Below are 61,276 nucleotides of genomic sequence, written 5' to 3'. Positions count from 1 at the left end.
CCAAAATAGTTTAGTTTTCTTTCCATGATTCCCCTTCTGATGGTCAAGTCTGTTCCAATCGTTTCCAGGAACCACACATTTGTCTTTTTATCTTTCCATGACACCTGCAACAGCTAATATGCTACACATGCATGAATAAAATAGAGTGAACTTGGGTTTAACTGTAGAAATATATGGACAGATTAATTAAATAACATTCAAGCATTGATGAAACAAATGATCATTATGATTTCCAAGTTTTGTGCACAGTGCAACTATATATGGCTTGGAATAAAAAAAAAATAATGCTTTATCTGTATTTAAAAAAAAATTATTACTGGCTGTACAGAGAATGAAAATGGGCAATGTTGCATTCAAGTTAACTGACAGACAAACCCATTGTGCTTTCTAATTCTCCCTCAACCTATTGTGATTGTAACTTTAATTTGGAAATAAATGGAGGGTGCATTTGCAATTTGGTTAATGGCCATTTACACAAATACACATATAACACTTTAATACCACTACAAATAAAGTAAACATACATACATGATACATAATGCTTTCACCAGCATCCTGTGCAAATCAAATATATATTCATAATTAATACTTATGTTGATTAGCACCTAATCTACAGAAATTACAGCAGATTACTGTTATCCTGTTGATCATGACCTGAACTAATCCAAACAGAACCACTAAACTTTTGAAACCACTACAGATAAAGAAGATTGCTGTTCATTTAAATGTAATAGCATAGCATGTACGAGAGAAACTGTAAAGTTATCGGGAAATATTGATTAATGTGTAGTATATAGGAGTATTTGTTTAGGCCAAATTGTGTAGACCTTTTGTGAGATTTCGAGGTCATTAAAATGATAACACTATAATATAAATCTTGATAAAAAACAAATCTGTGAAAATCATTGGATAGAGATGATTCCAGCACCGTTTTTGTACCGGAGTGTTGGCTCAATCAGTAGAGCGTCCGCCTCACAACCGGGAGGTCGTGGGTTCGAACCCCGGCCGCGTCATACCAAAAGACGTTAAAAGATGGGAGTTGTTGCTACCTTGTTTGGCGTTCAACAATAAGGGATAGAGCAACGTCGATCTGGCGCTGCTCAGTGGCTGCCGGGCTCACGATCAATTGGGCAACAAGAATTTCCGTTTCGGTTTAATAAAATTTGGAGTGGACTATTATGCTATTATTATTATTATCATGTTTCATACTTTTTCTGCTATTTTGCTGGTCCAAAACAACCCTTTCACTTAACAATGAAAATATTTGGTATCTTAAAATGCACTTTCACAAACAGAACTCTTATGATTACTTTTGGTACATTATTATTTCAAATGAATCATATATTTCTTTGATAATTTTTTCTCATTATCAGCTCTTGATACAGACACGATTCACATTATTATGTACGTTATGAGCCTAAATTATGACTTATTTTTATAAGAGAGGAAGTGGTGAAATAGTTTTCCAGGCTAATGTTGCATTGTAATAAATGAAGCCTCGTACGATTCCATACGTATACAGGGTTAAGAGAAATTTTGACAGTGAAAAGGGAAGAGAATAGGAAGAGAATATGAGAGAAAAATGATAAAAGCAAATCAAATGTCTTGCTCTTTTACATAGGGCTCTACTAAAGTGAATCTCCAGCACAATATATCCACAACTCAAAAGTTAAAAAGTCGCCCTCTATAGATAAAAAGGATGAAATTCAGTTCAAAGGTGCTTGATAGCTGCGCGCGCACTCTATGTGGGAAAACCCTTTCTATTTATATGATGCACAAACTGTATTATTTGTACAGGAAATCTCGTGCGAGTTTAGCATTGGAATCATATTTGTATTGCTGTATACACTTGAACAGAGACTCAGTACTTTTGATCAAAGTTACACATTTGTATTCAACGTGAGAAATTGGTACAGAACTGCATTCAGTTAGGACACACTTGTTACGTACAATCACGGTATTGGTACAATTATAGTAGGTCCACGGTACAATCTACTACTTCACTGCATTATTGTTTGTGCTTGCATGAATTGACTGTTGGCTTTTATTACACATTAGCTAATCAATCTGTAAGCTTTATTGGACATTGGATATATTTGTAGAGTGAGCTTGTGTTAGTAATAGCCAAAAATCCGATATTTCGGTACCAATTATGGCCGAGAAGACTGGGGAAGAGATAGCTCCAAGCTCTCCAGAAAACCTGACGTGTCCACTATGTCTTGATATCTTCGACGAGGCAACAATCCTGACTTCATGCGGACACACCTTCTGTCGGAAATGTCTCAAGAACTATGACCTGTCTCACCAAGACCTTGGTCACATGATCTGTCCTCTCTGCAGGAATACCACCGAGTTGTCTGCGAACCGTGTCGATGATTTTCTCACCAACGTGACGGTCAACGGACTCGTAGACGATTACCACGCCAAGTGTGGAGGGATGAATGCTGTCCTTGAGATGCGTCCAAAATGCACTGCTTGCAAGTTTCATCAAGATGCTGTCTCATTCTGTAAAACGTGTAATTTCTACATGTGCACTAATTGCGACTACAGCCATAAGCAGCTGACATCACTCTTTGAAGGTCATGAGATTGTATCCATACAGGATATCATCAACGGGAAGGTCAGCATTGGTCATCTATCCGAGAAGTGCTGCATCCACAAACAAGAGAACAAAGATATGTTTTGTGAGGATTGTAAGGTCCACGTCTGTTTCAAGTGCGTGATCGTCGGTCATCAAAATCACAAAATCAAGAATCAGGCTGATTTCGAGCAGGAGTTACGGCTTAAGGTAAACGTGGTTTCATTTAAGGTACCATAGGCGCCAGAAGCGAGGAGGGGCGCATCCTTGTGCATCCTTGCCGGAAGAAAAACGTTTGACATCGTTAATTTTGCAGTGTAAAAGAGGTTCTAAAAAAAAAAGGGTCACCATTCAAAATTCTAAAATTCTCTCTGTGTCGCTACGCTTCATCGTACATTGATGGATGCACCCTTTCTTTCAGAAGCATCAAAGCGAGGAGGCTGATAAATTTTTGTTTCTATCAAGGTGGCAGCTAAATTAATTTATCGATTAATTTTTAATAGTTCTGAATAGATTAGAAAATGCGTTTGTTCAGTAATCCATATCGACTCCCTCAATGTAGCTCCTCGTTGGAGAAAGGGAAGATCAAGGAAATGGTATGAACTAGCTATGATGTATAACAATGGATATTATTCTGCTGTAGCTACACAATTACAGAACGCTCTACGCCGAGGCCCCATAACGGGGGAGCAGGCAAAGGCACCACCGGCGAGCTAGACAATTTAGCACAATTACATTTGATAACATTACAGAATAGAAATTGTAGCTTTTAAGTGCTGTAAAATACGAAATCAACTTTATAAAACGCTCTCTTTTTCCTCTCGATCACTAGGCTTCCTCGCATTTTTATAGCTGGAATATTTTTAATCATTGAACAAGCCCTGTCAACTATAATTATATGGTCTTGAAGCGGGTAGAACGAAAACAATAATGCACTTATCTCTAGTAAAGAGGGTTGTAGTATCTTGAACAACTGCACAATTAGCATTCCATACTTTCTGGTTGTCATTGGTTACTCGTACAAGAACAATGTATAGTGTATTGTAATATGACCTGTAGAGAAGTTGAACAGAGAATACAGACACGTTATCAACCATGTAACTGAAGGCTGTTGTGTCGTCCTTTCGGCTGTCTAAATAAGGACCAAAACATTACATTTGGCGACGAAGATGTGTGATTTCGTCATGAACCTGAACTTTCATGGACACAGTCCCTCGAGTCACTGCGTAAGTTACTTTGAGAACATTTCAACATGAATTTACCCCAGTTTGAGCGTTTTGAGTGCCATGATGATCTCGCGACCGTGGGTGTGAGATGGGGAAAATACGTGAAACGGCTAGAGAACTTTTTCACTGCATTTGCTGTAACAGACGATGCCCAGAAGCGAGCGTTGCTCCTGCACTATTCCGGTCCTGATGTGCAGGAAATCTTTGAAACACTTCCAGACACAGCCACATCTTACTCTGCTGCCATTAAAGCGCTAGAGAAACATTTTGTTCCATCTGTTAATGTGGAATATGAACGTTATCTGTTTCGTCAGTGTAAACAATTGAACAATGAAACTGTTGCTCAGTATCATCTCCGTTTGCAGAAGTTAGCTTCATCATGTCAATTCTTGGACAAAACTGCGGAAATCAAATCCCAAATCGTGTTTGGGTGTACATCGCAAAATTTGAGGAGGTACGCACTTCGTGAAACTGTTACACTCGAAAAACTTCTTCATACTGCCCGCACGCTCGAGCAATCTGATCAGTATGCAGCCGAGATGGAGAGTGCTACATCTCGAGAATCAACTGTCGCTGCTACGCGTCATGACAAGCCCTCAAATCCGAACTTTGTCCAACGCCAATTTCGCACTCGTGGAAAACAGCAAGCGACCAGACAGAAAGTCACATGCAGGAATTGTGGTGGTCGGTTCCCACATCCCGCAGATAAACCCTGTCCGGCAAAAGGGGTTACGTGCCATTCTTGTGGAAAATTGAATCATTTCCAGAAGTACTGTTTATCTAGACCATTAAAGTCCAATTCTATCGCAATTCATACTGAACATACAGCAGCATGTCAATGCAGCTGTACTAGCTCTCCGCAGCCTGAGCCTCAGCGTGATCACCAACCTGCTCAGCATAGTAAGGAAGAGCAAGCTGAAACAAAGGACTATGTTTTCAATGTTAATTCTTCTTCAGCCAACGGACCGTTTGTTCAGATTGAGGTCAACGGGATCTCAATTTCAGCTTTAATCGATTCTGGTTCCTCAGTAACGATTGTGAGTCAGAACACGTATCGTTCGATTACACCAAGGCCTCATCTTGACGCGCCCTCCGTTCCTGTGTATGCGTATGGAAGCACAGTCCCGCTTGATGTTGTTGGAACATTCACCGCATCTGTCTCGTATAAATCGAAAACAGTGGAAACAAAGATATTTGTTGTCACGCACAGTGGTGATACACTGCTGGGTTGTAGCACTGCCACTGCACTTGGTCTCCTTCATATCACGTACAATCTTCAGCTAGAGCAGTCGTATAAGGATCGTTTCCTTGGTATTGGCAAACTGAAAGATCACCAATGCCATATTCATGTTGATGGATCCGTTCCTCCTGTAGCAGTTCCCCACCGAAGGATTCCCTTCCACATGAGAAAGCGAGTGGAGCAGGAACTTGACAGATTGCAGGAACTTGATATCATAGAACCGGTACATGATACACCTACTCCGTGGATTTCTCCGATCACTGTTGTCCCGAAGCGTAACAGTGATAACATCCGCATTTGTGTTGACATGCGTCACGTCAACAAAGCTGTGAAGCGCGAACGTCACATCACGCCAACCGTTGATGATCTTGTGTCTGCTTTGAATGGTGCCACAACATTTAGCACTTTGGATCTCAACTCGGGCTACCACCAGCTAGAGCTTGATGAAGAGTCTCGTCCGTACACAGTGTTCTCAACTCATGTCGGACTTTTTCGGTACAAACGACTCAACTTCGGGCTCGCATCTGCATCTGAGATCTTTCAGCACACCATTCAAGCTGTTCTTCAAGACCTACCGGGTGTCTTGAATATAAGTGATGATATTCTTGTGTTCGCGAACAACAAAGCGGACCATGACATTCGCCTCAAAGCTGTACTCGAACGCCTTCGTGAGGTGAACCTGACCTTGAACAAGGACAAATGTGTCTTTGCTGCTGACCGTGTCACATATTTTGGTCACGTTTTCTCATCCAACGGCATTAGCGCTGATCCGAGAAAGATCGAAGCCATCCGAGCGGTACCTGAACCTCGCACCGTGTCCGAAGTCCGCAGTTTCTTAGGCATGGTTAATTACTGTGCCAGGTTCATCCCTGGTCTGGCCTCGATTTCAGCACCTCTTCGCCATCTCACTAAGTCGGATAGTGAATGGGAATGGGGTCTTGCCCAAGCCGACGCCTTCGCTCAGATCAAGCAAAGAGTTTCGCAACAATGCACCATGGCATACTTCAATACGGCCAGCACCACTGAACTTATCGTTGATGCCAGTCCTCATGGTCTGGGAGCACTTCTTGTTCAGCATAACAAGGAGAACACGGTTCCTGTCGCGTTGGCAAGCAGAGCCCTCACAGACGTTGAATCTCGATATTCGCAAACAGAGCGTGAAGCCCTAGCCATCACATGGGCTATTGTCCATTTTCATGTGTATTTGTATGGTGGATCGTTTGTAGTCACAACTGACCATAAGCCGCTAGTATCGCTCTTCAACAACTGTCATGCTAAGCCACCGCTCCGTCTTGAACGATGGATCCTGAAGCTGCAAGCGTATGACTACACCGTCCAGTATCGTCCTGGTCAGCATAACCCCGCTGACTACCTCTCGCGACATCCTCAGCTATCGGTGATGAGCGTATCCGATGATCAATCCATGGCGGAAGCTCATGTTAGTTTTGTGGCATATCATGCAGTTCCAAAGTCAGTATCAATGTCCGAAATCGCTGAAGCCACAAAACAGGACCCAGTCCTACAGCACGTCATTCGCACCATCAAGAACAACAACTGGCATGACCTTCTTGCGACCTCTACTGAAAACCAATCAGAACTCCAGAGCTTGTTCATTATTCGAGAGGAATTGACAGTGTATGACAATTCTCTTCTCCTCCGCGGACATCGCATAGTAGTCCCGCAGTCTCTTCGTAAACGCATCATTGATATTGCACATGAGGGACATCAAGGCATCACAAAGACAAAGAGTCTTATCCGTGAAAAAGTGTGGTTTCCCTCTATTGACAAGATGACAGAGAAAATTGTTCGTGATTGTATCACATGCCAGTCTAACACAATCGAGCATGTCAAAGAGCCTCTGCGCATGTCCCCTCTGCCCCAAAAAGCGTGGTCAGAACTTAGCATTGATTTCGCTGATCTCCCGTCAGGTGACCACCTGCTTGTTGTTATGGATGACTATTCTCGTTTCCCCGAGGTTGAAATTGTCTCATCTACTTCAGCTCAGCAAGTCATCCCCAAGCTAGACCGAATTTTCTCAAGTTTCGGCGTTCCTGATATCGTCCGTACGGATAATGGGCCTCCTTTCAACAGTCGTGAATTCGCTGACTTTGCCGACTACCTGGGTTTCAAGCACAGAAGGGTAACCCCCAGGTGGCCCCAAGCGAACGGTGAAGTTGAAAGATTTATGAGAACACTGAAGAAAGCCTATCGCTCTGCCATCGCTCAAAACAAATCGTGGAAGCAAGAGCTCTACAGATTTCTTCGCAATTACCGCGCCACGCCGCATACCACGACTGGTGTCCCCCCTGCCACACTCCTGTTTGGCAGACCTGTCCGTACTCGCCTCCCTGAGCCTATAGTTCCCGTCTCCGACATTCAAGAATGAAATTCGGATAATCAACTCCGCTCTCGCGATCGTGGCAAGAAAGCGAAAATGAAAGCGTACGCGGATAGTCACGGTACAACACGCGAGAAGGATATCGATGTAGGAGACACAGTTCTTGTCCGCCGTGATGGTATAGTGTGCAAATATCAGTCCCCGTACCTTTCCACACCATACAAAGTAGTTAGGAAGAAAGGTTCACGAATCACTGTACGTCATGGTAATCACTACATCACGCGAAACGCATCACGTTTCAAGCGTTACACTGGTCCTATTCCCTGTGACCAATCTGCTAACAATGATCAAATTGAAATTGACCTTAGTGATGATAATGCACAAGGACAACAACTTGTTGTGCAACCGCGACGTAATCCTAGACGCAATCGACGACAACCAGCACGGTTGCGCGATTATGTTTAGTTCACAGTCTATTCATTACTCATAAACTAGTCAAAGACAAAGAAAACTGGAGAAATGCACAATATGACTAAATGATGAGACATTGACTCTTAATCTTGCATTTCTTAAAAAAAAAAAAAAAAAAACCAATCAAACAAACCAACACAAACTAGAGCCTCCAGAAATCTGGTTCAGTTTTATAAATATTGCTCTTCAATATTACGGAGTTGGAAGTAATTAATAAGGTTTTATAAAGAGCGGATTCCAATTGAATCAGTTTAATTTTCTACGTTCATGCAAAGAAAATATTTTGTACACTTGGCTATTTTTCAAAAGGGAAAGAAGAAAGGAAAATGTAAAAAGGTGTTATTTGTTGCCATTATATTGTGTTTATGAATGAATATCAGTTTTGCACAGTTTGAAGGTTTGTACATGTGTATTTGCTGATTGCTATGTTTTATAATCTATGATATTTGATATTTGAGTTCATATTGTTCGATGCTATTGCCTCATGCCTACAATGTATGACAGAACAGTCAATTGCATTTTTTATGCTTTATTATACTGAAACAGACTTGAGTGCTAAGAACAAGATTTTTATGCTAGCAAACAGTTATTGATCTCTGCAGGTCATAGGTAATTTTGATCTGTTGATATGAAAATATATCACTACATAATCAGCTTATTTCAACCATGAATACTTCCTAAAAGCCTAATTTACAACTTTTAGAGTTCACATTTTATTAGATGGTATATTGCTATATGCATAAGCTCTGCATGATCTCACAAAGTGAATTATTTCTTGTTTGAAGTGTATATATGTAATACTGGCTATCCGTAGCAAGTTTTGTCTTATGCAAGTTAGTTATTTAACCATTACATGTGTACATGAGTTCTATACATGGCTTTGTGCAAATTAGCTGAGTTTGGTTAATATTCAAGTTTGGTTTTATACTCTAAATGAGTTACAACTTGTTTTGATGTTTTTTCCAAAGTTTGTTCTTACATGGTCTAAAACACATTGATGAATGATTGTTACAGTTTGATGATGTCAAACAAGCCATAGAAATAACAACAGCTACACTGTGATTGACTTATCTCATTATAGAAAGGTTTTAATCCAGGTAGGGAGGATTGTAGTATCTTGAACAACTGCACAATTAGCATTCCATACTTTCTGGTTGTCATTGGTTACTCGTACAAGAACAATGTATAGTGTATTGTAATATGACCTGTAGAGAAGTTGAACAGAGAATACAGACACGTTATCAACCATGTAACTGAAGGCTGTTGTGTCGTCCTTTCGGCTGTCTAAATAAGGACCAAAACATTACAAGGGTGGGACAACACTTTGCCACCCCTCTCACAAGACATGAAGCTCTTGCTGTTGCTCGCGTGTAAATCATTATTTTGAAGGAGGCTGGGATTTTACGTGATTTTTCAAACTATACCCGATCACATTTTTCAATTTCACAGAAGCAATCTTTTCGCTCGGTCGCTCCACTTTCTCCCGAAATAGTAGACTCTCTGTCGAGCTATATGATCATAAACATTATAGAAACACTTTTTCATGACGTTTGTTATGACATTATAACAAATTATAACTTTACATATCTTCAATACTACAAAAAGAAGTATTAATGTATTGTAAACATTAGGCGCGAGAAAAATCTGTTTTTTTATTTTCAAACAAGCTTCATGTAATTGGCATAAAAAATTCTTCAAAATGTTCTTTTTTATTTCTCTCTTATTTGTTTTGTTTAGGTGAACGACCGGGTCCAGCGTTGTGCCACTAAGAAATCAGAACTGGAGAAGAACATTCAGAATGTGGAAGTACAACGCCATGAAGTATACACTGCCGTGCATAGATTACTGGACGATGTCGGTCAAGCCTACAACATCAAGGCCAAAGAGCTTGAAGAAAATCATCGAAATCTCATCGAGCGCATCAATGCAATAAAGCGGAGTTTCGATGACGACCTCAACGCCTTGAAATCCAACGATCGAAAGAGGATCAAGAGTATTTGTAGTTCAATAACACTAGTAGATAATGACAGACTGGGTCGTCTTGAGACAGACAGTCTGTCTGCTCATACCTTGCTCTGTGAGGAGCTGGATGCCATGCTAAAGAAGGCTACTGATCGCACTTCTGCTGCAGCCATAACGAAGAAAGCCCTGGAGAAGAGGTTCAGGCCTGCAGATAAAACTCGTCTGGACATCGGGATCATCTCAGAACCAGATCCCAAGTTGCAAGTCATTCAGTGTGTAGGTCTACGGAGACGGATGTGGGGTATGACCCCCTACTCTGATGATAGTGTGGCCATCGGATATTGGGATGCATATGGTATAGATACCATTGATTCAGCTGGTAAACAGGAGCAGTATGCACACATACCAAGTATCATGAAGTGTTATGATCTTATGTTTCAAAATGATAGGTCGTTATGCATATCGACTGGTACCAATGAAGCACACACATATTCTCCCAATGGGTCCAGGAAATCAACCATCCACATTAAAGGCAATAGCTATTCTCTCAAACTAAACAGAAGTCAATCAGATGAAATCCTCATCTCTAACACTACGAAGCAAGTCTATATCTATGACCCGACTGGATCCACTCTCAAACACACTGTTCAAACAAAACACAACTATACGAGGCAGGTATCTTCTACCAGGTCGGGTTTGATTGTCACGAGTTCATGTTACAATCCAAGCGTGTTGACGGTCTATGACAGGGATGGGAATGCTGGTAATTCTCTACGAGCTCCAAGCGGTGTCTACCTGTATGCTGCCGTGGATGAGCAGGACAGGTTGTATGTAGCGAGTGTTGATCGTAAGAATGATAACGTGGTGATCAGGCTATATGACCTTGATGGTTTGAACCTGAAGGAGAGAGTTGAGTTCAAGGTACTTAATCTGAAGCTTAGTTATGATTGGTGTTACTTGGTTTCCCTCTCCCCAAACATGCTCGCGTTTGCTTGTGACAAGAAGTTATATTTCATCAAGGTATCACTGTAATCCATGTTCACTGATCTATTACAATTATTGTTCGTGTGTATACCTCTCTGCTCCAGCTCTACTCTACAATGGGCCTATCAAGTGTCAGATTGTATTGTTTATTATGTGAACTAAACGAATGAGGAGATGTCCATTCTCTCGATAGATTTTAGTTGCCTCTGTGCAGTAGATATTATCTAATATAAAAATAACATCCCTCTTTCGAAATAATATGTAATACGTAAAATATACATAAACTATATATTTCTTTCCTTGTGTAATTGTTTTCTCTTTAAAGTTTTAACAGATGATTGTTACTGCAAAATCGAAGAATAACAACGACTACAGACACACTGTTGACAGTTTTATGTGTTGGGTCTTCGTTTTTGCGATTTACCATAATGAGTGCAAGATGAATCTCTATTGTAAGCCGGTATTCGTTGCTATAATGTTTTATTGATATTTCATTTGTAAGTGTCTGTCTCAAAGCACACACACACAAATTAAACGTCTGGCATCAATTTTCACTTATGTCTTTTCCTACAATTTTATCCCAAAAATATCAATGCTACTAAGAAGCAATTAAAAACATTACCAACTTTGAAGTTGAATTTGAAAGGTACCTACCACTTGAGACGCAAGAAATAGAAGCAAGTGATAACGTGAAATGATTTCATATTATGTTTAACTTGAAAATTGATAAAATATTGATTAACTTCTTATTAGTGTTATATCCCTAATGTTGTTATTATCAAAGTACAGTATTTAAAATGTTATTTTGTTTGACATCATGTTTTTTAATTTTTATTTTGATTATTTTGTATATATAAATAAAGTAATAATTAATATTGACCTTTTCATTAGGACCCCATTATGAAGAAGCTTTTAAGCTTCCCTGGGTGATCATGTGAAGTCATTGGTATCATAATTGTTGTGTTCATTTTATAATGTAATTTTACTCTTCGTAGTTATGCTACTGTTTGAACTTTAATAATACATCAAATCAAATTTATTTCAAAGACTTAATACACTGGGGACCATGGTGTAAATATTACTGCATTGTAATAATTAGTAATTTCACTTTGAATCTTTCATGTAACTTCGGCAGTTGTATTTTTCAAAATGATTACCGCTTCAATTCGATTCTGTTTAGTTAAATTCAATTCAATTCAATTGAATCTATAGAGATTATCGATTTATGACGTGGAATCTGGAATGTCTTCATTTCCATTTTATAACGGTAGATAGAGAATGATGTAAGAAAGGATTATGGTTATCATATGATCAATTGTAGACATGATGATAATATTGAACACCTACCCCTGGTCATGTTAGTAGATATGTATGGCAAACCCAGGGATGAAACTGGAGAAAACATCATTTTAATGTTTCCCCATCATAACAAAATAACACCCCAGATGATATAAAGTAGATGATATCGAAGAAATTCCATGCATAAACGATCTAGCTTCGGGAACAATCCCCCCCCCCCCCATTCTTTATAAATCTGTTATTGTTTTCCTTTTATTCGAAGAGGGGGAGGGGTGTGATAACCGCATCTCGATGCTAACGGCTTTTCATAATTGTTAAGTCCAACTAAGGGATAAGCTCAACTTAGGTTCTTTGTGAAACACGCCCAGGTCTTTAACCTGTTTTTGTACACAAACAAAGAAGTATTTGGGTAATCTTACTCAAATAGGCAAATAAACTTTGACACTATAGTGACACACTTAACTGAATGCATTAACTCATTAAATTGAAATTAATAACGCACAGGAATGAGTTTTGTTAATTTGACATTATAGTGACATGGCAAATGAGTATTTTAAATTATTGAGTTATTTAACCTAATTTTGTGAGTAAATCGCTCCAACTCAACTAGTGAGTAATGCTTCAATTACTCAGTCAGTCAGGTTATATCGCCGTTCTTATGGCCCTTTTTCTGCCGTTGGTCCTTCCCGGCCACGCCGGAGCCAGTCACGAGATCCATGTCTGAAATGTCGTATTTTGTATTTTTCCTCACATGTTTTGTGTTCTTTTATTAGTAAACAGTTATAGTAAGCATGTATAAGCTGTAAATAACTACATGTACATTATTTTGTTGCATGCATACGTTATTGTTGATTGACACTGGGAAAGTCGGTTAATGGTCGACAGAGGAAGAGAAAGAGAGAAATGGACGGAGATAAAGGAAGAATAGTGGAGAAAGCGGGGTTCTAAAACAGGTGTAGTTACCACCGGTCCTTTATTCTTCCAAATATAGTAATGAAAGCAAATAAAACGTCTCGCTCTATCATCCAGGATTCTAATAATTAAAGTGGATCTCCAACATAATATATCCACCACTGAAAGCCTAAGTAAGTCACTCTCTATCGAGAAAAAAATGACGAATACCGCCAGTAACCTCAAAGGTGCATTTACGCTCTGTGGGAAAACCAACTTCTATTTATAAATGCGCAAACTGCATGATATTGACAGACGGTCTACTCAAGTGTGATTTTACCATTGTAACCACATTTTTATTCAAGGACACAATTGAAAAGAGAATGCTTGTGTGTGTGTGCCTCGATTGAGGTGTCTATCCACATTCGAGCATCAAAATAGAGTTGTAAAAGCAAATATACATACTATACCAGTACATTTAGTTATCACTACAAAACACATATTTTCTCGACTGTACCATATCTTGCTGCTTACCATTTAAAGTGCTTTTAACAATTTCTCTGTCAATCTTTTGTTAATCTTATTTCTCTTTCAAATACCTATCATACCTAATCCTGGAGACTAAAATGTTATATATACACCAGAATACGATAGTTATTACAACATTCCACTGGAAACTAATCCCGATCTTCAGTGGATTCCGAGTGGATGTGTCAAATGACTGTACCTACAACTCCTTCCTGGCAAAGCTTGGTGCATGGATATAGATGCGGTGACCCGATATAACTGAATTGCATTTCCTTTGTCTCGGGGACCAAACCGAAGACAATGTTCAGGTTGATATTTTCTTCGTAGATGGCATGGATGGTCTAAGTGACTTTGTTCGGTCAATTCTTATGGGGCAAATGGGACGACTACTTCGGAACAATTTACTGGCTCATGTACTTGTTTTGCACACAGTTTTGTCAAGTATCTTCAAAGGGAAACCTAACCTTGTTATCAAACCACTCTAGAGAAAAGCAGACTGGTGAAAGTTTGAATGAAATCGGACAAACATGACAAAGCTATGAATTTTTAAAATGTGTAATCACTATAAATATGGGCTCTTTAATTTGGCTGAATCAGTAATATCTCCTCGCGTAGTGGCTGGCAACATTCTCATTTGTTCCAACACACAAAGTCACCACACACAAAAAATCTTTGTAATAAAAATACAAAATTTGACCCATGATAGTCTATTTTCTTAGAGGATCTATAACAATATGCTTTCCATGATACAATTTTCTTCTTCGTTCTCTTTTCGTCTTAACTTAGAAAATATTTTAATAATTATAGAAAGCATGTATACGCTGTAAATGTAGACAGTAGCCTATTTATTACATTAACATGTTCATTTTTCTTTGTATTTACAAATTATTGCGGAGATGTACAGGATATATTTGTGGAAGATCTGGATTAAACTTGTCTTATGTGATATTGACATCATTCTGTAAAATAATTATCCATTTGTTGTTACTGTAAGCTTATCCAAATTAAAATCACAAGAAAAGCACATTTTTTTAGCATAACAAATCCACTGATTCTATTTGTTTAATCGTTATTGAGGTTATAAAAGAAATATTTCAAAGCAAGGTGGCGAAGAATTCGGTAGTATTGATCTTTACCAGCTTTGATCACATTTCCAGTCTATACGCTGTAAAATCTTTCGCCATGTTTCTTAAAGGTAATACAAAGTTTTGGTATGGGGTCATGAATTTGGTTCAAATGAAAATATTGGAAGCATATGCGATCCTACAATATTCAGTGATCGTTGTCGCGGTTGAAATCGAGTCTAAAGTTATGAAATTGTAAATAATAACTCTTTATATTGTATAGCTCCCTCTCAAGGTCAAGATATTAATTAAGCTATAAAACGATATTTCTCGACTAAATTCGACCGATTAGCTATACCCGTTTGGAAATTATATATCACAACTACATATTCTGAAATGTTCATGGTCACAGCTACCATTGTAACGGCCGCAGGCGCTATTTGAAATTTATCAGAATTTACCGGGAGCACCGGTATATTTTTATATTCAATTTTTCTCGAAAGCAGAAGTGTTTTAGGGGCTAAATTTTGTAGTGCTTTTAATACATCCACAGGGGCATCCAAATATATCGAAATTGTATGAATCACTTATCCACCCAATTTTCAAAATTTCCCAAAACTTTGTATGACACTAAGACGCTACGCCACGAACGATTAACACGATGCAAAATGCACGATACACTATCAGATGAAGGATCATCCCACCCCCTGTAAATCTTTCCCTTTTTTGTCTCCATTTCCGTTTCTATATTCGGTCTTTACAGGCATCGAAACCCCAACTTTTTTCCAGATTATCTCCTCCTCCTCACAATCTTTTTTTCTCTAATCGTTCTCAGAATTAGACTAGTTCTTCTGTCTGTTACTTTTACATTTTCCTTCTCCACTTTCCCACTTTGAAAAGTGCATCTTTTCCTTTAAATAAAAAACCCTTTTCACCTCTGATAATTAAGTTCCCCTTTTATCTTGACACGTGCCCCTTTTCATTTTGATAAGCACCTCAAATTCCTTTCTGTTTATAATGTGCATGTGTTTTAATAGTAGGCCGCGTAAGGCCAAAGTGTCCCATTTCAAGATATCATGCAATTGTTGATTGGATTTATATGTATCCAGGATAATAGTGATCCAAGAGAAGAACATTCTGAAAGCCAGTGTTTATTGTGTGGCAAGCATGTATCTTAATAATTTCTCATTCTCAAATGCTTATAGACCACTAAGGACTGTGTGTGTGTGTGTGTGTGTGTGTGCGTGCGTGTGTTTGAATATTTTTTTGTGTGTTCTATATTCTGTAGCTTAGTTTGTTTCCGTCCCTTGTATAAACATTATATTCTTTTTATTTACCTTGCCATATCGTTAATGTATGTATTTTGTTGACTATAGGGCCCCGCTCACAAGCTTAGCTTCTACAGGGGTCCTAAAACCATTCACTTAATGATGTACTATTACCAGTCTCTTTTTCATGTAAAAGATTATATCATGTTTTGTGTGGTTTTGAATAAATGAACTTGACTTGAAGCATTCAGGGGATCTCTACTATCAAGGTTTCAAGCCTGATTGCATCTCTGGCAGATATGGGTGATCTTATCGTTATTTTTTTGAGGTTTGAATTCAATTTCTCATAAAAGAATAGACGAGAAACTATTTGAAAAAGACCCCCAAAGCATCAAACAAAATGCACATTTAACCCCATCTTAAGTAATTGAGAATAAACGGTATTTATTACATTATTTCGTTGTGTTTGTTGTTCTTCTTCCTTTCCATTATTTTCTTTAACATTGGCCATGAAAGTGGTGTCCTCTACCTGTACATGAATGTTTGGTATTATATGTTTTGAAACAACAAGTAAACAACAAGTGGAACAACATCGTAGATGACCATTATATGAGTTAGATCCTTTTTCTATGACATGTAAATATATATGCTAAAACAAATCAAGGAAAATAATTTTTCGAAATAGTTGTTTTAGTTCATTAAATTAAAGAGTTTTATGTTGTGTTTTTTAGTTGAAATCATCTTTGTGGTAGCAATTAATAACAGATCGGATGACTGGGACAGATAATGGTTAAGATAGGGTTAAGAAGAAATAATGCAGATAGAGAGAGAGAGAGAGAGAGAAAGAGAGAGAGAGAGAGGGAAAGAGGGAAAGGTGATCCAGGGAGAGAGAGCATATTGCTCCGTTTAGTCTCACAACGCCCCCTATTTTCAGAGTCAGCAGCCTAACTTGTTAGCCTATGGACGTTTAAAAAAAAACTAGTTAAAAATTCATTTTTTGTTTAAACGAAAAGCACATCCACCCGACGTACGTTATCACTAGCTCTTTCATTGGAGCCCTCATGTCTCATTGACTTTTGAAAGTTCACCCACTGTAATTTTTCAAAATAGGTTGCAAGCTCGCCATTGCCTATAATACACATGTGAAACAAGTCGAATTTTGGACTCAGTCTGCCAAGCGATTGTAAGATTATAGGTCAAGCACACGAAGGATAAGAAGCATGCATTATCATAGATCAGTTCTGCTTGGTTCATTATGTCCATTTCATCCAACCCCCCCCCCCCCCCCAGCGTAATTTTTCCATTTAGTAAAAGCAAACATTTTTTCCGAGGTAAGCAAAAACATGGATATTCATGACACACCATGGACTATTCGGTTATTAACAGAGGGTTGCAATCGGTCATCACATCAAACTCCCCTAATTGCCACCAAGTATTTCATATCATTATATAGTTTAGTATGTTTCTTTTACTCACTCATGAATTATTAAATATCAATGATGGTTTAAAGATATCTAAAGGATTTTTTATTTGATATTAATTAACAAAGTAATTTATATTTAGCAAAGCAAGGCACATATTTATCGTTTGGACTGTAAGGTATACCAGGGAGATTTGTATTTTCATGCGGTACAACGTATAGTAGGAAAATGTTGTATATGGGATCCTTTTAATGATTACGTAATGGAAGTGGCGAGGCGGTATGGTTTGAATAACTTAGAATAATAAGAGAGGGAAATGGGCGTGGTAGCCATTCTAGCTTTGCGCCTACATCAGTACGAGAATACACCCGGCGGCGCGGTTGCCTGTACTTAAAGCGCGCGAACACATCACACCCAACGGCATACACCCGGTACCCTGCAACACAGTGGAACATTCTAAGAAATTGAAAATTTATCTACAAAATAGACCTCTTGAATCATCTGAGAAGTAACTTTCTGATGACTATTCTGATGACTTCAATGAATGTCAAGATAACAATGGCGGCGTTTCCATCCAAAAATAAAACTAGTTTGCAATTAGAAATAGTCCATTTCTCGATAATTTCACAAAATATATTTGCCGCCGCATTCAATATGACGTCATTGACAGCTGATTGGCTAGTCTGGAAGTGACGTCGAACGAGCTATGTTTGTGCTGCAGTGTTCCAGCGAACGAAAATGAGACAACCGGAGCCATATGAGAGGGAGAGAGAGCAAGAGAAAGAGAGAGAGAGAGAGGGGGAGGGGGAAAAGTGATCCAGAGAGAAAGAGTAAGAAAAGAGAGAGAGAGAGAGAGAGTTAAGAAGGGGAGAAACGTGATCCAGGGAGAGAGGGGGAATAGAGACGGGAAAAGAGAGAGGAAGAGAGAGAGAGAGAGAGAGGGAGCGAAAATACAATACGACCTTATAAAAGGTCGTTTATATATATATGGTTTGATACCAAAGACAGAGACTATTCAAAATGGCGTAATAATATGAAATCTGTAATTAATTATCACTTTAATCGAGCATGGTGACACACTTAAATGTCGATTCTTTGTCCGTATATGATTACCAATAAAGCGAAACACACGTTTTCGACTAATAGTTCATAGAGAATTGTATTGCTTTGTACAACATGTTTGGTAATTCATGCAATAATTTTCTAAGAATGTTCCAATGCTTCACATAATACAGTGCGTCCCATTAAACAAAAACGAAACTCAAATCAAACAATTATTGTGAACAATCAATAAGCTATTAAAACATAATTCCTTGCTTTTTATGAATTATAAGACATAATTATGCTATCTAATGATACAATGATTACGTATACCAAAATCTGTTGCTTGGTGAAGCGTTAATGAATAAATGCAATCATAGTATCCTTTACAGCCAAACTTTGGAAAAAAGGGTTATCTAGACATATAGCCTATATGGCCTATAACAAGAAAAATTAATACACTTTCACCTCATTTAACATGCAGAGAAAATGAAATGTCGAGGTTTTGGTTCAGCTCGACTTGTTAATCGACGTGTTTCCGACCAACTTCAATGAAATGTGAAATTAATACAGAGTTTGACGATTTTTTTTATTTTTTTTAATTGTCACAAGGCGAGACATGTACGACCTGAAAGGGAATTAGGTATGGCCATGACTTGAACCATAATGCATAGCTACACAGAGGAATTTTTCCTGTTGGGGACCGTGGTAAAATGCAATGAATTATTTATAATAATCTTTTTTCTTCTTTTTTTTCATTTGTGGGGGCTGCCCCATACCCTAGACCCCGCTTCGTACAGTCATGATTCAGTGGCAAAGTATTGGCCTCGCAACTGTGAGGCCCCAGGATCAAAGCTGTGTCTATTAGCTATATTAGTGCCCTTTTGTGAGGCATTAATCCGCATTACTGTCAGTTATGACTTAAGGACGTAGGTCCCCTAGTTTATAAACATGGTAGCATGCACATGCTTTAGCAGTCACACAAAACCAACACTCGCAAATTATTGTTCAATAACATCTTAGAACGTATACTATTATCTAGATCTATTAGGAATAAATCATTCTCAAAATCATTCCATAAATTGGGGTAAAAAAAAATATTTCACCTTTATGACCAACAGTGTATATAGGCGTAATTGTTTAGGCCACATTATGTAGGGCTTTTGTGAGATTCTGCAATCATAAATATGATAACATAATTATATCAATATTGCTGAAACACACAACCATTGAAAACCATTGGACACAGATATATGATTTCAGCACTGTTTCAGTGTTTTTCTGCTATTTTTCTTGGTCCAAAACAACCCACTCACTTTACAATGAAAAAAACATTTGTTATCTTAAAATGAAGTTTCACAAAATTTACTAATTATTGTATACTCACTTGATCCAGGATTATTCAGTCTTTAGACTGTTGTTCCTATCCATGGTTATCTTTGGTTGGGGTTGTCATCATATTTATCTGGGGCATCTTTCCTCCAGTTCTAAAGTCCAGATTTGAAGCGATTGATAGTGCTACTCTTCACAACATCACCTTGAAGATCACTATGATTACTTTTAAAACATTATTATTTCAAATGAACCATATTTCCGTGCAATACGGCTTATATATTTTATTTGATATAATTTTTATCATTATCAGCTCTTGATACAGACACGATTCACATTATTATTTTTATGAGCCTAAATTATTTTTTATAAGAGAGGAAGTTGTGAAATGTTTATTCAGGCTAATGTTGCATTGTAATAAATGTAGCCTCGTAGGATTCCATACGTATAAAATTTAAGAGAAATTTTGACAGTGAAAGGGAAGAGAATGAGAGAAATAGAAGAAGATTAAGGAAAAGTAGTAGAAAGAAGGAGTGAAATATGTGGTTACTTTCCTTTACCCTTCCAAAAAAAAAAAGATAAAAGCAAATAAATTGTCTTGCTCTTTTACCTAGGGCTCTACTTATTAGTGAATCTCTAACACAATATATCCACAACTAAAAACTAAAAATTCGCCCTCTATAGATAAAAAGGATGAACACCGCCATTCAGTTCAAAGGTGCTTCATAGCTGCGCGCGCACACTATGTGGGAAAACCCGATTCTATTTATAAGATGCACAAACTGTATTATTTTTACAGGCAATCTCGTGCTAGTTTAGCATTGTAATCATATTTGTATTGTTGTATACACTTGAACAGAGACTCAGTACTTTTGATCAAAGTTACACATTTGTATTCAACGTGAGAAATTGGTACAGAACTGCATGCAGTTAGGACACACATGTTACGTACAACCGAGATATTGGTACAATTATAGTAGGCCCATGATGGTACAATCTACTACTTAACTTCATTTTTGTTTGTGCTCGCATGAATTGACTGTTGGCTTTTTTTACACATTAGCTAATCACACTGGAAGCTTTATTGGACATTGGATATATTTGTAGAGTGAGCTTGTTTTTGTAATAAGCCAAAAATCCGATATTTGCACCAATGGCTGAGAGGGCTGAGGAAGAGAAAGCTCCAAGCTCTCCAGAGAACCTGACGTGTCCACTATGTCTTGATATCTTCGACGAAGCAACAATCCTGACTTCATGCGGTCACACCTTCTGTCGGAAATGTCTCAAGAACTATGACCTGTCCCATCAGGATCTTGATCACATGATCTGTCCTCTCTGCAGGAATACCACTAAGTTGTCTGCGAAGCGTGTCGATGATTTCCTCACCAATGTGACGGTCAACGGACTCGTAGACGATTATCACGCCAAGTGTGGAGGGATGAATGCTGTCCTTGAGATGTGTCCGAGATGCACTGCTTGCAAGTTTCATGAAGATGCTGTCTCATTCTGTAAAACGTGTAATTTATATATGTGCACTAATTGCGACTACAGCCATAAGCAGCTGACATCACTCTTTGAAGGTCATGAGATTGTATCCTTACAGGATATCATCAACGGGAAGGTCAACATTGGTCATCTTTCTGAGAAGTGCTGCATCCACAAACAAGAGAACAAAGATATGTTTTGTGAGGATTGTAAGGTCCACGTCTGTTTCAAGTGCGTGATCGTTGGTCATCAAATTCACAAAATCAAGAATCAGGTTGATTTCGAGCAGGAGTTACGGCTTAAGGTAAACGTGATTTCATTTAAGGTACCATAGGCGCCAGAAGCGGGGAGGGGGCGCACCCTTTCAGATTCTAAAATTCTCTGTCCGTCTCTACGCTTCATCGTAGATTAATAGATGTACCTTTTCTTTCAGAAGCATCAAATCGGAGAGGCTAGTAAAAAAAAAGTTGTATCAAGGTGGCAGCTAAAATAATTTCGCCGCATATCGATTAGTTTTTAATAGTTCTGAATAGATTACAAAATACATGTTTTCAGTAATCCATGTCGACTCCCTAAATGTAGCTTCTCGTAAGAGAAAGGAACAATCGATGAAATGGCATGAACTAGTTATGATGTATCAGAATGTTTAGTATTCTGCTGTAGCTACACAATTACAGTATGCTCTACGCCAAGGCCCAATAAACGGGAAGCAGGTAATTCCCTCACCGGCGCGCTAGACAATTTAGCACAATTACATTTGATAATATTACAGAATAGAAAAGCTTTTTAATTGCTTTAAAATATGGAATCAACTTTATAAAACGCTATTTTTTTTTCATCTCGATCACTAAGCTTCCTCGCATTTCAATAGCTGGAATATTTCTTATCTTTGAAGAAGCTCTGTCGACTATATATGGTCTTGAAGCGGGTAGACCGAAAAAACCAATGCACTTCTCTCTAGTAAAGAGGGTGGGACAACACTTTGCCACCCCTCTCACAAGACATGCAGCTCTTGCTTTTGCTCGCATGTAAATCATTATTTTGAATGAGGCTGGGATTTTTGTGACGTTTCAACCTATACTTGATTTCACTTTTCAATTTCACAGAAGCAGTCGTTCGGCTCGGTCGCTACACTTCCTCACGTTATAATAAACTCTCTGTCGAGCTAGATGATCAATAATATTATAGAAACACTTTTATATGATGTATGTTTAAGTGAAACATTGTTGGATTGTGTTATATGGGGACCTCTTACAAGCCCAGCTTTTCTAAGGTCTCCACTTTCTTTCATTTGGATTATATATCGACTTAAAATTGCACTTAAATTGTTTTTTCTTATGCTGTTTTTTGTTCTATTATTATACGTAAAAATGTTGTGAAAGAAAGAAATAAAATGAACCTTGAACCTTGAACCTTGTTTAATATAATAATAATATTTAATTTTTATATAGCGCTTATTACAAATGTCTCTAAGCGCTTTACAAATATACTATTACCCCGGTCATTGGATTCAGTGCTTGCACGCACAGTGTAAGCCCCAATCCGACATTCTTAAATATGCTTCTGCGTTTCAAAACATAATTATGCTTTAATAAAAAAGCTACATTCCAATCCAATACTTCAAAAATAGAGAAAATCCATATATTTTTCAAAACATTATTATTTATAGATATCACGAAACATACAATTGAACGGAAAAATTGTTGCTTGTCGCTGAGGCGGGGGGGGGGGGGGCTCATTGAAGTTAGTATTAAAGCTTAGCTACATTTCATAGAGCACATTAGTTAAAGATTCTTGGTCAAAAAAATCCAGAGTGTTTAGTAATATCATCTCAATTTTAACTCAGTTCAGTTCAGTCATTTTTTTAGAACCATTTAAAATTAATAATATAAGGCATGTAGTGTAAAAATAAAACAAATTGAATAGGATGCCTCTTAAAGCTAAGGCTTCATAAAAACGGAGCACTCAATACCTATAGGCCTAATTCTTTCTTCTCTTCCTGTTTTTCTGTTTTTCTCAATCTCCCTGTCTCTTCGTTACCACCTCCATTTTGTGGTTTACCTTTTAATAGGTGAAAAGGGAACCTGCCCAGATTACCCACATAACTTTGTAGTTACCTTTTTCTAGGAATTGAAAATTTTAATCCTCGAAAATCATTGAGATAAATGTATGGAATCAATGAATCATTATTTAGTTTCCGTGCAAAAGGGCCCATACCAATTGTTATCTTTTGTAAGTACTTTGCATCAAAATAACAATACATATATATTTGTCTTTGTTTATGATTATGATGACGATGCTGATTATAAAAATACTATTACTAGCTCTGTGTATCTGATATTAATGCATTTATAGAAATGGACTTATTTGGTTGCATTACTTTTTGTATGAAAATGATGAAGGGACATGGTTCTATTTTTTGTAAAACATAAGACACGCGCAAAATCAGGTTCCATGTTATTGGCATACATCTCAATCTCCAACATGTTCTTTTCATTTCTCTATTATTCATCTCTCTGTTAGGTGAATGACCTAGTCCAGCGTTGTGCCACTAAGAAATCAGAACTGGAGAAAAACATTCAGAATGTGGAAGTACAACGTCATGAAGTATACACTGCCGTGCAGAGATTACTAGACGATGTCGGTCAAGCCTACAGCATCAAGGCCAAAAAGCTTGAAGAAAATCATCGAAATCTCATTGAGCGCATCAATGCAGTAAAGCGGAGTTTCGATGACGACCTCAACGTCTTACAATCCAACGATCTAAAGAGAATCAAGAGTATTGGTAGTTCAATAACACTGGTAGATAATGACAGACTGGGTCATCTTGAGACAGACGGTCTGTATGCTCATACCTTGCTCTGTGAGGAGCTGGATGCCATGCTGAAGGAGGCTACTGATCACACTTCTGCGGCAGCCTTTACGAAGAAAGCACAGGAGAAGAGGTTCAAGCCTGCAGATGATACTCGTCTTGACCTCGGGAGCATCTCAGAATCAACTACTGATCACACTTCTGCGGCAGCCATTGCGAAGAAAGCACAGAAGAAGACGTCCAAGTCTGCAGATGATACTCGTCTGGACCTCGGGAGCATCTCAGAATCAGTTCCCAAATTGGAAGTCATTCAGGGTGTTAGTCTACGGGGATGGATGTCAGGTATGACCCCGTACTCTGATGACAGTGTAGCTATCGGATATAGTAATAGACATGGTATAGATATCATTGATTCAGCTGGTAAACAAGAGCAGTATGCAAACATACCAAGTAACATGTGGTCTCATGATCTTGTGTTTCAACAAGACAGGTCGCTATGTATATCGACGGGTAGCACTGAAGCACACGTATATTCTCCCAATGGATTCAGAAAATCAACCATCCATGTGAAAAACAGTGGCTATATTATCGGAATAAACAGAAGTCAATCAGATGAAATCCTCATCTCTAACACTTCGAAGCAAGTCTATATCTATGACCCGACAGGATCTACTCTCAAACACACTATTCCAACAAAACACAACACGACGAGGCAGGTATCTTCTACCAGGTCGGGTTTGATCGTCACGAGCTCATGTAACATCAATCCAAGCGTGGTGATGGTCTATGACAGGGAATGGAATGCTGGTAAGTCTCTACAAGCTCCAGACGATGTACACCTGTATGCTGCCGTGGATGAGCAGGACAGGGTGTATGTAGCGAGTGTTGATCGTAAGTATGATAACGTGGTCATCAGACTCTATGACCTTGATGGTTTGAACCTGAAGGAGAGAGTTGAGTTCAAGGTACTTAATCTGAAGCTTAGTTAAGATTGGTGTTACTTGGTTTCCCTCTCTCCAGACATGCTCGCGTTTGCTTGTGACAAGAAGTTATATTTCATCAAGGTATCACTGTAATCCATGTAACACTGATATATTACCATTATTGCTCGTGTGTATACAGTCTTCTCTGCTCCAGCTCTACTATAAAATGGGCCTATCAAGTGTCATATTTTAATGTTTATTATGTGATAACTAAACGAACGAGAAGATTTCCATTCTCTCGATAGATTTAAAAAAAAAATAATATGGTTATTTATATAGCGCCGGTATCCGCCAGGTTCTGACGCTCATTGTATTTTGTATTGTATTGTATTATTTATTCGGCACTTTCATGAAATATAACAATATAAACATGGTAAATACAAAATTAGAATGACAAAAACTGTGCAAATACCAATTTTTGTAGCAATATTCTGAGTGCAAAAGATGGCAGGGAAGAAGAGAGCAAACTTAATTACTGTAACCGTATAGGTCCCTCCGCCCAACCAACTAATGCACTCAGAAGACTGGTAAAAACGTAGCATAAGGACAAATAAGAGAGTAACAAATCAAGAATAAACAATAAGAATATAAAGAAAGGCGAGGCACGAGCATATGTAACGCCAACATAGAAATGATATATAACATATTAGAAAATATACGTTTCCATCACATAATAGCATTGTCTCTCCATAGAATTATAATGTAACTAGCATGTTCAATATTTTTATACCGGTGTTTTCTTTACCTGAATAAATGCTATCAAAATATTACACATATTACCCTGGTCGTAGCAGAGCTGTCAAAGTAACTAGCGCTCAAGCATATCAGGTACCCATTTAGTTGCCTCTATGCAGTTGACATTATCCAATATAATAATAACGTCCCTCTTTTGAACTGATATATTAATACGTAAATTTTACATAAACTATATTCTATTATCCTTGTGTAATTGATTTCTCTTTGATATTTTAACAAATGATTGTTACAGTAAAAATCAAAGAATAACAACGACTACAGACACACTGTTGACACTTTTTCGTCTTGGCTCTTCGTTTTTGCGATTTACTCTAATGAGTGCAAGAAGAATCTCTTTAGTAAGCCGGTATTCGTAGCTATAATTTTGTTTTTGATATTTAATTTGCAAGTGTCTGTCTCAAAGCACACACACAAAAATTAAACGTCTGGCATCAATTTTCACTTGTGTCTTTTCCTACAATTTTATCCAAAAAAATTCAATGCTACTTAGAAGCAATTCAAAACTTTACCAACTTTAAAGTTGAATTCGAAAGGTACCTACCACTTGAGACGCAATAAATAGAAGCAAGTGATAACGTGATATGGTTTCATATTATGTTTAACTTGAAAATTGTTAAATATTGATTAACTTCTTATTAGTGTTATATCCCTTATGATGTTATTATCAAAGTACAGTATTTAAAAGGTTATTTTGTTTGACATTATTTTTTTTTATATTTGTAATTTGATTATTTTGTATATTTAAATGAGGTAACAATTATTTAATACTGACTTTGTTATTAGGGTCTCAATTTAAATAAGCTTGTAAGCTTTCATGGGTCATCCTGTAAGTTCATTGGTCTTATCGTTTTGTTTTCATTTTAAAATATCATTTTACTCTTCTTAGTTATGCTACCGTACATTGAACTTGATTAATATATCGAATCAAATTTCTTTTAAAGCCTTACAGGACCATGGCGTAAATATTGCTGCGTTCCTTTGTATTCAGATTGTACCCTGTCTGGAAAGCCATTACATTAAATGCTCTGTGGACTAATAATGTGACAGATTAGTCTGCTCTGATGTAGAGAAGAACATTCTATTAACAAAAATTAGCCCAATTTAACAGTCGGAAGTTTTATTTCTTAACTGAACATCCTACGGAATGTAATAATATTCTGTTATAATTTAAGATTTCATTTTGTATATTGCATGTACATGTAAATTCGGCAGTTGTCTTTTTCGAAATAATGACTGCTTCAATTTGATTCCGTTTAGTCAAATTTGATTTAATTCAATTTAACCTATTGTGTACAGATTATCGATTTTTTACGTGAAATTGTTAATGTCTTTATCCGCATTTTATAACATTGAAAAGAGAATGGGGTAAGTGAGGATTATGGTTATCATATATTAAATTGTAGAAATGATGATAATATAAAACACCTACATCTGGTCATGCTATTAGACATGCATAGCAAACTCTGGCATGAAACTGGAGAAAACCTCATTTTGATGTTTCCCCATCATAAAGAAATGACACCCCAGATGATATCAAGTATATGACATCGAGGAAAATCCATTTATAAATGAGCTAGCTTCTGAAACAATCTCCCCCCCCCCCCTCCCATTTTTATAAATCTGTCATTCTTTTCCTGTTTTTCGAAGAGGGGTAGGGGTGTGATAACCGCATGTCGATTGAAATGTTGTTTACTTTATGTCTTTGGTGAAAAAAGAAAGTCAATTTTTATGGGTAAAATGGGGCGACTATTTCGATACACACTTATGGGGGAGGGGTGTCTCATAGAGAGCCTAAGTCAAACTTAACTCTAAGTTGGAGAGCCATTTGCAGTCTTTAAAAGATGTATTTAAAAGCAAAAATTCAAATATTTAAGGCTTTCCATAATTTCCACATCAAGAACATGAAATATTCGTGATAATATAAAATATGATTGATTTGATTGATTTTTAAAATAACTTTTTACAAAATGTTTCCAAAGATGCTAACGGCTTTTCATAATTGTAAAGTCCAACTAAGGGATAAATTTCACTTAGGTTCTTTGTGAAACACCCCAGGTCTTTAACATGTTTTTGTACACAGTTTTGTAAAGTACATTTAATATACACATGTCTGAAATGTCGTATTTTGTATATTTCCTCACATGTTTTTCTTTTTGTATTATTAAATAGTTATAGTAAGTATATACACGCTGTAAACCTAGTCTATAACTACATGTATATTTATTTTGTTGCATATGGTATTGTTGATTGACACTGGTAAAGTCCTGTAATGGTTGACAGAGAAAGAGGAAGAGAAAGAGATAAATGGACGGAGATAAAGGAACTATAGTGGAGGAAGAAGGGTGGAAAACAGGTTAAGTTACCGTCCTATACTCTTCCAAATATACTAATGAAAGCAAATAAAACGTCTTGCTCTATTATCCAGGACTATAACAAAGTGGATCTCCAAAATAATAATATTTCCACCACCGAAAGCCTAAATAAGTCACCCTCTAAAGACAAAAATGATGAATACCGCCATTAAGCGCCATGAGCACCGAAAGGTGGACCTGTGCGCTATACAAGTAGCCACTATTATTATTATTATTAAGTTCAAAGGTGCATTTACGCTCTGTGGGAAAACCCACTTCTATTTATAAATGCGCAGACTGCATGATATTGACAGACGGTCTAGTCAAATGTGATTTTAACATTGTAACCACGTTTGTATTCAAGAACACAATTCAAAAGAGAATACTTTTGTGTGTTTGCCTCGATTGAGGTGTCTATTCAAATTCGAGCATCAAAATAGAGTTGTAAAAGGAAATATACATACTATACAAGTACATTTAGTTATCAATACACAACACATATTTTCTCGACTGTACGATATTTTGCTGCTTACCATTTAGAGTGCTTTTAATGATTTATCTGGTAACCTTGTGTCTGGCTTCTGGGCTCTTGATTTACGAAAGGATTGTTATTGTTTTATCTCTTTTGAATACCTATCATACATATTCCGGAAGACTAAAATTCCATATGTACACTACGTTCCACTGAAAATTAATCCCCACCTTAGATTTTGTTTCTTCAGTTTTTGTGTCTAAATAGATGTACCTACAACTTCTTACTGGCAAAGTTTGGTGCATGGGTATAGATGTGGTGACCAAATGTGATCGACTTGATTTCCCTTTTCGGGGACGAAACCCGCGAGGACAAAGTTCAGGTTGATATCTTCTTCGTAGATGGCATGGATGGTCTAAGTAACTTTGTTCGGTCAATTCTTATGGGGGAAATGGGACGATTATTTCGGAACAGACTACTGGCCCATGCACTTTGTGTACAAAGTTTTGTTAAGTACCCTGAAAGGGAAATCTAACCTTGTTATCTAACCTCTCTAGAGAAAAGGAGAAAAATCTGAGAAGTAGACTGGTGAAAGTTTGGATGAAATCGGACAAAAATGAGAAAGCTATGCATTGCTGAAAGTTGTAATCACTATAGATATTATGGGCTCTTTAAATTGGCTGAATCGGTAATGTATCTACGATGTTGTGGCGGGCAACTATCCAATATGTTCCAAACTTCTAATTCACAAAATGACAACAACAACCCCCCCCCCCCCCCCCCCCAACAAAAAAAAAGGCTCGGGGCGGTCAATTAAGTGGACCTTTAACAATATGCTATATCCATGATATATCTTGAGTAGTGTCCCAAGGGAGAAGGCGCTTTTGCGAAAAAAAAAGGGAGAAATATAATGATTTTTTTTTATATACGACAAATGGATGAGTTATCAATCACTATACGTCACAATTCACTGACCAATCTGCCAATTTAAAATACACATAGACTTTATAGTGATCCCTTTTTTTTTATAACGTTTTTATTACTATTGGTCCGATTTATTTTAGACTTTCGCCATTCATTTATCTACTTTTTCTGTTTTCATACAATTAAAACTTAAACAAGGGTTGGATTGCCCTTTTACATATCAAAGCTTGTATTTTGAATTTTCCTTTTTGTTCTCTTTTTTCTTTACTTTGAAAAATAGTTATAGAACGTATGTATACGCTGCAAATGTAGCCTACATATTACATTAACATATTCATTTTTCTTTGTACGCTGTAAAATCTCTCGCCATGTTTCTAAAGCATGTCATGTTATCTAACACTGTATGCCGATAAGACGCTACGTCACGAACGATTAACACATGCAAAATACACGATACACTATCTCAGGTGAAGGATCTTCCTTCCAACCCCCCCCCCCCCCCCTCCGCCATGTAAATCTTTCTTTTTCTTCTCCGTTTCCGTTTCTATATTCGGTCTTTACTGGCATCGAAAAAAACAATTATCGAAATTATCTCGTCCTCTCAATCTTTTGTTCTCTAAACGTTCTCAGAATTAGACTAGTTCTTCTATCTGTTACTTTCCATTTTCCTTCTCCATTTCTCCACTTTGAAAAGTGCATCTTGTTCCTTTCTATAAATACCCCTTTTCACCTCTGGTGATTAACTGCCTCTTTTATCTTGACACGTCCCCCTTTTCATTCTGATAAGCACCCCAAATATATTTATGTTTATTATGTACCTGTGTTTAGTACGCCGTATGGAAAAAATGTTCCATTTCAGGATATCATGCAATTGTTGATTGGATTTATATGTATCTCGGATAATAGTGATCCCAGAGAAGAAAATTCTGAAAGCCAGTGTTTATTGTGTGGCAAGCATTTAGGGGGATCTCTACTATCAAGGTATCGTGCCTGATTGCATCTCTGGCAGATATGGATGATCTTATCGTTATTTATTTGAGGTTTGAATTCCCTTTTCTCATAAAAGAATAGACGAGAAACTATTTGAAAAATACCCCAAAAGCATTGAACAAAAATGCACATTTGAACCCCATCTAAAGTAATTGAGAAAAAACTGTGTATTTTACATTATTTCGTTGTTTTGGTGGTTCTTCTTCCTTTCCATTATTTTCTTTAACATTGATCATGAAAGTGGCGTCCTCTACCTGTACATGAATGTTTGGTATTAAATGGTTTATAGTCAATTATTAGCTATTGCCGATGTCCATTTATTTTTGACTTTCCGTGTTTTTTGTTGAGGCTGTCTGCATGTTTTAAAACAACAGGTAAAACAACAGATAGAACAACATCGTAGCTGACCATTATATGAGTTATTTACTTTTCTTATGAAATGTAAATATATATTTATAAAACAAATCAAAGAAACAGAATTTTACGAAATAGTTGTTTTATTTCATCAAATTGTAGAGTTTTAGGGTGTGTTTTTATCTAAAATCATCTTTAAGTGATAAGAATTGGACAGAGAAGGGTTAAGAGGGGGTTAAGAAGATGGTATAAGTAACATATAGATAGAGAGAGAGAAAGAGAGAGAGAAGGGAGAAAAGTGATCCAGGGAGACTAAGAGAGAGAGGGGAAGAGAGACAGAGAGAAAGAGAGAGAACGAGAGAGAGAGAGAGAGGGGAAGGGGAGAAAAGTGATCTAGGGAAACTGAGAGAGAGAGAGAAAGAGAGAGACTGAGAGAGAGGAAAAGAGAGAGAGAGGGATAGACAGGCAGAGAGAGAGAGAGAGCGAACGAACAATACGACGTTATGAAAGGCCGTTTATGTTATGATACCAGAGACAGAGACTCGTAAAGATGCGTAAAAATATGAGATCTGTAATTAATTATCACTTTAATCGAGCATGGCGACACACTTAAATGTCGATTCTTGGTCCGGATATGATTACCAGTGAAGCAAAACACACGTTTTCGACTAAATTTTTGCAAATTGTACTGCTAATTTGTACAAAATGCTTGGTAATTCATCCAATAATTTTCTAAGAGTGTTCCAATGTGCGTTCCATTAAAGAAAAACGAAACTCAAATCAAACAATTATTGTGAACGATCAATCAGCTATTTAGAAAATAATTCCTTGCTTTTCATGAATTAGAAGTCATATGCAATCTAATTATACGATGATTACGTTTGACAAAATCTGACACTGTTGCTCGGTGACGCATTTATGAATAAATGCAATTAAAGTATCATTAAAGCCAAATTTTGGAGAAAAATGTCTGATAGACATATAGCTTAAGAGCTGAAAGAGATATTAATAAACTTCCATCTCATGTAACATGCTGAGAAATTGAATGTCCAGGGTTTTTTCTAGCTCGGCTTGTAAATAGACATGTTTTTGACTAACTTCAATGAAATTTAATTTATCTTTACAGAGTTTGAGGACAAATCCCTAATTTATAAAAAGATAGTTCCAAGGCGAGATATGTATGAGCTGAAAAAGGAATTTCCTACACTTGCACTTCCTGTTACAAGCTAAGAAAATGAAATGTCGACGTGTGTCAGAGGTAGGATTAAACACGACCCCCCCCCCCCGAACCTTGCTCCGATCACGTGCTTCACTTCTTGAACAAGTCAAGTTAAATGGTAGGCAATTCGTTGCGCGTATATGTGACTTTCTAGTAATGGACGCTGAAATTCGCGATGTTTTTCGTCGAAATAGGATTTATAAGCAGCTGTGCTCATTGAAGTTGACTAATAATAGTCCGAAACAAATGAACAATACATTACTAAAATATTGTGCTCGTCAAGGACAAAAACGAAACAAGAACTATATATATAATCAAGTAAAGAGACAAGTCGTTGCTTCAAAGATACTACCAGAACATTATTTTGATTAATCGCTGTGACCTTCCAATGTGTTCATCATTATTAGAGATCGATATGCTACACATGCATGAATAAAATAGAAACTTGGGTTTAACTGTAGAAATATATGACAGATTAATTAAATAACATTCAAGCATTGATGAAACAAATGATTATAATGATTTCCCGGTTTTGTGCACAGTGGAACTGTATATGGCTTGGAATGAAAATAAGTAATGCTGTAATATGAAGTAATATCTGTATTTAAAAAAAATGATTACTGGCTGTACCGAGAATGAAAATGGGCAATGTTGCACTCAAGTTAACTGACAGACAAACCCATTGTGTTTTCTAATTCTCCCTCAACCTATTGTAATTGTAACTTTAATTTGGAAATAAATGGAGGGTGCATTAGCAATTTAGCTAATGGCCATTTACACAAATACATATATAACACTTAAATGCCACTACAAATGAACTAAACATACACAAATACATGATACAAAATGCTTTCACCAGCATCCTGTGCAAATCAAATATAGATTCATATATACTTATGTTGATCCTGTTGATCATGACCTGAACTAATCCAAACAGAGCGACTAAACTTTTGAAACCACTACAGATAAAGAAGATTGCTGGTCATTTAAATGTAACTGCATGACATGTACGAGAGAAACTGTAAAGTTATCGGGAAATATTGATTATGTAGTATATTATAGGAGTATTTGTTTAGGCCAAATTGTGTAGACCTTTTGTGAGATTTCGGGGTCATTAAAATGATAACACTATAATATCAATTTTGCTGAAAAACACAACCAGTGCCAACCATTGGACACAGATATAAGATTCCAGCACCGTTTCAGACTTTTCCTGCTATTTTGCTGGTCCAAACCAACCCATTCACTTTACAATGAAAATATTTGGTATCTTAAAATGCAGTTTCACAAACAAAACTCTTATGATTACTTTTGATATATTATTATTCCAAATGAATCATATTTCCGTGCAGTTTGGCTTATATATTTTGTTTGATATTATTTTCTCATTATCAGCTCTTGATACAGACACGATTCACATTATTATGGTTATGAGCCTAAATTATGACTCATTTTTTATAAGAGATGAAGTGGTGAAATAGTTGTTCAGGCTAATGTTGCTTTGTAATATGTGTAGCCTCGTACGATCCCATATACGTATAAAAATCAAGAGAAATTTTGACAGTGAAAAGGGAAGAGAATGAGAGAAATGGAAGGAGATTAAGAAAAAGTAGTATAAAGAAGTGGTGACATATATGGTTACCATCTTTTACCCTTCCCCCAAAAATGATAAAAGCAAATAAAACGTCTTGCTCTTTTACCTACGGCTCTACTTAAGTGAATCTCCAACACAATTTATCCACAACTAAAAAGTTAGCAAGTCGCCCTCTATAGATAAAAAGGATGACATTCAGTTCAAAGGTGCGCGCACTCAATGTGGGAAAACCCTATTCTATTTATAGCCTAGGATGCACAAACTATATTATTTTCACAGGCAATCTCGTGTGCGTTTAGCATTGTAATCACCTTTGTATTGATGTATACACTTGGATAGAGACTCAACGTCAGAAGAACTGCATGCAGTTAGGACAGACTTGTTTCATATAACCAAGATATTGGTACAATTACAGTAGGTCCATGGTACAATATACTACTTAATTAACTGCATATTGTTTGTGCTTGCATGAATTGACTATTGGCTTTTATTACACATTAGCTGATCACACTGTAAGCTTTACTGGACATTGGATATATGCGTAAAATGAGCTGGTTTCTGTAATAAGCCAAAAATCCGATATTTGTACCAATGGCTGAGAAGACTGAGGAAGAGAAAGCTCCAAGCTCTCAAGAGAACCTGACGTGTCCACTATGTCTTGATATCTTCGACGAGGGAACAATCTTGACTTCATGCGGACACACCATCTGTCGAAAATGTCTGAAGAACTATGACCTGTCCCACCAGGACCTTGATCACATGATCTGTCCTCTTTGCAGAAATATCACCAAGTTGTCTGCGAACCGTGTCGATGATTTCCTCACCACTTTGACGGTCAACGGACTCGTAGACGATTACCACGCCAAGTATGGAGGGATGAATGCTGTCCTTGAGATGCGTCCAAAATGCACTGCATGCAAGTTTCATCAAGATGCTGTCTCATTCTGTAAAACGTGTAATTACTACATGTGCACTAATTGCGACTAAGGTCACGAGATTGTATCCATTCAGGATATCATCAACGGGAAGGTCAGCATTGGTCATCTATCTGAAAAGTGCTGCATCCACAAACAAGAGAACAAAGATATGTTTTGTGAGGATTGTAAGGTCCACGTTTGTTTCAAGTGCGTGATCGTCCGTCATCAAAATCACAAAATCAAGAATCAGACTGATTTTGAGCAGGAGTTACGGCTTAAGGTAAACTTGGTTTCACTTAAGGTACTGTTACGATATACGATATCCGATATATCCGGTATCCGTCGTAGTTCAATAAACATGTTCACCATCATCACAAACCTGACTGCCGACTCGTCTATTATCATGAGCATCTATTAAATCTAAGACCCTCGAACTCATCATGGTGGCAGCTGCTGGGATCTTCGAAATCAAGTTTGATTTTTGAAGACACAATTGATCCAGTTCACGACAGTTGGGAAGTATAATTAGCAGAATTATCGTCGATTAGCGATTTGTCACGTCGCACTTTTTCGTATGCATAGTACGTGCATCGTACATACCGCACAGTGTACCGAGACACTGATGCTACTGCATAATCCCGATGAACTCGTACGTGAATGGTGATGTGTGTATGAGCATATAAAGGTTCATAAAGCCTGCTCAGAATAGCCTAATCAAGTTATAACTGTGCTCAATCACTGACACAGGGGTCTGCATAATAACTTAACTAGTAAAGTTTAAATCTAAAATTAAACTAAGTCAGAGGTGTGAACATTAAACCTGTTTTCAGATAATATTAACAATAATATCTGGTGTGTGAGGAATTGTCACTGTCGGACATATTGAGTGAGAGTGATCAACATTTTCATTGCATGAGACACCTAATGACATTCACACAGGTGTGAGAGCGTACACAGGTTTACGTGTACGAACCTTATCAACACCAGCCGGTTAGGACCTGTTCACACTAAGATAAACAACACAAAGATTTACACTCATTCATATAATCTGTCGTAACCAATACGCGCACGTGACATATACAATGAGTACTAAGTATCCAGAGATGAACTGGGAGGTACCAGACCTACCCGAAGAGTTCAAGCTATTTAAGCAGAGAATGGAGCTTGTGTTGGCAGATCAAGAAATAACTGAAAACAAAAAAAAGGCTATAAAAATCAAAATCGCTGTAGGCAACGAAGGTTTGCGCAGAATCAATGCGTCTGGGCTATCAGAGGCCGACCAAGAAAAACCACAAGAGCTGTGGAAATTATTTGAGAAACAAATAAAGGTAAACATTAATTTTCGATGAGAGCATTGACGCATTCGTTACTCGATGTAGAGACAAAGCCAACACATGCGATTTTGAGGAATCCGAGCTTGCCGAGCGGATAATGGAGGTAGTCATCACCTCAACACCAAGTCTAGAATTCCAGAAATTCCTATTGGACCAGCCTAAAGGATATCTAATCGAAGCAATTCTTGTAGAGGGTCGAAAATACGAGGCAGTTGAGGCGAGCAGAAAATGCCTAGAAACGCTTGAGCCGGCTAAAGAAAGCATAGATTCGTTCAAGCGGAACCAGGGACGAAAGACGTGTGGAAACTGTGGACGTATCCACAAACCTCGTCAGTGCCCTGCGTACAACGATGTGTGTCGTGCCTGTGACACAAAGGGCCATTGGGCCAAGTTCTGTAGAAAGGCTAAGAACGATCGAAGTCGAAAACCAGATCGTAGATCAGATGACCATAAATCTGATGACCGTCAACCGAAACACGGTAACCAATCACGATCAAAATCAAAGGGTCGAAAGTATAAACCGATAAGTGAAATGGACACTGAACATGATACTAGCACAGATCATGAACATCAACAATCAGCAGGTCCATCAAACTTCGAACATTTTGACACCATACACACGATCGGAACACACACAGTGATCAACTCAAAGGGTACAGTAGCTTTTGCAAACATTGACATCATATGCCCACAGAAATCAGGTCAGCATTACCTATATCTGAAGATAGACTCTGGGGCAAGCGCTAATACTATCACAGTACGCACAGCCAAACAAATATATGGTGACAAGTGGAGGCAAGTAGTGAAACGTACACCAGTAAAGCTAGTAGCATATGGCGAAATATCAATACCATGCGTTGGTACACTAGACATAAAGTGTAGATACAAGAGTCCAGAATGGTATACACATACATTCTACGTAGCAGACGTGAATGGACCAGCTATCTTAGGGTTGTTAGGTTGCACAGATCTCGGGATTATCACAATCCATACAATGCACAAGGACACACCTACACATACACCTATCACAAGTGTTAGTGACCTCAAACAAACATACCCAGATCAGTTTGATGCCATAGGAAGCTTTAGCGGGAAAGCAATGCTGCATCTGAAAGATGATGCAGAGCCCACCATAGATGCACCTAGAAAGTGCAGTGTCCACCTGAAGGACAAGATCAAAGCCGAACTAGATAACATGGAGAAGCAAGGAGTCATCAGAAAGATAGAACACCACACAGATTGGTGTAGCTCGATGACCACCGTTGTGAAGAAAGATGGATCCATACGGATATGTCTTGACCCCAGAAGGTTGAACGATGCCTTGAAAAGGTGTCCACACAAAATTCCAACCTTGGAAGAAATCCAACCAATCTTCGCAGGAGCTCAATTCTTCTCCAAGCTAGACGCAAAGGCTGGATACTGGTCAGTACACCTAGCAGAGGAATGCCAAGACCTGACCACCTTCAGAACACCATTTGGAAGATATTGTTTCCAAAGATTACCCTTCGGCTTATGCACAAGCCAAGACATCTTCCAGCAACACATGGATAGGATCGTCCAGAATGTGCCTGGCTGCGTATGTATCGCAGACGACATTGCCATTGTCGGGAAAACAGAGGAGGAACACGACAAGAATCTCCACTTACTCATGGAGACAGCGAAACAGGAAGGACTTGTGTTCAACAGCTCCAAGTGTACTATCAAGAAGAAAGCTATCAGCTACTTTGGATCCATGTACACAAGATCTGGAATCTTCCCAGATCCAAGCAAGGTTGAAGCTATCAACACAATGCCTTCACCCAAGGACAAGGAAGATGTTCAGAGATGCCTAGGATTATTCACATACCTAGCACCATACATTCCTAATCTATCAGAGAAGTCAGCACCACTTCGTGAACTCCTTCACAAGGAAATTCCATTCGTCTGGGACGAGGATCACGAACATGCCTTAAACAGCCTGAAAAGCGCAGTCTCATCGGGTGCATGCCTGCAGTTCTTTGACCCAAAGAAAGAGACAACCGTTGAGGTAGATGCATCAATGAAAGGGCTGGGAGCATGCCTGCTCCAAGATGGCAAACCCGTAGCTTTTGCATCCAAAGGTCTCTCCAATGCACAGTCCAACTACTCGAACATAGAGAGGGAAACCTTAGCCCTAGTGTTTGGTATCGTCCGATTCCATACATACCTATTCGGGAAGGAATTCACTGTGATAACAGATCACAGGCCTTTGGAGACAATTTGGAAGAAACCTCTAAGAAGCGCACCACCTCGTCTACAGAGACTATTGATCAAGGTACAAGGATACAGATGCCAAGTCAAGTACCGACCTGGGAAAGAAATGATTCTTTCTGATACCTTGAGCCGTCTTCCTAACCCCAAGGAAGCACGCGATGTTCCACTAGACATCAGAGTGGAATCAATCTGCTCCGAAGTAGAAGACACTCATCAAATCGACTTGATCTTCTTCGGACAACACAAGAGAACAGAACTCCAGAGGGAAACATCCAATGACCCTGTTCTTAGGTCATTGTGGCAGACAGTCACTCAGGGTTGGCCCGAAACTCTTCAGGAGCTGCCGACATCCCTAAGGGAATTCTGGTCTTACAAAGATGAGATTGGAGTATCTCAAGGAGTACTCTTCAAAGGAAGTCGAGTCATCATACCAAAGACACTTCAGGAAGATATCCTTAGACAACTTCATCTTGGACACATGGGAATCGAGAGCACGAGAAGACTAGCTCGTGAGACAGTGTTCTGGCCACACATCAACAAGGACATTGAACAGCTCGTAAAGCAATGTGCTGCATGCCAGGAACACCAGGCAAGGCAACAGAAAGAGCCGTTGCTTCCCCATGATGTACCTTCAGCACCTTGGACTAGACTAGGAACAGATTTGTTCATGCTAAACAGACAAGACTATTTACTCGTCACTGACTATTACTCCAAGTATCCGATAGTCTACAAGCTGACTGACACATCAAGTGCTGCAGTAGCCAACGTGATGAGTGGAATCTTCAGTCTATTTGGTCCACCAGAGGAGATCGTATCCGACAACGGTCCACAATTTGTCGGGAAGCACTTCAAGGACATGTGCCGGAAGTGGTCAATAACACATACAACCTCTTCACCTCACTATCCAAGATCCAACGGACTAGCTGAGAGAATGGTTCGTACCGTCAAGAATCTGTTGAAAAAGTGTTCACAGACTGGCCAAGACAGTCAACTGGCTATGTCACACCTAAGAGCAACACCCGTTGACAGTCACATGAGATCATCTGCAGAGATGTTGTTTGGAAGACCCATCAGAACAACACTGCCAAGTCATCATCTTTCAAGAGAATCTACCACCACTGATCATCTCTTGAATCGACAGAGTAAGATGAAAGAAACGCACGATCGACATGCGGGTCCAGATCTTCCACCACTCGACGTAGGACAACCAGTCAGAGTCCTACATCCCAAAGATCATACTTGGATACCAGCCAAAGTATCCAAAGTCTGCGACGAGCCTAGGTCGTATGAAGTATCAACACCTAACGGAGGAATCCTGAGACGAAACCGATCTCACCTGAGGGAGATTCCATCGTCAACCAACCCTACTCCAAAGCGTGTTAGGTTCGACGAAGACTACACTTCATCTACTCAAGCAGAAACACCACAACAGAATGGCAACAACCATCAGCCAACACCAGAAACTCAGAACATTCAATCTAAAGGACCAACATCAAACTCGCAAACCACAACAAGATATGGACGCAACATCCGTACACCAGCGAGATACATGTTTGAAGATTGAAACTGAACTCTTAAATTTCTTCAAAGAAGAGAGAAGATAAAGAAGAACACAGAAGACGCTTAGTTTAATGTAGTCTAAGCAGTTTATTGTTCATATGTATGTATAATCATTGTACAGTATTTTTGGTATGACAAGCATAATGTTTATAAGTTTAAACAGATGCTAGCCCAAACATGTTTCGTTTGGAAATTCATTTTATAAAGGAATCAAGTTATATCAAAACTATGTTCAATCTTGCAGATCAACTGTGAAGTTGAAAGTGGAACGATATAATTATATAGACAGTTAAATACTCATTCGTTAATACAATACAAAAGAAACGTATTGAAAACAAATCAAGATTTTATGTTATATAACCTGATTGGAAAAAGTTCATTAGGAAGCAAATAACCAAAACTTGTATACTACCAAAAGTATTGTTATCAAAGCAATATGTTATTAATCATCGATCAGTGATGTTCACTGATTCCCAATCTTTCCAGAGGAAGGGGGATGTTACGATATACGATATCCGATATATCCGGTATCCGTCGTAGTTCAATAAACATGTTCACCATCATCACAAACCTGACTGCCGACTCGTCTATTATCATGAGCATCTATTAAATCTAAGACCCTCGAACTCATCAGGTACCATATGCGCCAGAAGCGGGGAAGGGGGGGGGGCGCACCCTTGCCGGAAGAAAACGTTTGACATCGTTATTTTTGCAGTATAACCATTAAAAAGTGGTTTTAAAATATGAAGTGTCACCATTCCAAATGCAAAAGTTCTCTCTCGATCGCTGCGCTTTCTCGTACATTAGTAAATGTACCCTTTTCCTCAGAAGCATCAAATCGAGGAGGCTAATGATTTTTCCCTATCAATGTGGCAGCTACATTAATGCCCCCCCCCCCTACAAGACACAATTCTCTGTATATCGACTAGTTTGAATAGTACTAAAAAGATTTTAAAATGCAACATACAGGGATTTTATGTTTTCATTAATCCATGATAACGTCCTCAATGTAGCTCCTCGTAAGAAAAACAAAAGATCGAGGAAATGGCATGACCTAGCTATGATGTATAACAATGTGTATTAATCTGATGTAGCAATAACAATACAGAAATATTTGTCTTTGTCTGTGATTATGATGACGATGATTATAAAATTATTTATTTTTTCATCAATAGTAATAACAATAATAATAACTAGACTTTAATTCGTCACTTAGACGAATTAGGTGATACGTATGATATTGGTTTACATAACGTATAATGCATTACACGATATATTATTTTGTAAAATGCTTCTCCCATTTATATGCTTCTCCCATAATGATCTATTCATATGTCAACATTAAATTGTGTCCCCTTGATCATTATGGATCTAGGGAAGATAGATTGAAAAAATATGACCATTGACCCTGCGCAGTAACCAGTTACTTCTTTGATTCTAATTTATATCATGAAGAACACCTTTTGACGATTTTATCTTATTCAAAGAAATGAAAATGTAATTGATAAATGATTATCATCATTATGATAATGATGATCATGATAATCATGATGAAGATCATGATCATGAGCGGGGTCCTGACATCTTATTGAAAAAATGAGGGGTGATTTAGATAGCACATAGTCTTAGCTATAGCATACTCAAAAATCAACAAAATCCAAGCAGAAATAAGGGCGATATTGCTCGCAAAAGACAGGAATGTAGAATCCAGATTTGAAAAAAAATTATCTCCCACAGGGATTACACGCAAAAAGTAATGGATTAAGTGAAAATAGGGAAACACTAAAGTAAATAGGGTTGTTTATTACACTATTTGCGATTCTACGTGTTTAAATAATCAAAGGAGATGGTACAGTGAAAGGTCAAAAGGAACAAAAAAAGTGGAGAAAAAATTGTTGCAGACACCCGGACTCGAACCCGGGATCTCAAGGTCGGAAGTCAAGTGCGTTAGCGATATACCAAAACATTTCCCATAGCGATTACACGTAAACGAAAATGGAATTCTAAAATCCCACTTTGCAAGTAAAATATGAGCATGATCCCGGCATCTGATCGAAAAATGAAGTACACATTGGAGATAGCTCATTGTCTCAGCTACAACATATCCGAAGCTCACGGAAAACAAAGTTAAAAAAAGGAGATGTTGCTCGCGAAAGACGGAAATGTAGAATGCAGTTTTGAGAAATAGTCATGTCCCATAGACAATACACGCAAAATGTGAAAAATTGACATGCCTCCTTTAATCGCAAAAATACGCCATGATACCTTTGTCAAACTGGACAATTATGTACACTACATTTGTAGAAAATTGTCTCAGCTTGAACATATCAAAATTTGGAAGAAAAAAAAATCAATATTTACAGAGATACAATCAATTTTCCAAAAATATGCATCCGTCATAATATGCAAATTTAAATTTCGAGTTTGGAGGCCATTATGATGACATTATGAGTTAATTGAGAGTCAAATGAGACATGAAATCATATTTCCATTTCATAATCTATCCACATATGAAAGAATATTGGGAGTTTCTATCTATTCTGAAGAGTTACAATGAATTTTGTATAGGCATTTTTTGGCCCATGTATTGTGGATAAAGATCACGCAAATCCGCGCGTGCTGTCAACTTTGACGGACGCTCATTGCGTTATTAAAAGGTGAACAAATTATCAAAATGCTTGGAAAAATGTACAAAATACGATGACGGAGAAAATACGGCGATTCTATGTTGCAAAATGCTGGAACGCGCAAAAAACGCGCGCGCATGCGCGTGAGCGCGATTTTTGGTCAAATGCTCTATATGGCCTGAAACGTATGCAAAAAAAATTTGGGATGATTTGGAGCATTTTAATTTTTTTAGCGCGCGTTAACGCGCGCACCTACGCGTACGCGCATTTTTACGCGCATATATTGACCTCAAATTGACCGGACGGATATTGACCTTGATCATGACAAATATGAATGAGAAATGGCTTTCCGTTATGAAGATATGATCATAAGTTGATTTTAACAAAATGGCGTCTAGATGACGTCACGATGATTTTGAGTCTTTGAAAAGTCACGCAGTTCTAAGTTAGACTAAGATCTATCATCATTGAAAGTTTCATGGCTTTATTCAGTCTTGAGATATCCTGCGAACAAAATCGAGGAAGAATAATAATAAATAAATAAATAAATAAATAAATAATAAAAATCTTGACGAAATCAAAAGGTGATACGTCTACGTACGTATCACCTAATAAAAAGAAGAATAGTAATTATGATAATAGTAATATTGTTAATAAAAATAATAATCATCATCATCGTCATCATTATCACCATAATCGGTAATAGGTAGTATCAGAATTATCATTATTTTGAATTTATTACGATGATTATTATCATTATTATAATAACACCATTGATATTTCTGTTTATCTGATATTACTGCATTCATAGAAATGGAATTAAAAATTCCGTTTTTAATTTTCAATGCTCCATTTAAATGGCATACATCTCATTCTACAAAATGTTCTTTTCATTTCTCTCTTGTTCCTTTTGTTTAGGTGAATGACCTTGTCCAGCGTTGTGCCACTAAGAAATCAGAACTGGAGAAGAACATTAAGAATGTGGAAGTACAACGCCATGAAGTATACACTGCCGTGCAGAGACTACTGGACGATGTCAGTCAAGCCTACAGCATCAAGGCCAAAGAGCTTGAAGAAAATCATCGAAATCTCATCGAGTGCATCAATGCAGTAAAGCAGAGTTTCGATGACGACCTCAACGTCTTGAAATCCAACGATCGAAAGAGGATCAAGAGTATTTGTAGTTCAATAACACTGGTAGCTAATGACAGACTGGGTCGTCTTGAGTCGGACAGTCTGTCCGCTCATACCTTGCTCTGTGAGGAGCTGGATGCCATGCTGAAGGAGGCTACTGATCACACTTCTGCGGCAGCCATTACGAAGAAAGCACAGGAGAAGAGGTTCAAGCCTGCAGGTGCTACTCATCTGGACATCGGGATCATCTCAGAATCAGATCCAAAATTGCAAGTCATTCAGTGTGTAGATCTACGGGGATACATGTGGGGAATGACCCACTACTCTGACGATAGTGTAGCTGTCGGATATGGTGATACACATGGTGTAGATATCATTGACTCGGCTGGTAAACAAGAGCAGTATGCAAACCTACCAAGTAACATGGTGTTTTATGATCTTGTGTTTCAAAATGACAGGTCGTTATGCATATCGACAGGTGCCAGTGAAGCACACGTATATTCTCCCAATGGATCCAGAAAATCAACCTTCCATGTGAAAAACAGTGGCTATATTATCAAAATAAACAGAAGTCAATCAGATGAAATTCTTGTATGTAACAGTGTGCAGAAAGTCTATATCTATGACCCGACTGGATCCATTCTCAAACACACTGTTCCAACAAAACACAACGTGACATTACAGGTTTCTTCTACCAGGTCGGGTTTGATTGTCACGCGTTCATGTTACAATCCAAACGTGGTGACAGTCTATGACAGGGATGGGAATGCTGGTAAGTCTCTACAAGCTCCAAGCGGTGCCCAGCTGTTTGCTGCCGTGAATGAGCAGGACAGGGTGTATATAGCGAGTGTTGATAGTAAGAATGGTAACGTGGTGATCAGGCTCTATGACCTTGATGGTCTGAACCTGAAGGAGAGAATTGAGTTCAAGGTACTTAAACTGAAGCTTAGGAATACTTGGTGTAACTTGGTTTCCCTTTCTCCAGACATGCTTGCGTTTGCTTGGGACAAGAATTTGTATTTTATCAAGGTATCACTGTAATCCATGTCACACGCTATTACCATTATTGGTGGTGTGTATATACCTCTTTGCTCCAGCGCTACTCTAATATGGGCATATAATGTGTCATATTCTATTTTTTATTATGCGATAACTAAACGAATAAGAAAATGTCCATTCTCTTGATATTATTTTGTTGCCTCCATACAGTTGACATTATCCAATATAATAATAATGTCCCTCTTTCAAAAAAATATGTTAACACGCAAGATATACATAAACTATCCACTTCTTGCGTTGTGAAACCGTTTTCTATTTAATATGTTAACAAATGATTGTAACTGCTAGTTCAGAGAGTAACAACGACTTAATTCGAGGTGTCGTGGTCGAGTGGATATGTCACCGGACTGTGGATCACAAGGTCCACGGTTCAAGTTCCCCCGCGGCACTAATGTTCTTTGGCAAGACATTATTCTACATTTGCCACTCTCCACCCAGATGTTAAATGGGCGACTGGCTGGAATGCTCCCCAGGGAGTGGAAATGTGAATACATTGTGTTGCGGGTAAACCTGAATCCGATGACCGGGGTAATAATATGTGTTGCGCCTAGAAACAAAGTATTAGGCGCATTATAAATGTAAGCTATTATTATAAAGACACACTGTTGAAATTGTTTCGTTTTTAAACGTCTAGTATCAATATTCCATTATCCGTTTTCCTACTGTTTTATCATAGCATAATTTAATGCTACTTATAGGCAATTCAAAACTTTACCTACTTGAGACGCAGAAATAGAAGTAAGTGGCAATATAATATGATATCATATAATGTCTAACTTGAAAATTGATAAAATATTGATTAACTTCTTGAAAAGTGTTAGTTCCCTTCTTTTGTTGTTCTCAAAGTATTTAAAAATGTGTTTTGTTTGACATTAGTTTCTTATTTTTAATTATGATTATTTTATATATCTAAATAAAGTAACACCTGATACTGACTTTGATATTAGGACCACATTGTAAATGATCTTTTCAGCGATCTTTATATAATTTTACTGCAATTCTGTTATAGGTAGTGATTTCACTTTGAATATTATATGTAAATTCGGCAGTTGTCTTTTTCAAATTTATTACCGCTTCAATTCGATTCCGTTTAGTCAATTCGATTCAATTCAATTAAATCTATACAGATTATCGATTTATGACGTGGAATTTGGAATGTCTTTATCTGCATTTTAGGCGGTAAAAAGAGAATGGGGTAAGATAGGATTATAGTTATCATACAATAAATTGTAGAAATGATGATAATATAAAACACCTACATCTGGCATGCTAGTAGACATGCATGGCAAACTCTGGCATGAAACTGGAGAAAACATAATTTTAATGTTTCCCCATCATAAAGAAATGACACCCCAGATGATATATAGTTAAATAGATGACCTAGAATAAATCCCATGCATAAACGATCTAGCTTCAGGAACAATCTTCTCCCCCCCCCCCCTTTTTTTTTTTTGAAATCTTTTATTATTTTCCTTTTTTCGAAGAGGGGTAGGGGTGTGATAACCGCATCTCGATGGAAAATGTTGTTACTTTATGTTTTTGGTGAAAAAAAAAAGTCAATTCTTATTGGTAAAATGGGGCGACTATTTCGATACACACTCCTGGGTGGAGGGGGGTGTCTCATAGAGAGCCTAAGTCAAACTTAACTCTAAGTTGGAGAGCCATTTGCAGCCTTTTAAAAGATGTATTCAAAAGCAAAAATGCAAGTATTTAAGAATTTTCATAATTTCCACATCAAGAACTTGAAATATCCGTAATAATAGAAAATATGATCGATTTGAATCAAAACGTTATGCTTTTTAAAATAACTTTTTACAAAATATTTCCAAAGATGCTAATGCCTTTTCATAATTGTTAAGTCCAACTAAGGGATAAGTTTAACTTAGCTTTTATGTGAAAAGCATAGTGGAGAAAGCGGGGGTGGAAAACAGGTGTAGTTGCCGCCGGTCCTTTACCCTTCCAAATATAGTAATGAAAGCATATAAAAAGTTTTGCTCTATTATCCAGGGTTCTAAAAGTGGATCTCCAAAATAATACACCCGCCACTGAAGGCCTTTATAAGTCACCCTCTATAGACAAAAATGATGAATACCGCGAATAGGTTCAAATGTTCTTTTACGCTCTGTGGGAAAATTTTATAAATGCACAAACTGCATGATATTGACAGACGATCTACTCAAATGCGATGTTACCATTGTAACCACGTTTGTATTCAAGGACACATTGAAAAGAAAACACTTTTGTGTATGTGTGCCTCGATTGAGGTGTCTATTCACATTCGAGCATCAGTGAAAAATCTAGATTATAGTTGTCTTATGTGAAATTTGCATATGTAAACTAAATATAATTTTGTTGTTACTGTAAGCCTTTTATATCCAAATTAAAATCTCGAAAACCCATCCTCTCCGATTAACTTTCCTTCTTATGACTTAAAGTGCCCGGAAGTCCATTCTAATATTAAGTTGGTTTCAATACAAGCAGAAAAAAGAGAGAAAAAAATTAGTGAAAGCCTAATTAAGCGGTAAGCAACATCCAATCAATCAATCAATTGATCCTTGAGCGAGCGTGCAGTACATACAGTTCTGTTTTAATAACACAGACATTCGACCCCGCCTTAAAATAAAAGGAACATTCCTTTATTAGCTTTTGACACTTGACCAACGGCGTGTGAGAGATATTTGTGAAAAGCAGTCACAACCGCAACAAATGAATAACTGAAGTCTGTAAAAGTATGGAGGAAAGAAAATAAGCTGAACATCTTAATTTCTTTCTTTTTTCTATATATAAGTTTACATAAACAATCTGTGTTCATATCAGTTGCTCCAGTTAAATAATTTATGGTTATAATCATTGGCACACTTTCTTGCTACAAAAAAAAAAGAGGGGTAGGAGAAGCAAAGAAAAAAAGAAACAAGGGTAACATGTACTTTAAAATTATCAAATAGTACACAAAGCGTAAATAATGCTAGTAAAATATGCTATTTTTGCAGGTAACGTTTCTCTTTTTCCACAACCTATAGTAAGCTCTGCCTTTAAACTCTGGTTGGAGGGATGATGATCAATAAACAGAAACAGGGCTTAAAAGGAAACACATCAATATATATATACATGAACATCATATCCAAAATAGCCCTAAATGTCATTAATTCATAATACACCATTGCTTTGCACTGGTTCCAAACTATTTCAAATGAAATAGAAAATAGTAATGTTTTTTTCTTCTTCTTGCAATGTATTATATAGTCATCTCAAATATTTAACTTCCCTGATAACGTGTAACACAGTCTGTTTGTTATATATGTTTAAGGTTTAAGGTTTACACTGAACCGGTTAAATTTATACTTAACCGGTTACACTGCCCAATCATTAGTCAAAAATGAATTTCTATTATTTTTACATAGGTTTATATCAAAACACAAAGTCATAAATATGAACCTAAATATATATATTTCAAAAGCATTCCCCAATCTTTTGTTTAGTCATCAGTCAATCAGATCAGATATCGTAATGCCTCAACTAAACCATTGAGTTATACATACAACCACACAACTTCAACTTATACATTTCAATATATATTTCTTTATGCCACATAATAAATGGGAATAACATCAACTAATTTAACCTTTAACACTCCATTTCCTTTTGAAACAGGATGTACATCCTGTACTTCATCCCGGCAAAAACACTTAAAGGTAAAGACCAGTTTTGGAAACAAACCCCTCTCAAAAAATGAAATCAGGAAGCTCTTACCAATCATGTGAAATAATATGTTTTGACGAAACACCCTCCTCTCAAAAACTGAAACCAGGAGGCTCTTACCAATCATGTGAAAGCATATGTTTGGAAGAACCCCCCCCCCCCCCAACTCTCAAAAAATTAAAAATCAGGAAGCTCTTACCAATCATGTGAAAGAATATGTTTTGACGAAACACCCCCCTCTCAAAAAATGAAACCAGGAAACTCTTACCAATCATGTGAAAGAATATGTTTTAAATAAATACCCCCTCTCAAAAAATGAAATGGAAGCTCTAATTACCAATCATGTGAAAGAATATGTTTTGACTAAACACCCCCCCCCCCCTCTCAAAAAAATGAAATGGAAGCTCTTATTACCAATCATGTGAAAGAATATGTTTTGACTAAACACCCCCCTCTCAAAAAATGAAATGGAAGCTCGTATTACCAATCATGTGAAAGAATATGTTTTGACTAAACACCCCCCCCCCTCTCAAAAATTGAAATGAAAGCTGTTATTACCAATCAAGTGAAAGAATATGTTTTGATTAAACACCCCCCCCCCTCTCAAAAAATGAAATAGAATTCTTATTACCAATCTTGAGAAAGAATATGTTTTTACTAAACACCCCCCTCTCAAAATATGAAATGGATGCTCTTATTACCAATCATGTATGTGAAAGAATATGTTTTGACTAAACACCTCCCTCTCAAAAAATGAAATGGCAAAAAGTATGCATCAAAGCGAGCCATTTATGCATCAATTTAAAAAAAAATCTTCCACTTCTTAGGGGGGCACATCCTCCCTCAGACACCTCCCTGCGTTTTTTTGTCTTCTGTTAGTTAAACTTAAGACTGTTTTCTTTTTAATTTGGCAGAAAGTATTCACTAAAGTGAGCCATTTATGCATCAATTTAGAATAAATCTTCAACTTCGGAGGGGGGGGGGGGCATCCACCCTCAGACACCCCCTGCGTTCTTTTTTCCTGTTAGTTGAACTCAAGACTGTTTTCTTTTTAGTTTGGCAGAAAGTATTCACCAAGGCAAGCCATTTATGCATCAATTTAGAATAAATCTTCAACTTCGGAGGGGGGGGGGGATCCACCCTCAGACACCCCCTGCGTTGTTTTTCCTGTTAGTTGAACTCAAGACTGTTTTCTTTTTAATTTGGCAAAAAGTATGCACCAAATCGAGCTATTTATGCATCAATTTAAAACAAAAAAATCAACTTCGAAGGGGGAACATCAGCCCTCAGACATCCCCTGCGTGGCGCGCCCATTCGCCCCCCCCCCTAACAAAATCACCTGGTGTCGCCCCTGGATTTAAACACCAATACAAATGAATAAAAACATACCTTAAGTCACAGAGATACATGAGACATATTGCTCTCACTGGCATCCTGTGCAAATCAAACATACATTCATAAAAACTTATGTTGCTTAGCACATAATCTACAGAAATTACAGAAGATTACTGTCTTTTTGTTGAATACCTGAAATAATCCAAACAGAGCGGTTAAACTTTTGAAACCTCTACAGATTAAGATGAGTTCTGGGGTGTTTCACAAAGATTCGAAGTCAAACTTAACTGTAAGTTGGACTTAAATATAATGGAGAGCCATTTGTAGCCTTTTTTTAAATATATTCAAAAGCCAAAATTCAAATATTTTAGACTTTTCATAAATTCCACATCAAGAACATGAAATTTCCCATGATAATAGAAAATATAAATGATTTGAATCAACGTTTTATGCCTTTTAAAATGATTTTTACAAAATATTTTCATAAAAGTCCAACTTGGAGATAATTTCAACTTAGAATCTTTGTGAAACACGCCCCCCCCCCCCTAGTCATTCAAATTTAACTGCATGACATGTACGAGAGAAACTGTCCCGAATCGATTGAAACTGTCTATGAAGTTATCGGGAAATGTTGGTTATGTCGTATATAGGACTATTTGTTTAGGCCAAACTTTGTTGCCCTTTTGTGAGATTTTGGGATCATTAAAATGATAACACAATGATATCAATCTTGCTGGAGAAAAAAACCGGTGAAAACCATTGGACACAGATATATGATTTCAGCACTGTTTCGGAACTTTTCTTTAATTTCTTTTTAAACAACCCATTCACTTTACAATAAAAATACTTTTATCTTAAAATGCACTTTCACAAACGGAACTCTTATGATTACTTTTAATACATTATCATTTCAAAATAATCATATTTCCGTGCAATATGCCTTACATATTATAATTGATATTATTTTCTCATTATCAGCTCTTGATACATACACGATTCACATTAGTATGGTTATGAGCCTAAATTATGACTTATTTTTATAAGAGAGGAAGTGGTGAAATATTTGTTCAGGCTAATGTTGCATTGTAATAAGTGTACCCTCGTACGATTCCATACGTGTACAAATTAAGAGAAATTTGGACAGTGAAAGGGAAGAGAATCAGAGAAATGGAAGGAGAAAAAGGAAGAGTAGTATAGAAAGAAGTGGTGACATTATGTGGTTACCATCTTTTATCCTTCCCCAAAAAATGATAAAAGCAAATAAAACGTCTTGCTCTTTTACCTAGGGCTCTACTTAAGTGAATCTCCAACACAATATATCCACAATTAAAATGTTAACAAGTCGCCCTCTATAGATAAAAAGGATGAAATTCAGTTCAAATGTGTTTCATAGCTGCGCGCGCATTCTATGTGGGAAAACCCGATTCTATTTATAGGATGCACAAACTATATTATTTTCACAGGCAATATACCTAAGTGTGAGTTTAGCATTGTAATCGCATATGTATTGATCATGTATACACTTGAATAGAGACTCAACGTGAGAAGTGGGTACATTTTCTGCATGCAGTTAGGACATACTTGTTTCGTACAACCAAGATATTGGTACAATTACAGTAGGTCCATGGTACAATATTGTTTGTGCTTGCATGACTTGACTGTTGGCTTTCATTACACATTAGCCGATCACACTGTTAAGCTTTATTTGACATTGAATATATTTGTCGTGTTTAAAGTAATAGCCAGAAATCCGATATTTGCACCAATGGCTGAGAAGGCTGAGGAAGAGAAAGCTCCAAGCTCTCCAGAGAACCTGACGTGTCCACTGTGCCTTGATATCTTCGACGGGGCAACAATCCTGACTTCATGCGGTCACACCTTCTGTCGGAAATGTCTCAAGAACTATGACCTTTCCCACCTGGATCTCGATCACATGATCTGTCCTCTCTGCAGGAATATCACCAAGTTGACTGCGAACCGTGTCGATGATTTCCTCACCAATGTGACGGTCAACGGACTTGTAGACGATTATCACGCCAAGTGTGGAGGGATGGATGCTGCCCAAGAGATGCGTCCAAAATGCACTGCATGCAAGTTTCAGCGAGATGCTGTATCATTCTGCAGAACGTGTAGTAACTACATGTGTGAAAAGTGTTTGGATTGTCATCAAAAGTTGACAGTCGTCTTTGAAGGTCACGAGATTGTATCCATACAGGATATCATCAACGGGAAGGTCAGCGTTGGTCATCTATCTGAGAAGTGCTGCATCCACAAACAAGAGAACAAAGATATGTTTTGTGAGGAATGTAAGGTCCACGTCTGTCTCAAGTGTGTGATCGTCGGTCATCAAAATCACAAAATCAAGAATCAGACTGATTTCGAGCAGGAGTTACGGCTTAAGGTAACGTGGTTTCACTTGAGGTACCCCTTAGGGGGGGGGGCGCATCCTTGCCGGAAGAAAAACGTTTGACATCATTAATTTCGCTTTATAAAAATTAAAATGAGGTTCTAAAAAAACAGTGTCACCATTCCAAATTCTAAAATTGTCTCTCTGTCGCTCCGCTAAATCGTACAATAATAGACGTACCCCTTTTCCAGAAGCATCAAAGCGAGGAGGCTGATTAATGTTTCCTATCAAAGTGGAAGCTAAATTAAATCCGCCGTATATCGATTAGTTTTTGATAATTCTGAATAGATTTTAAAATGCCTGTTTTCAGTAATCGATATTGACTCCCTCAATGTAGCTTCACGTGAGAGAAAGGACAAATCTAGGAAATGGCATGAACTAGTTATGATGTATAACAATGGATAGTAGTATGCTGTAGCTATAAAATACAAGAATGCTCTACGCCAAAGCCCGATAAACGGGGACCAGGTAATTCCCTCAACGGCGTGCTAGACAATTTTGCACAATTGCATTTGAATATATTACAGAATATGAAAGCCTTTTAAGTGCTTTAAAATACGGAATCAACTTTATAAAACGCTATCTTTTTCCTCGAGGTCACTAGGCCTCCTCGCATTTCAATAGCTGGAATATTTCTAATCATTGAACAAGCTCTGTCGACTATATATGGTCTTGAAGCGGGTAGAACGAAAAAAAATGATGCATCTCTCTAGTAAAGAGGGTGGGACAACACTTTGCCACCCCTCTCACAAGACATGAAGCTCTTGCTGTTGCTCGCATGTAAATCATTAGTTTGAAGGAGGCTGGGATTTTTCGTGACGTTTCAACCTATACTTGATATCACTTTTCAATTTCACAGAAACAATCGTTTCGCTCGGTCGCTACACTTCCTCACGTAATAATTATCTCTCTGTCGAGCTATATGATCATTAATATTATAGAAACACTTCTTTATGAGGTAAATGTATGTTATGTCATTATAACAAAATAGAACTTTACGTATGCTTCAATATGCAATTCCTAAATATGTTTCTGTGTTTCTAAACATACGCGTACGAAAGCTACATTCCGAACCAATACTACGAAAAAGACGAATTCAATGTATTGTTCTCGTTCTTTTTTTGAAAAGTCAAAACACTGTCCTTTATATAAAATATCAAGAAACATAAGATTGAAAAGAGAAATTGTGTTTGTCGCTTAGGAGGGGGGGGGGGCGATTTTGAAGGTAGTTAGCGTATAGCTACATTTTACAGCTACACATTAGTAAAAAATCCTTGTAAATAATCCAGAGTGTCGCTGAGAAGGGGGAGGGAATTTGCTTTTTGGTTTGCTTTTTAATGGGTGAAAGGGCAACCTGCCCAGATTATCCAGATATTACTTCGTAGCCTTTTTAGGAACTGAAAATTGAAATCCTCGAAAATCATATAGATAAAGCTATGAAGCCAAGGAACCATTATTACATATTTGTGCCAAAGGGCTCATAGCAATTGTTATCTTTTGTAAGCACTTTGCATCAAAATAACAATACAGATATATTTGTCTTTGTCTATTATTATGATGACGATGCTGATTATAATAATAATTAATAATAATAATAAGAAGAAGAAGAATGGTAATTATGATAATAATAATAGTAACAACGTTGATAACAATCATCATCATTGTCATCGCCATCACCATGATTGGCTAAAAAGAAGTAGTATCAACATTCTTCTTATTAACATTATTATGTTTTTATTATTGTAATCATATATGTATTATTATCATTTATCATTATTACAATAATGACGATGATTATTATCAGTACAATAATTACTATTAATAGCTCTGTGTATCTAATATTAATGCATTTTAAGAAATGGACTTATTTGGTTGGATTGCATTTTTATAATGTATGATGGAGGGTCGTGGTTCTAACTTGTGTGAAACATTAGGCGCGCGCAAAGTCCGGTTCCATGTAATTAGCATACATCTCAATCTACAACATGTTCTTTTCATTTCTCTTTTATTTAGGTGAACGACCTAGTCGAGCGTTGTGCCACCATGAAATCAGAACTGGAGAAGAACATTCAGAATGTGGAAGTACAACGCCATGAAGTATACACTGCAGTGCAGAGATTACTAGACGATGTCGGTCAAGCCTACAGCATCAAGGCCAAAAAGCTTAAAGAAAATCATCGAAATCTCATCGAGCGCATCAATGCAGTAAAGCGGAGTTTCGATGACGACCTCAACATCTTGAAATCCAACGATCTAAAGAGAATCAAGAGTATTTGTAGTTCAATTACACTGGTAGATAATGACAGACTGGGTCATCTTGAGACAGACAGTCTGTATGCTCATACCTTGCTCTGTGAAGAGCTGGATGCCATGCTGAAGAAGGCTACTGATCGCACTTCTGCGGCAGCCATTAAGAAGAAAGCACAGGAGAAGAGGTTCAAGCCTGCAGATGATACCCATCTTGACCTCGGGAGCATCTCAGAATCAACTACTGATCGCACTTCTGCTGCAACCATTGCGAAGAAAGCACATGAGAAGACGTCTAAGCCTGCATGTGTTACTCATCTGGGCATCGGGAGCATCTCAAAATCAGTTCCCAAATTGCAAGTCATTCGGTGTGTTGGACTACGGGGATCGATGTGGGGTATGACCCCGTACTCTGACGACAGTGTAGCTATCGGATATTATGGTCAACATCATGGTATAGATATCATTGATTCAGCTGGTAAACAGGAGCAGTATGCAAACATACCAAGTAACATGACGTGTTATGATCTTGTGTTTCAACAAGACAGGTCGCTATGCATATCGACGGGTATTACTAAAGCACACATATATTCTCGAAATGGATCCAGGAAATCAAACATCCACATGAAAGGCAGATCTCTCAAACTAAACAGAAGTCCATCAGATGATTTCCTCATCTCTAACAGTGCGTACCAAGTCTATATCTATGACCCGACTGGATCCACTCTCAAACACACTGTTCCAACAAAACAAATTGTAAGTCAGGTATCTTCTACCAGGTCGGGTTTGATTGTCACGAGTTCATGTTACAATCCAAACGTGGTGACGGTCTATGACAGGGAAGGGAATGCTGGTAAGTCTCTACAAGCTCCACCCAATGTCGGCATGTATGCTGCCGTGGATGAGCAGGACAGGGTGTATTTAGCAAGTGTTAAGAATGGTAACGTGGTGATCAGGCTCTATGAACTTGAAGGTCTGAACCTGAAGGAGACAGTTGAGTTCAATGTACTTAATCTGAAGCTTAGTCATGGTTGGTGTTACTTGGTTTCCCTCTCCTCAGACATGCTTGCGTTTGCTTGTGACAACAAGTTGTATTGTATCAAGGTATCACTGTAATCCATGTCACACTTATCTATTACCATCATTGCTCGTGTGTATACCTCTCTGTTCCAGCTCTACTCTAATATGGGTCTGTAATGTGTCATATTCTTTTGTTTATAATCTGATAAATAAACGAATGAGGAGATGTCCATTCTCTCGATATTATTTAGTTGCCTCCGTACAGTTGAAATTATCCAATATGATATAATAACGTCCCTTTTTCGAAAGTATATGTTAATGAGTATACTGTATACTTCTTGCGCTGTGTTATTGTTTTCTCTTTGAAATTTAAACAGATGATTGTTACTGCAAAATCAAAGAATAACAACGACTACAGACGTACTGTTAACAGTTTTTCGTTTTGGGTCATCGTTTTTGCGATTTACTCTAATGAGTACAAGATGAAAACCTTTCGTTGCTTTAATCTTTGGTTCATAGTCAAGTTGTTTGTGTGTTTTATGAGAAAGCACATACTGACTGAATATTTTGTACTTTAGAGCAAAAGGTATTTTTTGGAACGTCTGGTATCAATATTCCCTCATCTCTTTTCCTATACTATTGTATCGTAATAACAAAATTTAATGCTACTTAAAAGCAATTAAAAACTTTACAAACTTTGAAGTTGAATTTAAGAGTCACCTACCACTTGAGACGCATGAAATAGGTGCAAGTGATATAATATCATTATGTGTATCTTGAAAATTGATAAAAAAATATTGATTAACTTCTTTTAAGTGTTATATTCCTTATATTGTCATTCTTAAAATATTTACAAGTTTATTTTGTTAGGTATTTATGTTTCTTAGTTTTTATTGAAATTATCTTGAATATTGAAATGAAGTAACAATTAAAACTGACTTTGTTATTAGGGCCCCATAGTAACTGAGCTTTTTAAGCTTTCATGGGTCATCCTGTCAGATCATTGGTATTATTGTTTTGTTTTGTTTTCATTTCATAATATCATTTTACTCTTCGCAGTTATGCTATATTGAACCTAATTAATACATGAAATCAAATTTAATTTAAAGCCTTACAGGAACATGGTGTAAATATTGCTGCATTCCATTAAAAATTCCTTTGTATTCAGTTTGTACCCTGTCTGGAAAGCCATAACATTGAATCTTTTGGGGGCTGATAATATTAAAGATTGGTTTGCTATGATGTAGAGAAGAACAATGTACAATGTATTAACCAAAATTAGGTCTAATTTAACAGTCGGAAGTTCTGTGTCTTGACTAAACATCTTAAGGAATATTAGAGTATTATGAGATCTTTGTAGAATTTTACTGCAATTCTGTTATATTTAGTGATTTCACTATGAATATTTCATGTCGATTCGGCAGTTGTCTTTAAAAAAAAATTAATAATCATTTCAATTCGATTCCGTTTAGTCAAATTCGATTCAAGTCAATTAAATCTATGCAGATTATTGATTTGTGACGTGGAATTTGAAATATCTTTATCCGCATTATATAAGGGTAAAAAGAGAATGGGGTAGGAGAATTTTGGTAATCATATTGTAGAAATGATGATAATATCAAACACCTAAATCTGTTCATGCTTAGTAGACATGCATGGCAAACCCAGGTATGAGATTGGGGAAAACATCAGTTTAATGTTTCCCCACCATAAAAACGACACCCAGATGATTATGTTTGTAAGTACAGTAGATGACAAGACAAACTTCCATGCATAAACGATCTAGCTTCGGGAACAACTGCTCCCCCTCCCCTCCCCCCCCCCCCCCCCCCCGTTTTATAAATCTGTTCTTCTTTTCATTTTGTTTTCAAAGTCGGGGGGGGGGATGTGATAACCATATCTATTGTGTTACTTTATGTTTTTGGTGTAGAAAGAAAGTCAATTATTTTGGGTAAAATGGGGCGACTAATTCGATACACACTCCTGGTCTTCCTGTTTTGTAAACAGTTGTAAAGTACCTTATACTCATGTCTCCCATTTCGTATTTTCCTCATTTTTTTATTTTTAAAATTAGAAAACATTTTATAGTAAGTATGTATACGCTGAAAACCTAGCCTATAACTTAATGTACATTATCTCGTTTCCTGCATACAATATTGTTGATTGACACTGAAAAAGTCCTTACATGGTTGACAGAGAAAGAGGAAGAGAAAGAGATAAACGAACGGAGATAAAGGAAGGATAGTCGGAGTAATAGGGAGTGAAAAATAAGTGTAGTTACCGCCCTATACTCTTCCAAATATACTAATGAAAGCAAATAAAACGTCTTGCTCTATTATCCTGGATTATAACAAAGTGGATCTCCAAAATAATAATATTTCCACCACTGAAAGCCTAAATAAGTCACCCTCTAAAGACAAAAATTATGAATACAGCCAATAAGTTCAAAGGTGCTTTTACGCTCTGTGGGAAAACCCACTACTATTTATAAATGCGCAAACTGCATGATATTGACAGACGATCTACTCAAGTGTGATTTTCCCATTGTAACCACGTTTGTATTCAAGGACACAATTGAAAAGAGAATACTTTTTTGTTTGTGCATCGATTGAGGTGTCTATTCACATTCGAGCGTCAAAATAGAGTTGTAAAAGGAAATATACATACTATACAAGTACATTTAGTTATCACTACAAACCACATATTTTCTCGACTGTACGATATTTTGCTGCTTACCATTTAGAGTGCTTTAAACGATTGTTCTGCCAATTTTTGTCTGGCTTCTTAGCTCTTGGTTTACGATGGGACTGTTATCGTTATTTCTCTTTCAAATACCTATCATACCTATTCCGGAAGACTAACATTTCATATGTACACCAGAATGCGATAGTTATTGCAACGTTCCACTGAAAACTAATCCCGACTTTAGAAGAAGAAAAAAATCTTTAGTCTTTGTGTCCAAATTAATGTAGTCAGTTTGGTGCATGATGCGGTGACCCAATATAACCGAATTGCATTCCCTTTTGTTTCGGGGACCAAACCCGAGGACAATGTCCAGGTTGATATGTTTTTCGTAGATGGCATGGATGGTCTAAGCATCTTTGTTCGGTCAATTCTTATGAGTAAAATGGGACGACTATTTCGGGTCAGTTTACTGGCTCGTGTACTTTTCTTTGCACACAGTTTTGTCAAGTACCTTTAAAGGGAAATCTAACCCTGGTATCAAGTTTGAAACCACTCTAGAGAAAAGAAGAAAAATCTGAGAAGAAGACTGGTGAAATTTTTAATGAAATTGGACAAAAATTAGTAAGCTATGAATTTTGAAAGTTGAAATCACTATAGATATTATGGGCTCTTCAAATTGGCTGAATCGGTAATGTCTCTACAAATTAGTGGCGGGCAACTTTCCAATATGTTCCAAACTTCCAACACACAAAATATCAACAACAACGAACCAAAATAAAAAGACCCAGGAAGGTCTTTTCTCTTTAATTTTAAGAGAACCAATAACAATATGATATCCATAATATATTTTGAGTAGTGCCGCAAGGGAGAAGGCGCTTATGCGAACAAGAGAAATATAATAAAACGGGAGAGTTATATGTCACAATCCACTGACTAATCTGCCAATTTGAAATGAACATAGACTTTATAGTGATCTCTTATTTTAACACAACGTTCTTATAACTATATTGTTCAGATTTATTTTAGACTTTCGCCATTCTGTTTATCGTATTTTTAATTTTCCTCTTTGTTCTGCTTTTTTAAACTTAGAAAATAGTTATAACAGGTATGTATATACGCTGTAAATGTGATATATTACATTCATATTTTCATTTTTCTATTTACTAGTAAAAGATCTAGATTATACTTGTCTTAAGTGATAGTTGCATATGTAAATTAAGTATCCTTTTCTTGTTACTTTAAGCCTATTATATCAAAATTAAATTCTCGAAAACCCATCCTCTCCGATTAACTTGTCCTCTCTTAACTTAAAGTGGAAGTCAACTCTGATATTAAGATGGTTCTAATAAAAGCAGAGAAAAGAGAGAAACAAATAAGTGAAAGTCTAGTTAATTGAAAGTTTAAATAAACAACATCCAAATGAATAAAAGGAAAGTTATGACATGTTTAAATTATCATCAGTGAAACACAAATTGGCAACACTGTGACGTATCTTGCGGGGGTACATCTCGTCTTCATCTCTCCGTCTCGGCTCTCTCTTTCTCTCTTTTTCTCTCTCTCTCTCTCTCTCTCCCTATTTCTCTCTCTCTCTCTCCCTCTCTCTTTCCAACTCTTCCTCGATCACAAAATCAAGAGAAGTGTTACATAAAGGAGTGAAAGGTAATTTGGTGTCGGACAAGGACAGTTGAGTACCGAAAGGAAATCGTGTTGAAAGTTTATTCAGTGCATACATATATATATCTTTAAATTGACCACTGCAGTAAGCTATACTGACAAGTGACAACCCCCCCCCCCCCCCCCAGAAAAGAAAAGAAAACAATAATAATAAAATCAATTGACGAACAATCTGTACACATCTGTCGCTCCAGCTAAAGAATGTATGGTTATAATCACTGGCACACTTTCTTGCTAGAAAAAAAGAAAGGTAAAGAAGAAAGAGAGAAAAAAGAAAAAAAGTGTAACATGTACTTAAAAAATATCAAGCTGTACACAAAGCGTAAATAATGCGCTAGTAAATACACTTATTTTCGCAGGTAACGACTCGTACGTTTCTCTCTTTCCACGACCTACAGGCATAGGCGCCGGAAGTGGGGAGGGGGGGGAGGGGCAGGGGGCAGTTGCCCCCCAACCAAAAAAGTGGGGGGGGGGGCAAAACGCATTTTTGCCCCCCCCCCCCCCCTCAACAAAATAAGCAGTAAAGGAGTAAAGATGGTTTGTATTTTTAACCCAAAAGAACATAACAATAATAAAAACCTGAATTAAATGACGTATACAATTCCATTCAAAGGAAAGGAAAGTTAAGAGGAATACAATTTCCTAAACATTGCGCATGCTACCTATATTTATCAATGGAGGTTTTTATAATAGCGATACGCGCATATCGTGGACATATTGTGAGAGAATAGGAAAGCGTGTCTGTTTTTTGTTATAGGGGTGAGAAGCTCATGAGCCTCTGAACGCTTGCGTACCGATATAAGTGATTTACAAATGTTGCTGAAATGACATGATTTTCCGGTATTTGTTCTCAATTTTTGGGTAAGTCGTACCTTTTTATGCTTTGTTGGAAAATTAGAAATTCCCAAATTTACAGTCGGGCGAAAATATGCTTATTTAGAAGCCTCTATGTCAGGGTCTGCAGAACGGCCGGGCTCGGGGGCTCGAGCCCCCCTCACTTTTTGAAAAAGTTTGTTACAGAGAAAAAGAAAGAAAGAGAAAGAGAAAAAATATGTGACCTGCCAATGTCACAAATGAGGTATCAAAATATGCTCATCAGACCGTAAATAAATGCCTAAAACCCCAGAGCTTTTGAGGGCTTTGCCCCCTGGACCCCACCAAGGGCCCTAAGGCGGCGCCCTGGATGCTCATCTGACCGTTATTAAATACCTAAAACCCCCGAGCTTTCGAGGGCTTTGCCCCCTTGACCCCACCAAGGGCCCTAAGGCGGTCCCCTGTATGCTCATATGACCGTTATTAAATACCTAAAACCCCTAAGCTTCCGGGGGCTCTGCCCCCTGGACTCTCCGCCAATTAGTGGCCTGCCAGTGTCAAAAATAAGGCATCTTAATATGCTTATCTGACCATAATTTTAATGCCTAAAACCCCTGAGCTTCTGGGGGCTCACCCCCTTGACCCCCTGCCGGGGCTCAGGCCCTGGACCCCACGCCAATTTACGCTCTACCTGGTCGTTAATAATCCACTTTGAAAAACTTTCTGCGGGGCCTGCATGTAACGTGTAAGAGTGGTGGTGATGCAGATTTTTCTTCTGCCCCCCCCCCCTTCCAAACGTTTTTGCTCGTTACGTCACTGCCCCTGGAAGGTGAGCCCCCTGGACTGTTTGCCCCCCCCCCCCCCAATCCCAAACTGCTTCCGGCGCGCCTGCCTACATGAATATCATATTTGAAATAGCCCTAAATGTCATGAATATTACACTATTGCTT

At 37.5% G+C, this 61,276-nt stretch overlaps 3 protein-coding genes across 3 annotated transcripts; all 3 read left to right on the top strand.

The window, feature by feature from the left end:
• Nucleotides 1-2,152: 2,152 nt before the first annotated feature.
• LOC115922313 (uncharacterized protein K02A2.6-like) lies at nucleotides 2,153-7,430 on the top strand. Its single transcript, XM_030981023.1, has 2 exons — nucleotides 2,153-2,788; nucleotides 3,846-7,430. Exons 1-2 carry the CDS (start codon nucleotides 2,153-2,155, stop codon nucleotides 7,428-7,430), a joined length of 4,221 nt encoding a protein of 1,406 aa, XP_030836883.1.
• A 13,366-nt stretch (nucleotides 7,431-20,796) lies between these two features.
• On the top strand, nucleotides 20,797-24,929 carry LOC105439740 (E3 ubiquitin-protein ligase TRIM71-like). Its single transcript, XM_030981015.1, has 2 exons — nucleotides 20,797-21,432; nucleotides 23,652-24,929. Exons 1-2 carry the CDS (start codon nucleotides 20,797-20,799, stop codon nucleotides 24,927-24,929), a joined length of 1,914 nt encoding a protein of 637 aa, XP_030836875.1.
• A 26,079-nt stretch (nucleotides 24,930-51,008) lies between these two features.
• On the top strand, nucleotides 51,009-55,723 carry LOC105439736. Its single transcript, XM_011669087.2, has 2 exons — nucleotides 51,009-51,881; nucleotides 53,901-55,723. Exons 1-2 carry the CDS (start codon nucleotides 51,045-51,047, stop codon nucleotides 55,248-55,250), a joined length of 2,187 nt encoding a protein of 728 aa, XP_011667389.1. The 5' UTR covers nucleotides 51,009-51,044; the 3' UTR covers nucleotides 55,251-55,723.
• Nucleotides 55,724-61,276: the final 5,553 nt, after the last annotated feature.

The sequence above is a fragment of the Strongylocentrotus purpuratus genome, unplaced genomic scaffold, assembly GCF_000002235.5.
Source record: "Strongylocentrotus purpuratus isolate Spur 01 unplaced genomic scaffold, Spur_5.0 spur5_contig_821, whole genome shotgun sequence".
NCBI classification, from domain to species: domain Eukaryota; kingdom Metazoa; phylum Echinodermata; class Echinoidea; order Camarodonta; family Strongylocentrotidae; genus Strongylocentrotus; species Strongylocentrotus purpuratus.
This window is presented reverse-complemented; position numbering and strand designations above follow the sequence as displayed.

Bases quoted from the DNA above. Each gene is read 5' to 3' on its own strand.
- LOC115922313 (XM_030981023.1), top strand. From the start codon at position 2,153: ATGGCCGAGAAGACTGGGGAAGAGATAGCTCCAAGCTCTCCAGAAAAC. The intron at 2,789-3,845 runs GTAAACGTGGTT...AATTTACCCCAG, and splicing joins AGCAGGAGTTACGGCTTAAG to TTTGAGCGTTTTGAGTGCCA.
- LOC105439740 (XM_030981015.1), top strand. From the start codon at position 20,797: ATGGCTGAGAGGGCTGAGGAAGAGAAAGCTCCAAGCTCTCCAGAGAAC. The intron at 21,433-23,651 runs GTAAACGTGATT...TCTCTCTGTTAG, and splicing joins AGCAGGAGTTACGGCTTAAG to GTGAATGACCTAGTCCAGCG.
- LOC105439736 (XM_011669087.2), top strand. From the start codon at position 51,045: ATGCAGTTAGGACATACTTGTTTCGTACAACCAAGATATTGGTACAAT. The intron at 51,882-53,900 runs GTAACGTGGTTT...TCTTTTATTTAG, and splicing joins AGCAGGAGTTACGGCTTAAG to GTGAACGACCTAGTCGAGCG.